The 72,089-nt window shown below is 44.2% G+C and overlaps 1 protein-coding gene across 3 annotated transcripts; it reads right to left on the reverse strand.

Annotated features, from left to right (window-relative positions):
• Positions 1 to 7,839: 7,839 nt before the first annotated feature.
• LOC119185007 (piggyBac transposable element-derived protein 4) lies at positions 7,840 to 49,993 on the reverse strand. 3 transcript variants are annotated; one of them, XM_075875307.1, is made up of 10 exons: positions 49,684 to 49,993; positions 44,857 to 44,966; positions 43,667 to 43,719; positions 38,749 to 38,884; positions 28,604 to 28,710; positions 26,057 to 26,108; positions 25,178 to 25,446; positions 20,650 to 20,991; positions 17,804 to 18,172; positions 7,840 to 17,247 (listed from the first exon to the last, which is right to left on the reverse strand). In XM_075875307.1, the coding sequence occupies exons 2-10, from the start codon at positions 44,957 to 44,959 to the stop codon at positions 17,182 to 17,184; spliced, it is 1,497 nt and encodes a 498-aa protein (XP_075731422.1). In that variant the 5' UTR covers positions 44,960 to 44,966; positions 49,684 to 49,993; the 3' UTR covers positions 7,840 to 17,181. The 3 variants fall into 3 exon arrangements, with proteins under 3 accessions (XP_075731422.1, XP_075731421.1, XP_075731420.1); XM_075875306.1 differs by having other exon boundaries at positions 7,840 to 17,250; XM_075875305.1 differs by lacking the exons at positions 7,840 to 17,247; positions 17,804 to 18,172; positions 20,650 to 20,991; ... (1 more) ...; positions 26,057 to 26,108; positions 28,604 to 28,710 and adding an exon at positions 33,692 to 35,597 and having other exon boundaries at positions 49,684 to 49,986.
• Positions 49,994 to 72,089: the final 22,096 nt, after the last annotated feature.

A 72,089-nucleotide genomic window follows, 5' to 3' on the forward strand; every position in this document is an offset into this window, starting at 1 on the left:
ACGAAGCATCTCAAAGAGGCGAAATTGTTGCCTTGTTATCTCGTGCATAAGCCTTCCAGGTGAAGGACGCACAAGACACTGCCATAACGTTGACAGGGTGTGAAGCCCGCATAGGAGTCTCCAGGCACGCCACCACCAACATGTAGCAAAGGGTTTCTGTAGCACTTCCCACGTGCTAAGTCATCATCATCGTCTTTTGTTTTCTCTTAAATGCCCCTGTTGGGGTATTACATAAGGGGGGGGGGGGTAACATAGAATGTTAGACATGAGACTCGTCAGGTCACAAATTCGAAACGCACATCTCAGTGAAATAGATTACCTGTTTGGGTGCAAAATAAAAACATTACAATTTAACGAGACATGAAGAACAGTGTAAGGTCCTATTATTACGGCGTGAGGTGATCAGTAAGCAACTGCTTAAACACAATGGGTCATGTTGGAGTACGTAACCATATTTTTTATTTATTCAATACTGCAGACTCAAGGTTTGAGCAGGGTGGTAATACATACACAAATATAAATGAAATAATTGCAAAACGAAACAATAAAGGGCGAAGAAGGTTGTCTGGTAGGGTAATTCATTCATCACATGTATCAGTAAGACAGTTCCATTCACACATGGTTCTTGGAAAGTATGAAAACTTAATTAGGTAGCAGCTTAGTAAATCTTATCATTTGTCTTCATTGGCATATTGTATGCCCTATACTGAATCAATACATCTCGCTGCCAGCGATCTGTTTCTATGATTCTCTTTTCTCTTTTTGTTCAACACAAGTCTACGAAGCTGTTCAACACAGGTCTACGAATTTCCCAATTCGATGCGGTCACCCGGTTCTCAACCACTCAACTGCTCTTGCTGCATCTTGGCACCAACTCTTAATGCAAACAAAACAAGAGTTATCAACCCTACACCAAAATATCCTGATTATTATCACTTTCCATTAGCTACACTAGTTTGCTCCATAATCATCATTGCAACCATTTCTTACATTCATCATTGCTCGATCAATTTGTCAATATTTTTATCAGGCTCCATTTCTCGTCATGGCAGCACAACATTTTGAGAGAAAATGAACCTAATATACTTATTTAAATCTTCCACGAATGATTCAAACATGCATTGCTTACTGCTTATGACGTACACACAGAAATTTTCTTTTTCTTTTTGCTTTCAGCATTTTTTCACACATTACAGGCAAAGAGATGATTACTAAGCATATACCCACCACGGTAATCTAGACACTCGGCTGCTGCCCTGCAGGCCACAGGATCGAATCGCAGCCTGTGCATTTTCGATGGACGTGAAAGTGCTTGAGGGCCGTGTGCTTAGGTTTAGGTGCACGTTAAAGAACCCCAGGTGGTCAAAATTTCCAGAGCACTCAACTATTGTACCTCTCGTAGTCATATGGTGGTCTTGGGACGTTAAATTCCATTAATTAATAATACTAAGCATATAATGAAGTTCAGCCGTGTTCGAAGTTGGTGACATTTCGTATTACTATGTGCAGCGATCGTCCTGTCTAACTGGTTTTTTCCTTTTGTCTTCGTGTGCTCTCGGATTGAAAAGCATGTAACGGTTTGAGAATGCACATTTAAAAATTATCGGCCAATCAAAAATGATGTAGACCATTTTCTTGTCTGTCGATTTGCAAAACTAAATGCTCCGAAGAATTTTTCAAGAACGTTTGTACTAGTGTGTCGGTAATCATAGTCGACAGATTACGCACGAATATTCGCACTGACGAGATGGATAACAGCAAGCCGAGAAATATGAATGGCATGGTATCCTCAAAACCAATCTTCCAGTTATTCCATGCGCCAGAGAGTTTGAAAAACTGCACACCTTTAGCTTCGTCTCCTCTTTTATCTGGAAGCCTCCTTGTTCTGTGGGAGCAGGATCTCTCTCGATAATCAATCGCTTGGGTAGCTCATGCACACACACATATATAAGGACTAAAATAATTGGAAGAGAAGAGATAAGAACCTGTATTTTGTAGCACCCGTACTCTATCTGCTTCTGATGAGTCATTATTTGTGCAGAAAGCAAAGGTGAACGTGAAGTACGTTCACATTCTCAGCTTCTCTCCAAGTTACTTGCAAGTGCTTCCCTTTGCACGAGATACAATGTCAGTCTGTTAAGTAATGAGGATACATCTGGTTAACATTAATTTATTGATTTGACTGGCACATATTATTAGAATGCTTCAATAATATTTCTTGGGCAACCATGCACCGATCGCAATGTGATTTCTTTGCTGTAAGGCTCTCTGAAAGACTGTGACAGTCCATTGGATGGCGAGATCGAATACCACCGAAATAGTGACCTTTATTTCTGGCTTCTCTTGAGCTTTGTGAGGCTGATACCAACGCTGATGCAGCCCTCATATAAGCCCAGCAGATTACCCAAAGGCAACACCCGTGATAATCTTTGTATGTTGATACTAAGATGTAGTTAATAACTAGATTATGCAACAAACGTGACCAGGGGCACTTACGTCCCACACACGCACACCTTCCACCTGGATCAAAATAAGGTTAATCCAACAAGAAAAATTAGTATAATTTTCATTTGTGTAGTTGTGTCTTCCATTCTGAACGCATGGGCATCATTCGTAGCTTGTCTAAAAGCTCCAGCGCAGCATCCATAATCTCATTTGCTGAAAAATGCTTCTGTTTCATTGTGTTGCACCTCTAGCACACACACAACCCCCACCTTTCTTTTGTTTTAACTGGGGCTGCATTCACATCACGATTATAGTTCCTTAAGAAAGGGAAAGAAGACAATAACCTGTTTGTAGCTTGAAGCCACAAGAAAATCGTATGGATTTCTCACAAAGAAAGGTCTTTTAGTTTCGACATGAAGCTGACTGCTCACATGTATGCATGATGCTGATGTGTTTTTCTGGCATATCATTGACTCATGAATTAATTCTGTTGACTCTTAAAAGCTTCATGAATTAATCAACACAACTTCCTTAAAGTATTGTGAAATAGTGCCAAACTCGCAATAATGAGTTCAAGGTGGCTTCTTTGCATTCTCCCCGCATAGTGTGGCGCTATGTTTTTTGTACAGCTCTACAGTTTGTACATTTTAGCACCTGACCACTAATTCAAACTCTGCCTAATTTGAAGAATTTCATAGTGCCCCACGAGTTTGTATCAACGAGTATAAAGTCTTCTTGAGACAATAACGAACTTCACTAGGTTATTGTTTCTCATATCCTTCTTGTGTGTATCACAATCTATTGGGGGCAGATTTTGCAAGTGATGCACTGTTTCAGGGAGTCTGTCCTTGTAGAGCTTATTCCAGCTAAACGACAATGTCAGCATGTCTTCCAAGGCTTCAATAAACGAAGACAAGGCTAGTTTCACTTGCAGCAAAAGAATGCTGTTATTTCTTATCCACAGCGTCTTAAGAAGATTGGAACTAAGGTTGGCATAATGGTGACCATGTCTGCACCAGAAGAACTGTCAGAACCGTGTCGTGAAACTTGCCCTGTTTTGAAATGAAGGAATGTGTTGCAAAATAAACCATGGCAATTACTGTGTTCTCTGTACAATGACTGTGTATGGAATGCCCTTATATCAATGAACGGGTAAAAGGGCACGGTAATAAGAGTTGAAGAGCCCCTCGTTAGGCCCGCTGAGCAGTGAGGATATGTTTTTGCAAGACTTGTACCCAGTCACGCAGCCAGGAACATAACAGTAGCTTTGACATTGGATCAATCTACTAGCCCAGCCAGCAAATGGCCCCTCGTCCAAGCGCAAACTCCTCGGATATGGTTAAAAAGCACTGCGAACGCAGAAAACTGTGACAACAGAGCGTTTCAAGAGAAGAAAAAGAACTTCAGGTGTCAATCTCTGCTGTTTCAAATGTAGCCTACCAGGTACAAAGCTTCTCAAAGAGGCAAAATTGTTGTCTTGATATCCCAAAGCTTTCTACCTGAAGGACGCACCAGACACTGTCGTAACGTTGACAGCATATACATAGCATGCATGGGAGTTTCAAGGCATGCAACCACCATGTAGCATTTCACACACGCTAATACACGTTTCAGTATGCAACAGTAAACCTTAGTAAATCTTGTCTTATCGTTTGTCATATCCCTTCAATGCTTCTCACTGCCAGCAATCTCTTGATAACCCCCACTGTTTTTTTTTTTCGTCTTTTTGCCAGCTGTTTCAAGATTCACACAGGCCTACGAATTTCCCAATTTGATTCAGTCATCCTGTTCTCAACCGTATTCACCTGCACTTATTGCTCCTTCATTGGCACCAACTTTTAATGCGAACAAAACAGGAGTTATCACTTTTCTCTCCTCATCTAGACTATCGTGTTAGCTACAGATGTTTGCTCCATAATCATTAAAGCTTGCACCTTTCTTGTCCATTATTCCTTGTTCTATTTGTCTATTTATTTTCTATTGGTAATTTTTGCAAGGGTATACCGTTACGTCACATTTTGAGAAGCCGGAAGCAGGGAAGAATAGAGTACTCCTTCTCGCAAGGTTGGTCACGCTTCTGTGGCTCGGGCATCGGCTTGCCTCTCTCTCGCGCATCGAGCCGGCGAGAGAGAGGCAAGCCGATGTCAGATGTGCCGAGCGGCACTGACGCCGCCATCCGATTGACGAGCTGGAAAAGCGAAACTTAAGTGCTGGTAGGTGTTCTGTGGCGTGCTGCGATACTGTGTTCCGTGATACTCCCTTGTAGAGTGCCTGTGTGCCACTCGCAGCGTTATTACGGCTTATGCTGTGCATATACAATAAACTTGCAGCTTTAAACTTCGTGTTTATAATATCCGCCGAGTGCAAAGCAACGGCGCGAATCAGCCGAATATAATCGCCATGCATAGAAAGGCTGTTTTCTTCTGTGTAGATACGGTAGTTAGGGGGCGCAGAACATGATGTAATCGTGAAATGTTGTTTGTCCTCGCTATTTAGCCAGATGAAGCGCCTCCGGATCCTAAGCTTTGCCCTTACGCGTGTGTGTCACGTGATACGCGCGCAATCGTCAAATATTGTTCGCAGCAGCCCGTACATGTCAGCCGACTGCGAAAACGTCGCAAAACACTTGGGCACTGATGAGGTTACCGCGTTCGAAACGTGAACGGGATGCGATAATTCAAATAGCCTTACTGTGTCAGGCACGTCTGTATGTCTTGACTCTGCGCTTAGCTCCGGGTGAGCACAGTGGGCCACGTACTGCTGTCCGGTAGTTGTGAACATCGCACACGGGAACTTCTCGCCGCCGCCTCTCGCATTAAGAGCCGTGGGCGCTGAAGTTCTCACAAACAAAACAGTAGTGTCGCAGAAAAGCAGCGAAGTTGCGGCGTCTTCTACTTTCGGAGAAGTGGTCGCGCAAGCTTCGAAAACAACCGCTTTCGACCGCAAGCGATATGAACTTAATTCGCAACAGTGAAGACCAATGTTCAATGCAGGCTTCTGACACATTGCATCATCTTCGAGTGAAACACCTGCATAAAAATGCACATTCGGAACTATAGTGGGCTCTCAACAACGCGGTCATATGAGTGGCGATGCAGACGACACAAGACGACGGCGTGACCTAGCGATCCCATAACCCCCTGCAAAAACATGTGACTTCCTCTTCGTTTTAGCCTTTTTGTTTCGCCATCGGCGCTGGCGCCAGATTTAACCACCATCTTCTCCAGTTCGCCACCTTCTGAAACTAAACGTTGGCTAGCTGTCGCTTAATTGTTCTACTATTCTTGGCACGTCCAAAGCTGAGTCCGAGGGCTCGGACGCGCAGCACGTTATTATCGCAATGTTGGGCACAGTTACGTTCGGATTGCAAGTTTAGATTGCAAACTACGACAGAAAAAAAAAGTTGGACTTTCGCGCTGCCGTAAGTACGAGTTTTTGCGGCACTTTGGGGCTCGATCCTTTACTGACGTATTAAAAGGCTTCCTGCAAGGAAATAGTTCTTGCGACGACTTAAACGCTATATAAAGCGTTTCGTTTCAAATGGGATGAACGCGCAACTTCATGCAAATGTACTTCGGTGCTTACGAATGTAAACGCAACACTGCAATACCTTTCCAGCAGCATGGTGAGAGACCGCCACCGATCGGTAGTCAAGACTCCTGACAGCACGTGAGCCAAGCATTATATAGCGCAGCACGCGGCTCGAAATAATCCTCCAAATCTGCTACGAAATCGCTCCCTCCTCCTCGATACATTCTCCACGGCCGTTGGCCGATTTGAGCATCACGAGCTGCATATATTGAGCACCATAGGTGCGCCACGCACTCTCGATTACACGCAAGCAGCGCGTTCAAAGAACAAACATGAAAAAAAAAAAGAAATGGAGGAAAAGGAAAGGCAACTAGGGAGGTTGACCATTCCAGGAAACCTGGTTTGCTACCCAGCTTTTCTGGATTTGGAACGGGAAGGGGGAGATTGAAAGAGGTAGAGAAAAGAGTGAAAAGAGGGAGAGAAAGATAACACAACACAGGACACCTATAAAAACATATGCTGTCAGTTAAAATGAAAAGAAAGTTACTCAGTCAAGGTACGCGCATTGACGAACAGGAGCGGCGCCAGGATTCCACGACTTCAGTTAGTTCTTCCATGTCAGTTTAGGCACAGAAAGGCTGCTCTGATTATGTTTGCGCTAGCACTGCCCCCTGCCCCTGCTGACAAAGGAACGCAAGTTCTTGCCCCATGGGTAGGTCTCAGTGTGCTAGCTATATTATGAAAGGAAAGAGACAGTGATTAACTAAAGCATTTGACTAAACCACAGTAACTCCGCTCGTGCATGATGGGTTCTAAAATTAAGTAACGCTTGTATCTTGATTTTCACGGTCTCCTGGTCCACGTCGTGTCGGTGTTTTCAGCAGCTGCAAGCTAGGAAATCATGCTTGCAACGACTGCAACACAACTCATCTTGTTGCAAATGGTGGAGCAAGTCATTGTAAATGCTACATACGTAAACTAGAAGTACTTGCGGATTGAACTGTGACAATTTAGGATTACAGGCGTACCCCTTTATAAGAGACACCAGTGTGTCTACAGTAAAATACGGGTTGATAATAACGGCTGCTGCATTTTCGATGGAGGTGAAAATGATGTAGGCCCGAGTGCTCCGATTTGGGTGCACGTTAAAGAAACCCAGGTAGTCGAAACTTTCGGAGCCCTCTACCACGGGGTCTCTCATAATCATATGGTGGTTTTGGGACGTTAAACCCCATATATCATCATGGGTTGATAATAAAATGTGTATAAGGCACCCTGCTTATTACAGACAACTCATATGAAAGAAAAGAGTTGCTGCCCGGAGCATGTCTCTTGTAAAGAGAGGTTTAATAGCACGAGTAAAGCACATACTTTCATTCCCACAGTCTTCAGTTCATGTTAACGTTTTGGTATAAATGAGACTCGCACACTCATGTCAGAGCAAAGAAATATCTTCATGCATAAACAAGGTTTATGTGGCGACATTATGTGATTGTATCAAGCAACTGCGCAAACCATTTTTTTATGAGTTTTAATGTTATGAAAAATTTGTAGACAGGGCGGGTGAGTGCTGGAGCGGACGTTTCGACAAGCGTACTTGTCAAAATGAGATAAGTCAAGACAACTCTTGTCAAAACCAAGACTAGTGCGCTTGTGAAAACATCCGCTTTAGCACACATACCCTAGCTGTTTACAAATTTTTCATCACAAGCTTCCATCTTTCCCTTCCTGCGCTATTTAAGTTTTGATGTGTGTCAATCTGTGGGAACTTCACAGCTGTATTTGGGTAATGTCATGAATGGCTTCTAACTGCAACATCTCTGTGAAGTATATTGTTGTTGGTGGCAAAATAAGCACTCTGAGTCGGTAGGATAAGAGACCTTTATTTTGGGATGTAGGACATTGTGCGCACGATAAACACAAACCTAACATGGGTATACATATAGATATATAAAACTTCTGCTATATATTTGGTTGTAGCTATTAGTCGTCGTGTGGCATGTAACTGTGAAAACAGGCTCATTTTTCTGATTCACACATGTAGTATGCAAATAAACCTTTCAAGGACACCAATCTGACAAAATGTCTCAACGTGTGACATTGCGGGTCCCGCTTTCTTGGAGGAGTGCTGTGAAGCATTCTCATGGCTGCAGTTTCTGGGTAGCGCATAACTAACAATGACTAGATTTCTTGTCTTTTATACACTCTTGCCTAACTAACATCAGCCGTAACATGATAAATACTCTGATATGGCAATCGCAACACAATTCAAGTGATGACGTATAAGCAAAAGCATGGGTGTCACAATACATTGTTTTGCATGGCCAGGGTCGCCACTTTGGCGGGGTAAGGAACTGGCATCGGGGGTGGGAGGTGCTGTTAGATGAAAAACACGTAGCAAAAGAGGATATCCACTGAAATTTTTTTGAACGTTGCAAAAGTTTTGAAGGGATCATAAACCAATATTGGGCTTGGTGAGAAAACAAATCTAGCGGAGAGCAGACACAACAGTGAACAGCTCAGCAGAGTCTAGCTGTCATGCATGACAACGAGAGTTTAGAAGCAGATTGTGAAGTTGACATTTTCTTAGGTGCCCTTTTTTCACACAGAGACCAATCTCTACTCTCCTTGGAGCTGCTGATGCTGCTGTTTGGCATCCAACAACAGATAGCATGCTACTAACTGCTTGTAGGACACCAGCACGAGAGCACATTATTGTCTAGGTAGGTTGACGTGAACAGCATCCCCGTCCCCGATAAGGCATTCCATGTAACATCGCCTGATGACTTGACATGCTATATTTGCCAGTTTCTCCACGATGACATTATATCTTGAATTGTTAAAGACACTGATATAATGATTATCTTCATCTGCTAATTCGACTTAATACACACTTAAATGTTTTTCTTCAGTGAATACATGCATTGTAAAAGAAGAATATTGAACAATATTGAATTAAATAGAAAAAAACTATTTTCTGACAGAAAAACTTGACAAAAAAAATGCTGGGAGACTGAAGCACAAGACCAACAGCTTGTTGACTGTTCCAGCTAACCAGCGAGCTGTGGGAGATGAACAGTGCGCGTCAATCTCGCAAGTATGGACCAAACTGCGTCAAGTTATGTAATAAGTATGAGCAGTGCTTGGCTGTTCTGAATGTGAGCAGTAGGAAAGTTGCTAGAAGTGTTCAGCAGTAAAGTGAGGCACGCGATGACGAGCACCACAGATGAGAACCAGTCAACACAACATGGCGTGGTTCTCTTCTCTTGTGTTCGCGTTTACTCACCTTACTCGACTCTACAATGAAACACGACCGACCTGCATAACTTCCAGTCATTCCAGCAAGACATGGTGCTTGATTTCATGATAGAAGGCTCAAAACGAAAACCTAGAATAGAAATGAAATGAACACCTCAATCTTGCAGCTTCACATGCCCCAACAGTTTCACGACAGCGAACAGTTTAAAAGAATTTGGATCGAATGCAGTTGCGACAGTTTAGCAATTTGTACTCTGTGAATGGCCTCATGATGGACATTATAATGGTTGAATTTAGGAAGAACCTCATTACTGGCGAATGGGGCATGCCCCTACTGGATTGATAAAGGGCAGATGCATAATTAAGGAATAAAAAAAATTGTGCGCCAGCTTCACTCTGCAAATGCTGTCGAAACAGCAATACCAATGCCCCCCCTTCGCCAAGCTCACCCTCACCCATACTTGTGCGCCTCTCATTGGTTCACCCTTTCCACTGAGCCCTCGCCAATCCTGGCACGGCGCAGCCTTTCGAGTGCTACGGAGTGCCACTCTCGGCGTGCCGCAAGACCTCGTGACCAGTGCCATGCCAACGAACGGTGAAGTTTCGGCTGTGAACAGGTTTGCCATTAAAATAAAACACAGTTGTGTCTGTTCAAACCAACACAGCCAGGTGGCAACCCTAATCATGCCACGTAACGAAACATCTAAACATAAACAACACTAGACGGCGGCAGTGACTAGCAGTGACTTACTAATGGCAACCAACAATACTAACTCTAAACTATAAACTTGTCTAACACAACATTAGGGTTTCTCAAACATAGGAATCAAGTGCAGGGCAATAGGGGTGCGTCAACGAACAAAATACCCAACAAAACACTCAGGATAACATGGTGACAGCAACAATATTTGATCGGCAGTGGGACTAAACAGTTTCAAGCTATCCAACACAACAGTTATAACTACGACATTTTCACAATATGAATACAGGCTATGAAACTTTAGTGTTTAGACCAAGCTATGTGATTAAACAGTTGTGCGGACAAAAAAAGGCACACTCCAATCGTCTAAGAACATCCAAACATGTGGATTATAGAATGGAACAAGGATAGCAATCTAACAGTAATACATAACAAAAACATGTAACTTATCAAAGACAGTTTTGCTGAGTGATGGTTCATTTCCTTAACACTGAGTGGGTCCTCTGTAAATAAATCTGTAACAGGAACTTAGCAAAATACATGCAGTGTCCCACGTAAGAAAACTTACATGGAAACATAGTCACTTCATTGACAGTACATTTATACTTATAACCTCAAGACAAATAAATTCCTTTTAGAGCAACACGAAACTAGAAATGAAATTCGTACTGATTCCTCTGAGAATTCTTCACTGTAAAAATTTGTCCTGTCCTGACTGTCCTGAAATTTGATACCGGATGTGAAGCCTTTTCATGGCGATCGCTCTATCATCTCAGCTTGAGAGATTGCAGAATGAGGGTGAATTAATCAACCCATCGAAGCAGATAGACCAATGGATATGGCATGCCAATTCTAGCATTGTGCTACAAGCCGGTGAATGAGTCTTCAATTCCATAACCGGTCTCCACATAGAGAACTTCTGCAGAACTGGTTTTTTGTATCTTCTGTCCCTCCTATTTGAGCTTTCCGTCGATTCACCCTCGTGCTGGGATTTGGTAGCTTCCTGATTCGCGGAGATGGAAAAGTTACTGCCCCGATTAGAAATTTGTCTTTCGTTTCGAGTGTTGGAACTGGACAAACATTTTGCCAAGCGAGAAACTTTCTTAAAGGTTTGTAAGTGTTCCATTTCCACTTCTTCCCTTCCAACGGTTGGATGGCAATCTTTCTCTTTCACAGACAGTATGACATTTTTCAGTGTAGCAGAAAACATTGATTTCAGAACCTTTTTGCTGGCTGAAAACCAAGTCCTCACATGTGCAATGTCTCATCTACAAACAACTACACCACTACTGGAAAGTCCATGCTTCTAATGCAACAGGCGACAATATATTAATGATATGAAGTGATAGGGCATGCGTGTATAGTGTACTACAAAGAGGTGAAGAAAAAAAAAACGAGTGCTTCTTTGGGATGACATATCTGTGCCTTGCTGTGTCTACACAAAAAATGAAAAGTTACCATTTGCGCATTATGTTAATTTGTGTACACCTAGGTATTTTATCTAGCCTATAATCGCCAAGCTTCAACAATGAGAGGTTTTCAAACATGGAGTGTCACCAAAGTCGAATGCTTTGATAACAAGATGCCCCGACAAAGGCTTGTACAACGTGGAAGAAATTTGACACCAGTGGTATTCATTGTCTGGAATCTCAACTCTTAAAGCCTCCAGCTTCTAATGATTTTCTGTCTCGTTTCAAACCTTTACAATAATGAAATAAGGCTGGTTAATTAGTGCATCACGATTGATTCTTGGCATGTCGTTGCATTGCCGCCCATAGTAATAAAACAGCCAACTCCTAAGGCTGGTCAGCATACTGACGAGGCATTGTCATTTTCCCACTGATTACGAAAAATAGCCGCAGAAGAAAGTATGGCATCCAAATCTCTCGTTTTCTGAAATCTTGGCCATCAACTTAAGTCTATCTTCATGGGCGAAGCTTCTCAAAACATTCAATTCCTTATTCAACTCCTTTTCTTCATCTCTATGCTTCTTTTGTGGGCGCTGCAAACATGCTGCGGCTCACAACACATAGCTGTTATTAATTTTTCCAAGTAGTAAGTAGTGTAACATGCTTTTCATCACGGTTCACAAGCCAACTCCTAAGGCTGGTCAGCATACTGACGAGGCATTGTCATTTTCCCACTGATTACGAAAAATAGCCGCAGAAGAAAGTATGGCATCCAAATCTCTCGTTTTCTGAAATCTTGGCCATCAACTTAAGTCTATCTTCATGGGCGAAGCTTCTCAAAACATTCAATTCCTTATTCAACTCCTTTTCTTCATCTCTATGCTTCTTTTGTGGGCGCTGCAAACATGCTGCGGCTCACAACACATAGCTGTTATTAATTTTTCCAAGTAGTAAGTAGTGTAACATGCTTTTCATCACGGTTCACAAGCCAACTCCTAAGGCTGGTCAGCATACTGACGAGGCATTGTCATTTTCCCACTGATTACGAAAAATAGCCGCAGAAGAAAGTATGGCATCCAAATCTCTCGTTTTCTGAAATCTTGGCCATCAACTTAAGTCTATCTTCATGGGCGAAGCTTCTCAAAACATTCAATTCCTTATTCAACTCCTTTTCTTCATCTCTATGCTTCTTTTGTGGGCGCTGCAAACATGCTGCGGCTCACAACACATAGCTGTTATTAATTTTTCCAAGTAGTAAGTAGTGTAACATGCTTTTCATCACGGTTCACAATTTGAAAGCCTGTTGCGATCTTTCAATTTCCACGCGTTTCTACTCTACGTCTCACATTTCTTGAGCATTTTTTACGCAGTTCAGTGTACCAGGTGGTCTGAATGATTCGTTCAGCTTTAAATAATGCTTAGTTACTCCCAGCAACTAAACAGCATGAAGGGTGATCTAGCTAGAACGAAAACAGCACGAAAGTTACTGTAGACAAAAACATCATTTTTCACTATTATATCCATGCTTCCTTGCATGTGATATTAAATTCCGATTGTAAATTTGCCACTTTTCTATATGCCATTGCATTTTGGGAACGAAATGCAATGATCTTGATCTCTGCATTCCGATCCAAAATTATAAGAGTTAGCAGCGGTAAAGTAATGGGCGCAAGCACACTCGCTAAACTGTGACAACGTTCCGATGACAATGAAACTCCAAATTGTTTTCCAGCACATTGCACAATGCTTTCCGCGTCGTATACAAGCTGACTGTATGCCACTAAGTGAATCTCTTTCATTGCACATATCGATGCTAACTAGTTTGTGTCAACACCGACATTCCAGAATAAAATAGGAACTGCAATAAACAATGTGAAATGCCTCTTGCACTAAAGTTACTTGAAATTGCAGCTTATTGTTGTGGCGTAACAAAGCTCACTTGGCCAACACTTGAACATTATCAAATGTTCCAGACACACCTCTACATTCAGAAAAAGAAATGTAATCTGTAGATTGTGAGTATCTTGTAAAAACGTTTCATTTTGGCATGCTAGAGGCACCAAAATGTAATTGATGGGAACGTAAATATACATACCTGGAGCGAACGTTCCCAGTATGTATATTTCAATTTCTTGGCTTTACACCTTGCCAATAAAGAACACTCAACACATTCTATTCCATACAATATAGGTCACACATTTCATAACTTTATATATTTTCCTAGCTCTGTTTTTCAAAATGCGTTATCATATTTCTGCTATGTGCGGTACTTCGAGAAGTTATGGTTAGGTGTTCTGCTGCTTGAAGGCAGAGAGATTTAGCAACTCAAGGTTGACGCAAAGCTCAAATGTTGTAAACCTTATCAAATAGTAAATCAATTCTCATTTCTCTTGCAGTACCCTCAAACCTCAAAATAACGAACACAGGTATAACGAAATGTCGGTTATAACAAAGTAAATAAAATAGTTTTGCAATACTTACTGTGTTAGGAATAATTTTCACAACGAATTTTCAGATATATCGAACTTATTTTCTTGTAAGATGCTGCTTTGTTATAATGAGGATTCAGAGTAACGAACAACCTGTCTGCAAGCAAATGCTTTGTAAAAACATGAAACAGTGTTTCATACCATAATAAACTTGTGGCAAGGTCACATTTGCGGCCTTCCTTTGAGAGTAGCAATAACATTCATGACTACAAACGTTACAAATTAGACAGCTTGTGTAACCACTGTCAAAAAAAGGGCAAAAACGTGTTACAAGCACATGTACCATGTACGCAGATTTCAAAAATTTCAATGGCTGCGTTTTCATCACTTGTTTTTGGAGCTTGTAAAAAAACCAAGCGTTTTCTCAGTGCTCAACCAAAAAAATTGTTTTGATTATAAACCAAAAGGTTTAGGATAAAAGTAGCGAATTGTATTAAAAAAAAGCCCGACACTTATAACCTGTAGTCTAACTTTACCAACAATGCCAGGTGTAGAAATGCCGGGTCTTAACTTTTGTACTGCTGCGAGTGAACACCCTCTGGTGGTCAACTTTCCAACAACAAACAACAATGGTCTTCTTTGCACTTTTCTTCAACAATCATTAACCAGTCGTTTCACTGAAAAATATTCTCTCAACACAGCATAAACTGCTGACTGTAGTACGGGCATTTTAGGCCGGGTTACAATCAACATTGGAAATTTACAGAAAAAGCTGATGTTTCTAGAACCTGCGCAAGAAGCCACTACATATAACTGTTTCATGTTACATTTTTTTGTGTGTACACAATCAAACGTTTCACAAGAAAGTTGCAGCTTATGTGGGAATTGGTACATCGTTATAAGGCTATATTCAATATTTACCAATGTAGGAAGCAGCTAGCTTAGGTTTACTTTGTTATATCAGGCAATGTGTCGTATATCCACATTGGTCACATAGAGGGTTCACAAACTGGTACAGACAGGTAAGCACAGTTCGAAGCTGTTGAAATATCAGCTTCTTCCTGGAGCCTTTCAAGCTGTGAAATGTTAATGCTGACTGTGCAATAACAAAACTTTGAAGATCTAAGACCTACTTTGACATATTATGTGCACCACTACTGGATGCAGTTCAACCACAACAGCTTTGAAGATTAGGAGCATTACAGGTTGTTAATTAGGATAAGGGTAGGTTCAGTTTGTTTTGTCATGAAAAAGAACCCCACCGTGGTGGTCTAGTGACTAAGGTACTCAGTTGCTGACCCGCAGGTCGGGGGTTCGAATCCTGGCTGCATTTTCGATACAGGCGAAAATGCTGTAGGCCCCTGTGCTCAGATTTGGGTGCACATCAAAGAACCCCAGATGGTCCAAATTTTGGAAGCCCTCCACTACAACATCTCTCATAATCATATCGCAGTTTTGGGACGTTAAACCCTACATATCATGTTATGAGAAAGAGCGATTCTTAATAGCATTGTTAATCGATTATAGTACAGTATCCTATAATCCTGACATTGTGACGGTTCACAGTAGTGCATTTATATGAACATTATTTGTGCACATGATCGTATGCAGCAGAAATGTGCATTTACTGCTAGTTGTACTGTAACTACATTGCCTGCTGTAAGAAATTTTAACATTGTGGTATGTGCATGCAGTCTTGCAAAAGGGGCGTGATCATGCAAGCATTTCACTTTGTGAACATTCGCGTGCCATTTCTGAATTTGTCATGTACCGCGCTTACATCGTGCCTCGCTCAAAGCTGGTGACGAAAGCGTAGTGCCTGAGGAATCACAAGACCACTCTATAAAACTTGTACTTCTACGACATCAACCTCTCCCTTTGGGGATAACCTTTCTTTGTACAGCTCAAGGCGAGTTTTCCTTTTTTTTTTGTACTCTACAGTTCACAAAGGTCAACTCTTTCCTTTCTTGCATGTGCGATATTAGACAAGAGTTCTACAGCAAATCCTGGAGTTACAGCAAGTGTTTAAAGTATGAGTAGTAGCTGTACTGTAAATAATGAAAACTCTACAACTAGTTAGAGAAAGTGAATGCTAATTGTTTTTTTACACTGTTCAAATGACAACGCTATGCAGTACTGACTTAATAGCCCCGAAATAGAAGCAGCTGTGAGGGGGGAGTTAAACGCTCAATATGATGGTGCACTCATTAACCTATACGTTCATATTTACATTTAGGAGGAACACTAAGGGCCAGTACAAAGTTCAGTTAGCATAGCGGATGATATATATACTATAGCATTAAGAACGGCCTGATATGACAAATGAAAATTGTATGCAAAATAGTAATGACATCAACTTTCTACGACTGCTTTTAAATGAAACATCCTGTATTTTTCGTGCTTACTACTTTCTGTAAGCTACTTGTTTACTTGTGCATAAGCAGTCCGTGGCTACCTAAACTTCTATCAACTCTCTTTACCTTCTTTCAAGCAGAGAAAAGTGCCAGTAAAATTATATATAGAAACCTGCCACCCACGGGTATGTCTTGCGCAGAACAGTTGAACAGTGACAAGATTCATTCAGATTTTCTTCACCAGTAAGCATTACTTCAATAAAAAACATTTCGATGAGACTAGTCATGATGCCGTAAAACTCATACGGGCCTTACACCAGGCCAGCTTTGACTCTCTGCAGGCTGGGTGTATGTGAATGTGCCCGTGCAATCTAGCTGGACAAATATGAATATTTTGCTAGGATAAAATACTCGAACTTCAGAAATAGTATGTCATAAGACCAAGACTAGGTGAAATGCAATCAAGTCACTAACTTGAATTCAGATAGGACAAAAGGATTGAATGAACTTCCTGACAAAAATAACTTTCCTTAAAGACTAGTTAACATACTCAAGCTCGGTGATAAGGCAAGATGAACTTTGGTTCTCAACAGGTAACATGGCTATGGGAATATCAAGTAAACTCCTAACACTCTATTCTAACATGGCATGTTTGCACTCTAGGACTATTACAGCACAATGACGAACTCAAGCTCACCGAAACTGACTGATGCCGAGCTGTGCTGTTTTGGCATGTGACAAACAAAACATAACAAATGCAATGGCACTTGGCAGGTGCTCACTTGCGCTATAGTAGTGGGACAAACCAACAAAAAATATCAGAAGACTGGTTTTCAACATTGAATCTAACAAAACGTGCGTGGTATATAATGCCCGACTCCCCGACAAGTCTTCTTTAACAGTCCCATGACTGAAGCAGGTCAATCCCAATGTGAATATCAGTCATACAGTGAATGTGTAACAGCAATGTAGCAAGTCTGTAGCTCCGTGATGTAGAGCACTACCGTGCATTGTTGGTGGCCTGCCGGATCTTTGGTTAATATCCACATTCTCTATCAGGTCCCCGGTGCACTTGATGACGATACTGCGTCACCTGATAGACTGCTGTCTCGTCGTTTCACCTGCTTGAATAAAAGGTACGATCAATACGGTAATGAGCTGTTTCCTTAGTTTCGTTCTAAACTGTTCATCAAAGATGTGACTGTTCTACAAACATAGCATTGTTCATCGTCATTTATTATAGCGTACAAGAGTAGAAGCTTATGGCTTCAATATTGTAACTTATTCTTCTATTCTTTACATTTCGATTAATCAGTCAATCAGCTGTGAGACAAACAGCTATAACAGAGCCCCAAGATGTTCTACATGGCAAGAATCAATGATTAATGGTGCTATACATTAACGTTTATCACGCAGTGCGTGCAGAAAGCACCACGAAGAATGAAAAAAGATAAGCCCATCGCCATATCTTGGAGGTCCGAAGGTTACATGTTCGGTCCTTGCCTGCCATCCTTTCGTCCACTTTAACTTCTTTTCATTATTATCACACTTGCTCAAATAACATTCTTGTATTTTTGTACTTTCATTGGTTCTGTTAACTATAAGTTGCACTGTAGTTTAGGAGTGTAAAAACTCCGAAGGAAAGCTTTCAAGCTGCACATTAGTGCCCCGACTTACGGTGACTGCCGGTCTCGCGGGGGCTCCCGGTTTCCGGCCGTGCCGAGGCACAAAGTCGCTCACGTAGTCGGTCGGGTCCCCGTACTCAAGGCCGTGCTGCGAGCGGACGTGCTGCCGCCACTGAGTGACGACGAGGAACCCGCGCTGGCACAGCGTGCAGATGTGCGGGTACTCGTGCGTGTGGATGCAGATCTCGTGGCGCTTCATGTTGCGCAGGTGGCTGAAGCGCAGCGGGCAGTGGGGGCACTGGTAGGGGCGCTCCCCCGTGTGCGTGCGCAGGTGCACCGTCAGCGCCGAGTTGTGCACGAAGGTCTTGCTGCACTGGGGGCACGCGTACGGCTTCTCCTGCACGTGCGTCCGCAAGTGGACCTGCGAGTGGCAATGAAAGCACATGCTATACCGGAGTAAGCTTGAGGGGACACTAAAGAGAAACAGTGACTTGGTATATAGATTGAAAAACTGCACTATGGGAACTCTACTGCCATAAGTCTCACTGTCATGAGTTCATTAGCTTCATTTTTAAATATGTTTCGAGATCTCTGCGCGTGACCCAAAATGTGTTTGTCACAATTTTGCGACATTGGCTCGATGACATTTGCCAAAACTTCATATGCTAAGTCTATGGCACCGACAGATGGCGATGTACTTCATTTTTGTCAAGTAGAAGCTGTGTAAAACCCGGCAGAAGCCTTTAAAATTTACTAAGTCGCGGTGTTTGGTGTGGGAATCTCACGGCGTCGCCACCACCCACATTTTCTACTCTCGCGTTTTTTTGTTCACTAAAGTCACGTTACGGTAAGGGTTGCGTTTATGGGATAGTGAAATTTTACTTTACAAATACGCTAAAAATAGTTTTGCTCTTTAGGGTCCCTTTGTCATGTGGTATAGGTTACTTCTGCAACTAGAGCGAGACTGACATAGGTGCAAAATTTTCAGTTACATTTAATGGGAGTAAGTAGAATGATTGAATCCATAGTGGACCGACTTGGCTTGGAAGAAAATAATTCGTAAATATGCAGGGTGCTTTAGCTAACTAGTGCCGAATATGTTTTTAACCCTTACAAGTTCAAATTGTTTTTATTAAATGTTAGCAACAGGCTTTTTCAATTTCCGATGCACATTATCATCCTAGTTCAAAGAAATAAAACAAAATGTGCAGACACTCTTCAACTAAATGTAATTATTGACCAAGTCAATTATTTAATTAGTTATTTAAGTGTGTTCTGATTATCCTTAATAAATTATTACTTGGAAGAGTATTTCGATGCACTAGCATAACACCCAATAGCCGAAATTCGAATTTTCCCATATAGAACTGAAATGAAGGCCCCACCTCTTTACAGTGAAAAAAGCTGCTTCAGCAAACTGCAGGAACAGTGTGACTGCTTCTGTAATTATTTGTTCACACATGGCCTCGCTTTTCTGTGCGTGCCTGGCTGAATACTGAATATGAGATCAAGCAGATGAACAACCCGGACTTTTCACCAAGTGGTCACTGAAATGACCTATGAAATTGATGATTTCTATTAGAATCACGGGACCTAAGAGTGTTAAATTTGCGTGCTCTTAACAAAAACAGAGAAAAGATATACGGGGACATTTATATTAGCATAGATACAAAAACTCGACATTGCTGAGCAAATGTTAGAACTTCTACTCCTCTGAATAATGAATACTTCTCATTAGAGATGCTATTTTGAAGGTTAATAAAGCATTTTTTTTGTTAATTACCAGCTTTACAGATGGGAAAAAAATATCAAGTGCTGTGTACCGCTCAGAACATCACTGGGCCAATTTGACACACGTAGTGCATGCGTCTGTTTTTCTCTTCTTCATATTCCGGCTGCAACGACCACATTTTCGGCAGAGGCAAAAATGCTTGATTAGTGCTCGTTAAAAAACCCCACGTGGTCTAAATCTTTGAAACCCTCCACTATGGCGTCTCTCATAATTATATACTAGTGGTTTCGGGACATTAAACCCCAACAATTATTATTACTGTTTTTTTTCCATACTAGGTGAAAGCTATCTGAAACACTACATGCATGTAAAACTACGCACGCATACAAAATGCAAAACAAGACACATTAAAAAAGAAAACACAGCATATCCACGGATTGAGTGCTAATGAGTGGGGTGAAGCGTCCGTCCGTCCATCCATCCGTGTGCCCATCTGTCCGTGCATGTGTCCATGCATCCTATCACGCTGGAGAATGCAGACGGCGCGCAAGTAACGCTGAAGAGACCCGAGCGAAAGAAAGCCGAGCGCAAGCGTCTTCAACGCGCTTGCCGCTCTGCTTCGTCCATGCCCCACCAACGATCCGCCACGTATGGCGACTATCCAGGAGACTGAGAGAGGCACTCGTTCTCCGCGTACCCAGGCACAGCCCGCATAGCCCGCACAGCAGCCAATCGGAAAGTAGCAGTACAGCACCATTTAGAATATCCTCACTCAACTGCAGTTTGTATGTACTTCTATGAGACAGTGCCGTCTATTATACTGTTCGAGAGATACTGCCTTCTATTCTCTCGTCACTTCTCCTCTCAGTTACACGTGACATGTGACAGGGTTAGACTAAGAGGAGCTTCGCCCCTAAAAAGAAAAGATTATAGAAAACCATTACAGAGGTTGCAAGCGTCCCCGCTTCCAATGCAATGCAAGTGAAAATTGAATTCGGCCATTGTGCGGCTTTGTGGACGGGACTGAATGCCATCAGACACTCATTGGATCCGATGAGACCATGTTGCACGTTGCCTTTTCTGCTTGGGCCACATGGCCTGGCACGTGATGTAAATAAATAAATAAAAACAATGGCTGGGTATGACAAGCTGTCCACCGCACTCACCTGCAGGTAGCTGGAGCAGGTGAAGCGGAGGCCGCACACGTCGCACATGTAGGGGCGCTCCCCCGTGTGTACACGCATGTGCGTCCGCAGGTTTCCCGCGTACTTGTAGCTCTTGTTGCACTCAGGGCACACGTTACTGCCGCTGCTGCTGCCGTCCGAGCTGCCGCCGCCCACCGCCCCGTCGAGCGCATGCACTGTCTGCACGCGTTTCTGCAGGTGCTGGCGCTGGACGAAGGTCTCGTCGCACGTGTCACACCCGTGTGATGTCCTGGGCGAAGTTACAGAGTCGGCCGGTGTGGCCTTGCCGTCACCATGGGCAACGAAGATGTCGTTTTCTCGCTTCTGAAACGGGTGAGTGAGGCATTTTGATTGTAGCCTTCATCAGTGGGGTAGTGCTCACGTGGCTGAAGATAATACAGACTCGCCAATTGATAAGCACAAAACTAAACTGCTGTTTTGTAAGACTGCTGCAGGTGCGCTGTTCAAGATAAATGAATGCATGGCGGTCTCTGTCATACATTCGTCAAAAGACATGATGCAGTTGAATATATCTCGCGGAGTGGACCCCATGTCCGATTTGTCATCTTAGTTAGTAGACTATGTCGAGTGATTCAAGGAGCGGGTGGGATGATAATTTTCTTTTCAGTGACTGAAACCGATTGCCAGTCAATACTGTGTCCGGTTTGTTATGATACTTTGCTAGGGCATGGGCAACTGTGAGTCCTGTGGCTACATAATGCCAGTTCTGCTGTACCCTCCTTATGAAATTTCATCATCATCATCATCAGCGTGACTATGCCCACTGCAGGGTAAAGGCCTCTCCCGTGATCCACCAGTCAACCGGGTGTTGTGTATTCTGTTACCACATTACACCTGCAAATCTTTTAATCTCATCAAACCACCTAGCCTTCTGTCCCCGCCTCGTGCGTTTGCCTATACATAGTGCCTATACCTAGTCTGGCTTACATATAGTGTTCAAGTAACATCACCACTGCCGCTCTCACCCTCTCTCACCTTCCCTCGTGGGTACATAAGCTTCCCAAACTGCCATTAATGCGCCGCAGTGCAGGGCGTTCACAGGTACGTGGCCGCCTGTGGTGAGCGATGTCCAATACCGAGCTATGTGTTCTTTTGCTGTCAGACCATGCAAGAGCTTGGCGGTTTGCTTGATATGAATTTATATAAGATCAAAATGTGCGACGACGACCTGTTACCTGTTCCATTGCAAAGCACACAATGTGTTACAAGTGTATAAATTGAGCGGTGTAAGAAAGGAGCTCCCCGAGAAACAGCTGGGTCGTCGTGCGGAGCGAGGTAATCTTGCACCAGATCGGCCTGCACCACCGATGTAGCTCACGGAGAAAGGAAATCGGATTTTCCTCCAGTTTTGAACAGTGATGAAGTTGAGGCATGGCGGCGATGGCGTAGTGGTTAGAGCATCCGCCTCGCATGCAAAAGGTCCGTGGTTCAAATCCCGGTGCCACGCAGTTCCCAACCGGATTTTAAAAAAAATCCGCGTGTTGATGGAACTGCATTAAGAGGCCTGGGGTGCGGCCTCACCGGTGACCACCGGCGGGAACGCACTCCCTCACCAGAGAAGGATTGGCAACCCTGGTGCACTATCTGGCCACTACCTCCCACATGCATACGTCAAATAACTCATGGCCCTCAGTCCCCAGCAGCTACGAAGCAACTGACCACGGCGGCGGTCAGATCTGCAACGCAGCAGAGGGTGCTAAGAATCTCTGGATCCGGACAGGCCGCCATTGGAACCTGAACTTGGCAACGTTTAACGCTAGAACTTTATCTAGTGAGGGAAGTCTAGCTGTACTATTCGAGGAGATAGAGAGTGTTAAATGGGATATAATAGGGCTCGGTGAGGTTAGGAGGACAGATGAGGCTTATACTGTGCTACAGAACGGGCACGTCCTTTGCTATCGGGGCTTGGCAGACAGACGAGAACTGGGAGTGGGGTTCCTAATAAACAGAAACATAGCTGGCAACATAGAGGAATACTAAAGCATTAATGAAAGGGTGGTAGGTATAGTAATTAAACTGAATAAAAGATATAAGATGAAGGTAGTACAGGCTTATGCGCCTACATCCAGCCATGATGACGCTTCAGTTGAAAGCTTCTATGAAGACGTGGAATCGGCAATGAGTAGATAAAAACACAGTATACTATAGTGATGGGCGACTTTAATGCAAAGGTAGGGAAGAAGCAGGCTGGAGACCAGGCAGTAGGAGATTATGGCATCGGCACTAGAAACGCCAGAGGAGAGCTACTAGTAGAATTCGCAGAACGCAATAATTTGCGGATTTTGAATACCTTCTACCGAAAACGAGAAAACCGCAAGTGGACATGGAGGAGCCCTAATGGCGAAAATAAGAACGAAATAGACTTTATAATGACTGCACACCCAGGAATCGTGCAGGATGTGGAAGTGGTTGGCAAGGTACGATGCAGTGACCATAGAATGGTACGGTCTCGAATTCGCCTAGACTTGAAGAAGGAACGACAGAAACTGATACGCAAGAAGCCAATCAATGAGCTAGCACTGAGAGGGAAAGTACAGGAATTCAGAGTGTCGCTGCAGAACAGGTACTCGGCTCTTAGTGAGGAAACCAACCTTAGCGTAGATACAATGAATGATAATCTGACGAGTATCATTACGGAGTGTGCAGTGGAAGTTGGAGGCAGGGTAGTTAGACAGGACACTGGCAAGCTTTCCCAGGAAACGAAGAACCTAATTAAGAAGCGTCAAATCATGAAAGTGTCAAGTACAACAGACAAAATATAACTGGCAGAGCTTTCGAAGTTGATTAATAGACGTAAAGTATGCGATGTAAGAAGGTATAACATGGAGAGAATTGAACACGCTCTGAAAAACGGAGGAAGCGTCAAAGCAGTGAAGAGGAAACTTGGGATAGGCAAAAGTCGGATGTATGCACTAAGGGACAAAGAAGGCAAAATAACTACCAATATGGATAGGACAGTTAAAATTGCGGAGGAGTTTTACAGAGATCTGTACAGTAGTTGAGACAACCACGACCTTAATACTATAAGAACTAGCAGTAACCTAGATGACACCCCACCAGTAATGATAGAAAAAGTCAGAAAAGCTTTGCAGAGCATGCAAAGAGGCAAAGCTGCTGGTGAGGATCAGGTAACATCAGATCTGCTGAAAGATGGAGGACAGATTGTGTTAGAAAAACTAGCCACCCTGTTTACGAGGTGTCTCTTGACGGGAAGAGTACCAGAGTCTTGGAAGAACGCTAACATCATCTTAATACATAAGAAAGGAGATGACAAGGACTTGAAGAATTACAGGCCGATCAGCTTGCTCTCTGTAGTATACAAGCTATTTACAAAGGTAATTGCTAACAGAGTCAAGAAAACATTAGAATTCAATCAACCAAAGGAACAAGCAGGATTTCGAACAGGCTACTCAGCAATTGACCACATTCATACTATCAATCAGGTAATAGAGAAATGCTCAGAGTATAACCAACCACTATAAATAGCCTTCATAGATTACGAGAAGGCGTTTGATTCAGTAGAAATATCAGCCGTCATGCAGACACTGCGGAATCAGGGCGTAGATGAAGTATATATAAACATTCTGGAAGAAATTTACAGGGGATCAGGTGCTACCATAGTGCTTCATAAAGAAAGCAACAGAATACCAATCAAGAAGGGTGTAAGGCAGGGGGACACGATCTCCCCAATGCTATTTACCGCGTGCTTACAGGAGGTTTTCAGAAGCCTAGAATGGGAACAGTTAGGCATAAGAGTTAATGGAGAATACCTTAGTAACCTGCGCTTTTTGTCCTTGGCTTTTTTGTCTGCGAGTTCTAATTAATGTAATTAATTATGTGGTTTCGGCACATAAAACTTGTGACGTTATTATTGGGAGATTTGATTGTACGTCGGAATGCCTCTTTGAACAAGAGAGGTCCGGTCATAATGATATAAGTGCGAACCCATATGCCATGATAATATGCATATGTTACATACTATGAAATCAAATGTGTCCTTAAAACCTTAACTTTTTTGATTACATGATGATTTCAATACTGTAAATTGCACAACAATGCAAAGCATTCTTTAGAAGACCACATGATATGTGAGGTTTTTGAAGCCCCAAACCCACGATATGATTATGATAAGGAGCCTGAAATTTTCATCATCTGGTGTTCGTTAATGTGCCTTGACATTGTTGGAAAACCACGGCTTTCTACTTTATTAACATTTAAGGAGTATTTCTCAACTCCACACACCACACACAACTGTGAACTTTGGCAGAGGCGTTTGCAACAGCTTGGTCTTTTATCTGTGGGATGTGTTTTCCTCACCAAGCCCGAGGGGAAGCCTAGGACTCCTTTAACTGAAGGAACTCCGCAACTTCAAAAGTATAGGTCAGACTGCTTAGTTAGCCGAATTCATTAGTCTGTAAACTCGCTTAGCACTTGTTTTCTGCCCGGGATTTCTGGAGACTCTAATCGCAGGTGCAGTCACAGTACTCGCCTTGTCGTGGAGACGCAGGTGCACCCGAAAGTACTTCTTGCGGGAGAAGCGCTTGTTGCACATTGGACAGCAAAATGGCCGTTCGCCCGTGTGCACGGGCAGGTGCTCGCGCATGGTGGTGGCATTGTGGGTCGTGTACGGGCACAGTGGACATTGTAGAGGCGTGCGACGGCCGTGCTTGATGCCCGCTGCCGACAGCACAGGTTGGCCCTTTGTAGTATTGTCGTCTCTGCTGCCGCCGCCGCCACTGCCATTGTTGTTTTTGTCCACTGCAGTGTTAACGGAGTAATCAGATGCACATAGCTAGAAACTAAATAGAAAAAAAAGTTTAATGAAAGTTTGTATACTTATGGCCTTCAGGGCCTTAGCACTAATTGTTTGAGCAGCTTTGTACGTAATTGTTGACAGATGTGTGCGCTAGCTGGGTCGAGTACTCGCTAAAGAATAGCGAAACTCACTCAAACCTCGATATAACGAACCCACATACAACAAATTATCGGCTATAAAGAAGGTAGTGGAAAATAGTTTCATCATTAACAGTGTTAAAAAATGTGGTTATAAAGAACTTATGGATATAACAAAGTATTTTCATGGCAGAACTGAGTTTGTTACAACAAGGTTTGAGTGTACATTGATGTTTGACTGACGTAAACCTCCTGAGTGAGAAGTGTGTCTTCATCTTGACTTTGCAGTGTACTGTTTCACACTGTTCGGGGATGATTACATGTCGTTAGGGGATTAAGTACGCCCAATTGTGTGTAAACTGTGTTCAGGGTGTGCTGACGGAAGCAGTGGTGAGGGCAACCATTCTTGTACCAAGGTCTTTCGAAACACCATCATCTATTCTCTACATCTACGAGTGAACGGGAAGGTTCTCACCCAACGAGCTGCCACCAGAGGTTGCGTGACCATTGGCCCAAGGTCCTGCGGTCTGAGAAATATCTGTGTCAGCATGTTGGCCCCACTATTCTAAAGCGTTCCTTGGGATTCTGCTGTTTACAAATGCAAGCACCCTACTGACGCCTTATGTAAATTGTGGGCTGATACATCTGTCAGTCATTTGCTTTCAGCGTAAGTTTGTAGGCAATCAGGAAATGTCTTGCAATGAATGGCTCACACAAATGACCAAGGAGCTTTGAGGCATTGTCTTCTTCGGCGTAAAAGATTTCAAACTTGTCTCAGATAGTTATTTTGCACGTGCCTGCGACAGAACAGAATGCAACGTCACGAGAGGATGAGAGAGAGCAAACAGCTAATAAATAAGCTCAGGTAAGTAATGTCTTTAATGCATATAAAAACCCAGAATTATCATAGCTGAGTATCAGCATTGGCAGGGATTGTTTCTCAAAGCATGAAATTGAAGAACGGGATGCTTTAAAAAATTTAACAATTTGTTTGTGTTCATGTCATGATTTGACAAGTCATTCAGTCGTGGGGTCTGGTGGCAATTTAGCAAACTATTGGTGCAGGAGTGGAGTAAGCCAGACACAAAGCAGGCCAGTTCAATTCTCCGGCCACAGCGCTTATGCTTCAATCCGATCCAAGTCTTCCGGAGGACATTTGATTGTCAGCGTGCTTTTTCACGGTGCCATTCTGACATGATCTTAAGTCTAGCCTTGATCGATCCGGTGCGACTCCAAAGCGTCCTCTGATGACGTTTTGCTTTGTTCTGTCATAAAATGTGTACGAAATAGCCCTCACCAGTAGGAAAACGTAGTCTATTGTAGGGGCCGGACAGCGAACACCATTTGAAAAGCGACCATTCGCACACCTCAAGTATGAGTCGTTTCTGAAGGGGATTTGATGCCGAGATTCAAGAAGCATGCTGACATCAATTGCCAGCATCCCATAAATGTGGACACCGATTCTGAAATATAGAGTTTTTTGCTCCACGGTTATGTTTCAACAAATGATGACCTCATGGATTCCCCACAAAAGGGATGCTTGATAACAGCAATGTCTTTGTAGCTCATGAATATACTTATTAGAAAAAAAAAAGTTATGGGATATGGGAAGAAGACAGTCACGTGCAGGATGGGCTGCTAGAAAAGGGTCGGCAGGCCGCATGATTGAGACTCCTGGCCCAAAAACAGTAGTGTGCTATAGTCGTATGACTGGATGAGACATAGCTGAAGAGTTCAGTTTGTCAAGGCAAATTGATATTGCATGCACCAGTGTGAGATTTACGAAGAGACGCGAGTCGAAAAGCACAACTTTTTTTTTTCAACATTACGTATTTTTCGTTTTTATTTATTTTGACAAGCATAGTCCCTCTACTTTCATGACAAAGAAACTGAACGTTGCAATTATACTAGAAGTAGGTCAAGATCGTTTATATAGAGCACAAGTTGGCTACTGAAAACTAAATGAAGCTCGTTGTCTAGAGTTCTCGGGAAATCGACACCTGGCTGTTTGCCTTTCGCATTCCGCATGAACAGCTCCATAAAGCCACATGCTTAAAATAACTGTGATTGCCAAGCTGTCACGATGAAATAAATCATGTTAAGAAACATATCTTTTCCGGATAGGTGCGCTTTCACTTATACCTTTAAAATGAATTTTCTGAATATGCAATTTTGGGCAACTTCTCTAGTTTAGGCATCATGTTTTTGGTGTTTATGATAGCCTGATCGGGATCAAACCTTGCCCACATATTCATCAATATGTAAAGGGTGCAAGTATTTCCTTAAAAACTTGATATCTCCTGTATAATTATTGCACATCTAAAGTGAATCATTAGTGGGGGCTCATGATTCTAAGCATTCTGACATAATAAATTTTCTTGTCAATTATGATGTCTTATATACACTTTCTTGATAGTCATTTGCATTCTGTGGTTAACGCATAGACATATCAGTCATCAATGGCTGGAAACCATCAATGTTCAGTGGCATAAAATATTGTCCAAAACCAACTATACATTACACATTGTCATGGCATAAAACTAAGACTGTGCAACTTACTGTAAAACTAATTTAATTACATATGTAAATCAACATAAAAGCTTATATAACCTGCCATGATGGTCTTGCAGCTAAGGCACTCAGCTGTTGACCTGCAGGTCACGGGATTGAATCGTGGCCGCCGCGGCCGCATTCTCGATGGATGCAAAGGTTCTTGGCCCTTGTGCTTAGATTTAGGAGCACGTTAAAAAATCCCAGGTAGTCGAAATTTCTGAAGCCCACCACTACAGCGTCTCTTATAAACATGTGGTGGTTTTTAGAATGTTAAACCCCAACAATTATTACTATTAGAAGCCTGTATTTGCAGCAAGAATTTTATTGCCCTTGGCAGATTAGCGATTTTCTTTTTCCAATCACATCTCCCCTAATGACGAAGTATTAGTTTTGGCATACAAAGTCCCATAGGTTCCATTTGTTTCCCGTCCAGCATTTATTTGGAGGAGACTAGATGAAGCTGACTCACCTCGCCAACTTCAAGGCACACCTGTAGCGGCACAGGACCACCACGTACATCTTCGGACTCCGACTCCGTCTGTTCGTGGCTGCTGCCGACATCGTTGGAAGCTGAAGCTGCAAAACGTGACACGAATGATGCCAAAATGATCAATCCTTTAGTGTTTGCTTATGCACGACTACGTAAAAAAATTAAGAGAACTCACTACATTCAATATACTAGTGAGTTCTCTTATTTTATTATAGTGAGTTCTCTTATTACACGGTTATTGATCAATGGCAAAGAACCTTTAGTTCTTCGCCGTTCATTAAAATTTTCGGTGTGCCAACATGTTGCCTGTTTATTACGCGATGTCACAAATCTGTGAAATCACGTGGCGTCAATACGTATCATGTATGCACACTAATAACTGAACGATACCTAAACTTTTTTTGTAATAGCAGAAAAGCTTTATTTTGAACATATTTCAAGAACGCTGCCCAATGATCACACAGACAGAGGCTAATTATAGCAGCTGGCGACGTTGATTCATACGAACATCAATATTTTCAGTCATAGTAGTATAACGACTTTTAGCTGCTAGCGTGCTTACACAAGTCTATGGACTCATATTTGCGGAGAGAGCAATTAACATCGCTCTTCATGTGTGCTTGTTTGCCATCCATGTTGTATTTTGCATTTTACAAGTTCATTTAAAGGGCCACTCACCAGGTTTGACGATTTTGAGCTGACAAGCGCAATGTGTAGATGGGGCATTCATGATCACGTCTGCCAAAATTTGCAACGGTACGCGCTGCGGAAATGGGTCGAATTTCAAGATGAGCACTGCTCCCCCTCCCTTCAGCCGGTGCGCGCCCAGAGAATGAGGGCATGACGTGCGCATATGAATGGCCCTATGCACACGGCGATGCAGTGACCTTCGCTCTCTACGACTATGCTCTGACATTGCCAACAGTGGCACGTGACACGGCAAAAATTATTTAACACAACATGCGTAGTTTATGTACTTGATGCTTGAAGAGATTAATGAATCTCTTAATAAATAATGAGACACAATAAGAGAATGTGGGCATTCTTTTTTTTTTTCATTTTTTTCCCCATAAATTTCAACGAGATGCGAGGCTAATGTGCCGGCATTTCGCATGCGTTCGTGTCCCTGCGGCCGTGGTCAGCGCATCGAGCAGACGACACTAACTACACTAACGACACTAGCGCTAAGCCGTTTGGAAAAACATACGCATAAAAACTGTGAGTGAGAGAGAGACATTTAGATCGTTCAGGGTACATTTCAGTGTTGGAGAAATGAATGGAGCGTGTGCGACCGCACATGGACCAACACACGTCAGGGGTGCCATATTTTGAAAAGAAGCTTGCAGAAGATGTACTGTCTGAGAAATAGAAAAAGAAAAAGAGGAAATTCTTATAAAGCGAGCAACAACTTTATTTTACCGCAAAATCCCGAGCAAGCGTCCCCCTTCCTTCTTCTGGAGTTTTCAAATATTTATGCGCCCCCTTCTCCCCCTTTGACCATTTTCACGTTTTCATTCACTGCTTTAATTCGACTGATGAGTGCAAATGAAAACAGTGAGTGAATGCATATTTATCAGAGCACTAGATTAGAAGCATGAATGTGCATTCGTTATTTTTAGCCACTATTCCACCGCCGTGTTCAGTTTTGATCCGAATATTGTTGCATTACGCTTCACTGAAGGAGACGCGTTTGCTCGGAATTTCATGGTGTTTGAGTAGAGGAAATGAAAATTGCTCTATATTGTGCGTATCCCTTGTATCCCTACTTAAGTCGACAGTGAATTACGTTTACTGTGATGTCGAAGCCTTATCATCTGTATTGAAATATTGCATTCTTCCCCCTGCTGTAATGCCCTCTGGCACTGTGAGTACTATTATACATAAATAAATAAATAAAAGATTTACTATAAAATTACAATATTTACACGATTTCAAGTTGACTTGAATGTGATCACCCCTCCCCCCTTTCCCTCTCTAAAATCGCACAGTGTAAAAAGAAAGATCCAGCCAGCTCTACTCCGCAAACATTTTTGAAACAGTGAAGCTCATGCCCATCCTTCATTAGTCTACACTCAAACCTCGATATAACGATCCCTGATGCAACAAAATATGTTTTTCAAGCCTTCAATCCGCTAGCACTCAGCTTTGGACTCCCTCGCACGAACAACGCGGTTGGCTCGGCGATGACAAGCCCATTCTCACGTGAACTCTCGCCGACGCTCGCTTCGGGCACTTCTTCTTCGGGAGCATGATAAATGTTTGCCACCGTGAAGGTGCATACCCTTGAACGCTGACACAGATACACAACTTTACACTCCGCTGCGACTCGCGATCATCCTATCTTGGCCTGTTTCTCCGAGATCCACCGCTTGACATCCTCTGCCCTTGCCCTTGCAGCACACGCAGTCCTCCCCTTCCTATTGCGTCTCACTCTTGCCACAATATGAGGCGAGAGTGAGACTGAAAAAATGAATACAATACTGAAAAAAATGAACGGCTGTGCAAACGTGGATTTATGGCAATGCTTCAAAGCTTTGCGAAAAAATTGGCTACGCCGTGATACGCAGGAATTATCTTTAGAAAATTTTCTGTGAATCCTAATCAAGGCCACAGGTTGTACACAAGCAAATACGGTGTATGTTACAGACAGAGCCGTAATGTAAACACAGAAATCTCTGTTTTGTTTGTAACTTTAAACTTAAAGGCGCCCTGTGACGCTTTTTCGTCTGCATTCTGCAGCGTTGGAGTTCGTGTTGGGCCAAATACCGAGATGAGTGCGAAACGAATGATCGAAATCGGCACCTGATAATGGAAGTTACTAACCTTCAAACTGCAAAACCCCAGCAGACAACGAGAAAAAAACTTTCCCCTGTCATTCCATTCACATCAAGGGCCGTTTCCAATCACTGCATGCCTCTCACAGAGCGGTTAAGGTGACTTGCCTTGTGGTGGTTATTGTGCAATGCTTCTAACACCGTTTTGGAATCGTTTTCACTTTTCCATATTTAAAAAAAAAAGGCATCCTTTTGTATCTGAGCAACCAAGTATAGTGTGGGCATATGGGACCATATGCATACTACGTGTGACTTGTCACGTCGAGCCAATCAAAATGAACGGCGTATGTTGTCATTCTCATGTAGCAAAGCGCCACTTCCAATCGCAAAAATAGCCACTGTGTATCACTCTGGTCTGAAAGCAGCGTGGTTTCTCTGTAAAAATAGAGTTAAAACAGCTTCGCTTCTGGCGTCACCACTTGTGCAACGACACCTGCGCATTCCTCAGTTGAAGAAGCGGTGAAAACAACATGCTTAATTTGCATTGCAGAGCCTCTTTGATGGATCGAGTAAACCCCTTCTACCACGTCAGTAATATTCCACCTTATTTTTGCAGGACACAGAGCAGTAGAGCGCAGATGGCCTACTTTACCGGGGGTCACAGCATTATCATATCCCAGAATTTGCGAGGACCCATGTTGGCTGAGCTACATCAGTCACACCAGGGAGCATCTACGACGAGAAGACAGACTCGGACGCTCTTCTGATGGCCATGTTTAAATGGTGAGTTCGAAAATCTTGTACGTTCATGCATTCCACACACACAAGTGTAACCAACACTGCCACATCGCCATGTGCTTTTCAGTTGGCCGAAAAGATACAAAGTGTTCCCAAGTTCACATTGGTTATGTCAGGCCGATCGAGGGGTGTGTGCTCCTGGTAGCCATAGACTTGCAAACGCTGGATCTAGCCACTCCCGGTCATGTTGGCAACCAGCGAATCCGCAATCATGCGGCTTCGCAAATGCTTTACTTGTTTTGGCTTGCCGCAAACGATTTTGCGAGATAACGGCCTTATTATTGCAATAGCAATTATATGGACACTCTCGGCTGGATTTCACCGCCGCAGTGGCCGTCAGCGTCGATGTCACGCATTGTATATGTATACGTATCTATATATATGAAAATGCAAGAAAGAAAAAAATCCTAGAAAAAAGACTCCAGTGCACGAAATCGAATGTGGGACCTCCACGTCGTGAATGCGAGGCGTTAACGACTGAGTCACCGAGAGGTACCTCCTTCAACGTTCAAACGGCAAGCTATTCATATCTACCACTTACCGCTGTTGGCGGGCATCTCGGGGGGAGAGGGGGGGGAACTATCGTGTTTTCAGCATTATCAGCAAGATGGCGCAATGAGCACGCGGCGGCTCTCATCTCTCACGCATACTTTGGTCCGCATAGAAAAAAAAGGGGTGTACGGTCGATTTTGCGCCCTTATCTTGCTATGGAGAGAATCGTACGTCTTGGCTAGCTTTTGAGTTTCGTTGGAACGATTCTGTTGTAGTTACCCGATGCAAAAAAATCACTCCAATCGTTGCACAGCCTCCATTTGCGAAAAGGGCGCGCTTTTCACACAGCGAAGTAACAATTGAGATGCCTATTCGCGTTAATCTGTACCTGTGAGTAGGCTTTGTGCGTTCTTTGTCCATGAGAAACGCGGGGCACATTTCGATCTGCTTGCCTTTCTGCGCGTGACCTTCCAATTTGTTGCTATCGCGTTCATTGCTTCGCCTTTGAGGCAAAGCATTTGCGAGTTGGCAGTTTGCCCGACAGTTCACGACAGACAACAACATAATGCATTTACGCAGAGCTGTGTGCCAGCCACAGTCCAGTGCCCTTGCAGAGCAGGCAGTCCGCATTATTAAAGAAGGCTTTCCCAAGCACTCGATGGTGAATGATTTTGGGCCAAAACTAGAGTACAGTAAGGCCACCAAGGTATTCCCTGCTGTGCAGCAAGTCTCCTTTTGAAGTAATGCCTAATTAACAAGTTCATTCATGCTAGGATACTTGTGTGCCAACTCCATCTCAGAGTCATTCGCAGCCTTTCAGATTCCAATTCAGAGACCCGATGTGGGTGTGCAACTTGCCCTAGAGCTTTTGAACTTTTTCCCGATGCTGCCACCCAGGGTAGATTTTTTCGTTGCAGACTTAAATTCATTGGACGAATCTCTCGATAAAGAAAGCCTTAAAAATTCTAGTTTTTAAGCTGACCATAAAGTGACAAAAAAGTCGTTTGTGTTGTTACATACAAGTGGTTTATTCATGAGCAACAGCTAGCAAAATCGGTAAAGAAAACACTTGTACGACATAAATACAAATGACAAGTCCAAATAAAGATAGTTTGCAAACAATAATGAGCACACCACAGTACTTTTGAGGCGAAATATGTTCTCGCTCTCACTCTAGTAATTCTTCAGAGTGTGATACTCCTTGAAGCATGGCTCTAAACAGAGAGACTTGTTGCACTTGACACACATGTAGCGCGTTTCTCTGCGACGTTTCGGTCCCCGAGTGGTGTTGGCACAGACATGGCAACTTCTGTGGGTGCCGATTCCCTGACCACTGGAGGGTCGCAACTGCTCTGCAAAGTGTCGCCCTGTCAGCCTCAGAGGATTGTCCCCAGTCGGCCTTCGCCTCTTGCTCTTCTCCGTGTGATGCTCCTCGATTAGTTGGCTCACCACCTGCCTCTTGAAGTCTACAAACGTTGTTCTTGATGCGGTATTTTCGCGGAAGAGAATAAAAGCGTTGTGCAGCGACAAGTCCACCATGTGGAAAAAAACTGCCTTGTTCCACCTCATCGTTTTTCTGATGCTTTCTGAGAAGTTTGGCTGCGTGTCGATTTTGTCGACTAGTGCCATTTTTTGATTGTATTCCAGAACGCATCTCGGCGTCTCAACCGTTCTCTTATCCACCTTTATAGCTTCAGCAAGCTCCGTGCCGTGCATTGTGGACAGTATGTGGACGTCTTGTCTGTCACGCCATTTCAGGGCCAACATGGCGTTTGAGTGGTAGCTATCCACTTTGCCTCGGTGCAGCTTTGCAAATTGTGGAAGTCCCTTTCTGTTTGCACGCACCACCCCACAAGCATTTGTCTGCCTACCGAGGAGAAACTTGAACAGCGCCGGACTTGTGCACCAGTCACCCACGAAAAGGGAATGCCCCTTGTCCAGGAAGGCTCTTAGCAGCTCTACGGTAATCGAGCCTGTGAATCCCAGCTTCTTCATAACGGTCACAGCTGTAGTTGCTCCAGCATAGACAATGAATCTCAAGATGTAGCCTGTTTGAATGTCGCGAAGCACAAACATCTTCACTCCAGATCGATGCCTCTTAGAAGGAATACATTGTCGAGAAGAATGTCGTCCTCTCCAAGCCATCAAAGATTCGTTGATGCTGAGGTTTTTAAAAGGTACAAAAAAGGCGGCAAATCTTTCTTCTATTTTTTCCATGGTCGGTCTGATGCTTCTTAGGCGGTCCTTTGCATTAGTGAGGGAACTGAAATGCAGCACCCGCAGGAGTAGGCAAAAGCGTTTGACTGAAAAGATTGAGTGGAAGAAAGGAGTTTCTAACATGGTATCCGTGGACCAGTAGTCTCTGATGGTATTTTTCTGGACCAGGCCCATCAAGAATACGACTGCTAGAAAGCAGTAAAGTTCTGAAACATTTGTATCCTGCCACAAGCGTGGGCGTGACCTTTGGAGCGGGCCAGGCTTGCCAACTTTATTGGCGTACTCGTTCGTTGCCGCTACAATCTCCGAGACGAGCTCTTCGTCAAAAAAAAGCTTGAAGTACTCCACTTCTCTCGTGTGTGGTGGCAGTGTTAAGGAATCCACTAGCCCTGAATTAATGGCATCAAAGGGAAACACGGACGGAGAGTAGTCACCCTTGATCCAGTCAGAATCTTCTCGCCGTGCACGCTTTTGAGGTGTTGCTCCTTCATCGTCTGAACCTGAACTCGATAGTAAATCCTCCTCTGAAGGGCTGACATCCGAATCATGTGACTGAACAGTTGGGTAAGAGTCCGCATGGGAGGAATCGCTGCTCGACTCACTTGCAGCAGAGCAAATGGTGCGCACTTTCGTAGTGTAAGCAAACCGCATGGATGAGTGCATTGCAGAAAACTGCGTGGTTGTGGGGCCGTCTGAAAAGCAAAACGAGGGGAAAACCTATAGCAATCCTTCGTATTTTTGCCAATGAGAGGCGATAAGTTTTTTGAGAGTTCCTAAAACAGAAAACCACAAAGGCGGCATCATTTATGTAATTGAGCACCCGCACGGAAACAGATGTAATTGGACCTTGGCGAGCAATAAACGAGAGAATAACAAGTGGTCATCTTTTGAGAGGTGAAAAACCAGACAGCCATCAGTTGTGCGGGCGCAATAAGCAGTACCACCCGAAGGACAAAAACAGAACTAGCTGCCCAGAGTGGGCTTGAGCAGACGCACAAGCGATACCTAGCGCACTACTGTAGCAAAAAAGTTATTTAAAAAGTAATGGCGAGACACTGGCCTATGAAAAAAGTTTCACACACTTACTGAGTATGGCAGCACACGCCAAGCGAGAGAAAACGATAGAAAAAGACACTTTCATTAAAGATATGTTGAATTTCCCGCGTTCAGCCTGAGAGAAGAAAAGACGAACTTTGCGCCAGCACACCAGGGAGCGTGTGAGCTATTCCAAGGAAGAGAAAAGAAAGACAGCTTTATGTTCTGGGCTCACATGGACGCTAATAAATGTCTGTTCGAGTTTTCCAGTACGAGTCGGCTCTTGAGTTAGCCACATATTTTACACGTACAGGCAGCGACTTGTACGCAAACACCTGACAATTTTGGAGGTGCTCAAGGAGGATGTTCAAGTACGTCATTGACCCCGAAAGCAACAGGCCCGCCAACTGCAGTACCAAACGATGCCATTCTCGTATTCCTGACAATGCCCCCGACATCTCTTCCAGCTGAAGAGGCTGAAGTCCACCAACCTTTCGCAGTTTTGCTTGATGACGAAGTTCCGTTCAAAGACGGAAGTTGAAAGGAAAAAGAGAAGTGATATTGAAAGCAGTGCTGACATGCATTCACGCATTCCATTGAGTTGTGGGAAGGAAATAAAGTGAAACCAGGCAGTGTATCAAAGACGGTGCCAGACAACACGGTTTCAATGTAAGAAATGGTTTCGGCAAGCTTGATGGCAACGCACTGCAAGGTGTGCGGATGCTACTGAAGCAGAGTTTATAGGCAGAGAAAAAGAAGATAGAGAGAAGTAATAGAGGCATATTACATAAGGCAGAGGGCGACACCTGCATCAGCATGGCTTCATTACCTCTTCAAGATTATGAGATTGGTTTTTTTCAGCTCCTTGCGGTTGTTTGATTGTTAAGAAAAACCGTCATGTGCGTGCATATTATCACGTGGTTTGCTTGTGCCATAAAATCTTCTTTCCACTGTGGAATAGGATTAGCTGGAAGTTCGGCACCCATCTAGTTCTTTTTTGTTATGTGTCCTAGTTCAATTTGAGCCAGAAGTATCCTCAGTGTTGCGTTTGTTCCTGACCTGGCTCTGCCACCTGGTGCAACAACGGTAACCGTTTCTGTAGCTCAATTAATAAAGCATCATCCACATGCCCTAAAAGTTGCAAGTTAAGTCCCTGCTGGCGGCAGGTTGTCTTTTTGCCCACCTTAGCGTCTTCACATTTATATTGTAATTGGTACTATACACTTAAAACAGTACAATTGATGTCCGCTATACTTCCCTAGGTGTCATTATCTGTTTGTTTTCGTTGAGGTTACTGTGAGATCAAATGTCACTCTGCCTCTTCTGCTTGTGGACGAATCCTGTGGTGGATGCAGTGAAGCCACGTTGCAACAATGTCATAGCTGACATGAAAGCAGTTTTACTATATATTAAAATTTCTTATAGATGTTAATTTGCAACACTGTGTGGTTTGGATGGCTGTTTTCTAAATTACTTTTTATAATGGATCCTTGATTACATACATATTCGTTATGTCGAGGTTGGACTCTATGCTAGATTTGCACTGTGCCGACATTCCTAATGCAGTGACGTTTTTGAAAGCACAAGAAATCCTCATATCAGGAAGTGCTAGGTATAGAAGAGCATCCCAGAAACGTTTTATTTAGAATAGGGAAGTTTCTGGCATAGCTCACAAAAATAGCTGTTTAGCTAAAGACAAAAATAACGATGCTGCTTTTAACACCACTCTTGGAAATGGGGACGTGATAACATTGCAACCTGAAATGCATACCTTTTCGGAATATACTTTCAGATGACGGCACGTACGAAGCTCTTGGTGGTTGCAGTGCCATAGACCTACGATTACAACACTAACAGCCCCTATGGCGCACACATCACCCCTTAGATGTGATCTGTAGGCTGCTGACAAAAGGAGTTATACAATTACCACCCTGTAATAATTGTCAACATTGCTTTAGTGTAATTATATTGTCACGGGCTGAGCATACACCTGAGAATGACGACGACGAAGTGCTGAGTGTAATTCGCGTGGACTGCAGCAGCGTTGTACGCATTTGCTCGCTAATATGTTTTCGCATATACTTTATTCCAAGTAGAATCTTTGGTGCAGGTGTGGAGTATCGATCCCCGTACCTCTGCTCGATTGTAACGAACGAAGCGGTAAAGCGAAATTTTGTTGCCATGGCAGGCCCTTGCAATCTGGTGCATGGAGAAGGCTATTCTGGGTGATGCTCCGGAACACATTACAGAATACCACACATAAAAATTATTGATATCTGCGTGCTGTTTCATTTTCTGCAAATTAATTACTTTCTGGCTTTCTATGCCTGCCTGGATAACAAATTCAGTTATATTGAAGGCTTTACAAAAGTTCTGAGTTGAGGCGAGATTGAGCATATAGAGTTACAAGATGTAGCGAACTAACTTTTAGAACCGTGAGATCTAAAACTGAGCTCTAAGTTGTTATAACCATGTCCAACTGCATGTTTACTGTAGTAATGCAAAACACGGCAGTTAAGAAGCAATACTCAAAAGCGCTCGTATATCATGAAGACTGTAGCACAAGTAAATGTGGCGTTTGAGCACAGACCACGATACCATTAGCTCGTTTGCGGCTTGTTTAATTTTTCTTCAGTACTGGCTCAAAGCAGTTCAAAGCGCAGCGGTATTTGATGCAACCTAAAAGACACAAGGCCTTGGCACGCGGCATGAGGTGTTCCCGGGAACAGTCGCATGTTGACAAAGTGAAAAGAGGCTTCTGGCAGAAAAGGTATCTGCGCATGTACGTCTCGTAAAGAAGTACAGTACCTCGTAGTGGTGGTGGTGATGTGCTCTCTTTCGGTGTTGGGAGGGCAGCCTCTGCTGCATGGTCACCAGCATCTCGATCTTTGAAGGCTGGTGATCTGCTTGGTGAAGCTTCTGGTGATGACGTGGGTTCCTCCTTCTGCATGCGTATTAAAAAAGAGTTGTGTAATCACTGTACCATTACTTACACCAATTAATTATACGGCACTGGGTAATGGTGACGTTACCAAATTAATGGCATTGGGGCAGGTATATTCATATTAACGAGGCCCTGCCACACTTTTTTAAAAGGCATGGTCAGAAAATGCTGCCAATCGGTACTCGATGCACCAAAGAACTTGCAAACCAAACATTATAGCACTGCACATGGCCTGAAATCAGAGTCTGCATGAAACCGTTCCCTCTTCTCTTCGAAAACGATGCCACAAGCCCAACTGACCATGCCATAGGCTCCAAGTGCACGACCACTGGCTGACATGAGCATCGCAAGCTGCATCATGCATAGTTGATGTGGTCACTGCTAACTGACAAAGGAATGCATCTTATTGCCCCACTCCCTGCATAAAGGGAAGGGAGTGTCATCCCTTTTACTGCGTAGCTTTCAGCACACTGGTACAAAAGGACATAAAAAGCACCTGAAGTGTGTGACACATACTTGTAACTCCACTTGTGCATTACGGATTCTAAATTTTTTTTTTTTTTTTTTTTTGCGGCAGTTGATTCACGAGGCAATAGGCTCTTTCAGTGAAGCCGTATGACGATTACCCGAGAAAGCGTTGGGGGGACCTTTTAAGAACAACTGTACGAGGACTCGTTGCAAAAGCAGTCGTCAAGTCAGTAACCGATGATGCATGTGAAGTATCCGCAAAGTGAAACGAGCAAATGCACTGGGCGGCGATTCCTGTCCCTCTTGAGAGGTGTCTCGTACAAGCAGGGTACCACGCATGCATTTCCCTATGAACCCCTGTTTCAGTACAGCCACACTGGTGTCCCTTATACCCAACTGTCTCATACGTCAGTGTATTTTCGACTGCATTTTTGTTTCTAGTGTCCACAGTTAAGGTCATATCAATGTAATTCGACTTGAGCACTTACGATGTAGCCACTATCACCTTTATCAGCCATATTTGCAGCTACCCGAGGCAGTTACTGCAAGAAATCACTCACTCGCTTATTATTCAATCACTCGCTTATTAATTCACTTGTTAATTCACTCAATCATTAATTCACTCACTTATTTAAAAAATTCATTCTTCAACTAGTGAATAGTGTACAGAGGTAGGCCGCATTTAGGGGGAACAGCTTATCAATTATCGTTCAAAACCTCACAGCAGATTGTTCAACACAAGATTAAGAAGTCTCTGTTCATTCATCAATGCTTCTCTTTCTCAACCATAGCCAGAGAGTACGGGGGGCTGGAGGGCTCGGGCCCCCTCCGGGCTGCAGTGCTGGTCCGTAGGATATCTTTAAAGAACTTGGCTTAGACTCTCATTCATTGGTAACAGACTGTTAACCATGCTGCCTGGCAGCTATTCAACAAGAGACTATTTATGCCTGCTCTTTTTTCCTTTTAGGCTTTTGAAATTCGGATAATAGGGCACTGACAAGTAAGAAGTGCGCCGCTTTGGTCGCATTGAGAATGAAGTCACAGGATGACATTTACACACACACACACACTCACACACACACGCACGCACACATGCACACACACGGAGAGAGAGAGAGAGAATGTGAAAGAGCAAGACAGGTGCCCCGCACCCTCCGGGATATGATAACTCTACGCCTATGCTCTGAACTACCTTTCTTTCCTTCTCTCGCTTTCTATTTCTCGCATTCTTTTTTTTTTCTATTTTTAAGCAACACTTTACCTTCGTCACGTCAAGCGAGAACAGCATAGGATAGATCTCCCATTAAGTTCTTCGCACTCATCATTATCGAGAAGATCAAAGAATAAGACGAAGAAGAGTTTTCCTCGGCTCAATATTCTACACGCGGCTAAGTTGTTTGCGGTTTTCACTTCGCTACACGAAGCTACAACAGCATACAATGACAGCGTTTGACAGCATATGGCAGCCCGGGCCCCTTAGGTACTCCAAACTTCTTCCTCTTATTCTTCTATCTCCTACCTGCCCGACTTCATTCCTGCAAAGTATAACCTATCACCTGCCGCGCAATTAACATATGTGGTTGTACAATTTGTATATATATCCACGCCTTATGTAACACCCCCTGCTTTAAAGAAATAAAATAAAACTTAATGAGAGCTATGGCTATAAAATTTGCAAGGCATCTTAAAGGTAGACGCAGGTTGAATTGGAGCTCAAAATTAGTTTCAAATAATATAAAGTGTTAATTATTTGCTCAAAATCAGTTTCAAATTGTGTTCAGTGTTCCTTATTCTTGTTTTTTTTTTATTTTTCTAATATGCTCGCAATATGTAGTTTTTGTTGAGATTTGCTACATGCAGAGCATTGCAATTTTGCACAAATGGAGATAGTAACACTTCAAAGACATGGAACTGATAGTACCACTTTACAGACATGGTACTAAACAAGAACTGAATTTATTACCTCAATTTTACATTTGTCGATGGATGAAAATCGCTACTCATGAATGACTTTTTGTGCTAAAAAAATACAAATCCATTTAGGTGGCTACCGATTCCAGTTCCAGTCATATAAATCGCACAAATCAACACATTTGAGAATCTTTGAGTGATTGTGCCCGATAGTTCCCATGAGAAAAGTACACAAAATCGAAAAGTACACAAAATGTTTTGTCTTTAGAATAATGCTTAAATTATGTAATGTACACATGCCTTTCCTGTTAGTATGCTGAAAAAAAAAGAGCCAAAAATTATTTTCGAAACCCGAATGCCCAAGTGAAAGATATTTTCGGAAAGGTAAAGAAATTTTCCATGAGCTGATTACAGAATTCTGAAACTTAGTTTTTTGACCAGAGGGGAAGTCTCACCCCACCTTGTGAGATAAGGCTGGTACAGTATTTCGGGATCTCTTCCGAAGGCCTGGTGACATCACTGCTCTGGATGGAGCGAGTGAGGGTTGCACTGCCGACTGAATCTAGCCGAAGCTTGTTCGGAATGCTGGTCTATCGATATGGCGGTATTATGGCCGCACCACCAGTGGTGGTATCACGTGTGAAGCTTTTGCCGATTTATAGCGTTGTCAGCGATTGTATTTCCTTGAAGTGTAATGTCCACATGTGTGAACACGACTTGCTCTTGCCAGTTGTTTGGGCCAATATCCATGATGAAAAAGCAAGGTGCTCTGCACTTAAGGGGGCAGACTGGAACCAAAAAGTGACAAAAAAGATTTGGTTTCTACAAGTATTTTACCATTTCTCTGCAAATTTTCACACACTAGGAAGTGGTAATTTTTTTGTAGCGTCATTCTAACCGTCCAGATTCTTGGTGCTGTTAATATGCAGAACCTTCAAAAAAAAAAAAAAGGGGGGGGGAACCGACTTCGAGGCTTCTTTATAATTTGCGGGCACCTGTGTTATTGAGCACCGATACGAATTTATGAGCCCCTTTATGAGGATTGAAAACATGCGCACCATGATTGTTGCCTTTTGAAGAAGCTGTGTGTTTTCAGCTTTTTCATTTTTCTCAAAAAAGTAAATTTACGACTGTTCAACTTTGAGGCCTCAATATCTCTACAGCCAGGGCAGGTAGAACAATAATTCTTTTTGCAATGGCAACCTGTATGTGTGTAGAATGCAAGTATGGGAGCAGAATTCAGAGAACAAACCTTTTTAATTATTTACTCATCAAAATTGTAACACAATTTCAACTGCTTCTGAAAATGGATAGTTCATTTTGCTGTAAAAAAACCAAAAAAGGCCTAAAAACAAAAAACTTTTGCATACTTTCAATCTATAGTCATTAGCCTATGTTGGCATGTCTTCAATATCACTTTTAATTAAGCACTTCTTTTTCTATGGTGGCCTTAAACAATAAGGGGTGAACTTAAGTTATCTCAGGAATAAGATGAACTACAGGAAAACTAATTAAACATTTCAAATCAGCAGAGGAAACTGCATAATCCTGTGAAGTTTGATTAAGATCACTGAAGAAATAACCAAAAAATGTCTAAGACCAGTGTGCCCCCTTAAGGTAAATTGAACCATTGCACAGTCTTGACTTGATGTTATTGTGCTAAGCTGACTGGAGCCAATCGCTTAGTGATGGCACTGCAGTACTTGACAGGTTGCTCGACGAAAACTTGTTTACTTTGCTCGAAATGAATACAACCAAAAATAAATTGTGCATGCAATCTAAGCCCGTGATTTGACTCTTTTTCTTAATGCAAAAAATGAAACATGACTAACTGCAAATAAAGAAAACTTAATTACATGCTGAATTTGATTACAGTTGAACCCCTTTGTAAGAGACATGCACCGTATAGCAATTCTTGCCTTTAAAATGATGTGTCTACTATAACAAAGGTACGACATATACATTTTCTCATAGACACTTATTTCAGTGTAGGCATGCTGGCGTCTTTTATACCCATTCATCTCTTGCATCAGCGTCTCCTATAAAAGGACTGGACTGTATTTTTCACTGTAACTTGCACAAAACAACATTTTACCTCATTCCTTTCCTGTAATGTAACACCGTCTACTGCCTTGAAATTATATTTTGCAGATTTCACACATGTGCACAGAGTCCGTCATAACATGTACCTGAAGGCAATAGACGCAGATTTATATGGTCATCCAGGTAACACTACACAGTAACCCCACTGAGCTCTTTTCTGCTGTGTACATATGCAGTCACTAATTAACCACGAAAGATGAGAAAATATGTCTGAGCAGATAAGGCAAAGTAAAGAACTTTAGATGACGAATTTCAGGCTAGGCTAATGACTACGAGATAAAAGAAGGTGTAACCGTTTACCTTTATAGTAAGATGTGCGAAATGTGGGCTCCTGTACACGTCTGACGTCACATCTGTGAAATGGCAAAGAACAAGACAGTCAAATGCAGCTTCACAGCTAAGGAGAGAAGGTTGCATATTCGTGGGAGTCGAGGGATCAGATGAAAAAAAAGTGCCGCAACATCCGCGAAGTTAATGATGATGAGTGGGCGAAGCTCCGGAGGTAAACCTGGTAAACCATGAATCCTCCGTACATTTCGCCCACTCGATTTTATCACAACGTTCCCCCTAGCGTACGTCGCTGCACTAAATCGAACGATTGTCTTCCACATGCGCCATATGTGACATCATTCCTATTTTATAACATCTCGCATCTTTCATCATCAACTACAAGTACTGCCGTCTAGTTTACAACATCTTGCATCTTTTCATCAACAGCTACACGTACCGCCATCTAGTGAACACTGCAAGAACTAAACGAGAGGTTGTTACATACAGGGGACGCACAGCCCACGCCTTAAGGAGCTTCGCCCCTAAAAGCAGAAGGACTGTGATGCAGTTTCTAGAATGCTGCTTCAAATACACATAAGCGATGCTATATGGTACTTATAGGACACCAAGCAAAATCAATTTTTCGCATATTAGTAAAGTACGCTTTCCCAATCCCAAAAACACCACTCTTACCGCCACACAATACTTGGTCAGCGAGAAAACACGCAAAAAGAAAATGCGGGCAGAGACGCCACCGTGAGATTTCCGCACCAACTGCGACAAGGTAAATTTTAGTGGGTCCTGCACAGCTTCTACAGGATAAAAATAAAATACATTGTCACCTGTAGGTGCTGTAGACCTAGCATATAAAGTTACAGAAAATTTCATTGAGCCAATGTCGTGAAAATACGAAAAATGCATTTTGCAAATTTGTTACGTAACGCACGGAGATTATGGCACGAAATTTAAGAATGAAACTTCAACCTCAGTTTTCTATGCTAATTATGACAAACTTATGACAATGCAACTTGTGGCATTAGATTTCTCTTTAATTTGTAATAAAGCTTGGAAATGCATATTTTGAAAGGTGGTGAGAAGCTTTTCTGTTTACTCAGAATAGCAGTGCTATGCCCTGTGTTAGTTTGCGTCAGTGTACCCGGCCGTACTTCATTCCCCTTCAATGTGCACGTTTCACTATTGGTAGAAGCGTCCATACGTACATTCCTCCTCTTCTATGTCTGAGCTCGGTGGTGATACTGGTTCCTGCTTAATTTCAATGCCCATGTCTTGTTGCAATGGTTTATAGCTGTTCGACAAGTCCATAATTCACCTGAAAGAGAGTAGGAGGATGTGACAAATGGTTTAACAAAAAAAAATATCACAGCATATCCACGAGGTGAACGATGATGAGTGGGGTGAAGTGAACGCCCAGACAGACAGATGCACAAATGGATGGATGCACGGACGGACGGAAGCACGGATGAACTGACCGACGCTTCGCCCCAATCATCATCATTCACTTCGCGGATGGGCTGTGACACCGTTTTTATTGACATGCAGTGCAATGTAACTGGCTAATACGACGACTAAGACAACACAGGACCTACGCCCCACGGCGTAAGGAGCTTCACCCCTAAAAGAGTTCTGCTACCCTTATCGTTTTCTTGTTCAAAGGAGAATTCCTATTAGGATGTTACACACAGTATTGTTTAAAACTTGATGACAGAATAAATATGGGGACATGCATGCATGCTTCAACATACCGAACAATGTAGCTGACGTAATAGCATGCAGTGCAGAATTAAGACAACACGCTTTTGTGAATACGTCTTCAAGAACGTTAAGCCAGCTTTTGTATGGCCCCCCTCGAGGGCCAATGTCCACATATGTGAATGTAATTTGTTTTTGCCACTTCTTGATCTTTGGAGTAGTGGGCAAAACAGGCCGAAATGCGCTGTGCATAGGATGAATTGAACCTTCTGTGTAGTCATAGGGTTGCCGCCTTCTTAAAAAACAAACAAAAAAACTTAGCACTTTAACAAGGAAGGAGGTGTGGGGGAGTGAGCTAACAGCAGATTAAACTAATGTTGAAAAAGAGGTGCTATATCTGCCAAGTCTTTTGCATGCAGTGACATTTATAGTAACAGTGCTTTCTTTGAGCCAAACGAATCTGATCTACAAACAAGAACAGAAAACAGAGCCAACCAACTAGCCTAATTGCTGGCATAAAAATATTGATGATTGGAATGGCACTTGGTTTATAGCTATGAATTTGCGGCACTGAAAAGGAACTGCGGTGGTTCACCCAAAAAGCTCTATTCTTTGCATCTGAATCCAACATGGCAGTGGCATTACAGACAAACAAATGTTAAGGTGTATACGGCACATTTGTCACAATAATATCGGATATTCATACACATGCACACATGCAATAATATGCTACATTCCAATCATTGCTACACTTGAAGGGATCTTAAAATGTGGTTGAATAATAGAGTAAAAGGTTTGGTGACTGACAAAAATTTACTATCGTAGTTGTCAAACTGATGCCTATAAAATGACCTGGAAAACACAATTGCAATATTATGACAAAAAAAAGGGGGTGGGGGGGAGGGCTATCAGTGCAGACCAGCAACAGGCCTGATATCTAAAAAACCAGCCGGGCTGGTCTAAAACTGGACAGGTGCCACCTCTAGATAGTCAACATGACTTGACCTCAAAGTGTTTCATATGACAGTAAGTGGTCACTTTATTGGATGTAATATTTATTTTATATTTATTTATAAAATACTGCAGGCCCATTCAGGGCTCAAGCAGGAGTGAATACATACGTAGGTAATAATAATAATGAATGTCATGCATTGAAACAATAAAATAATTAAAATGTACACTGTAACCACTGTAATAGCAAGAAAAAAAGATGAAAAAAAAACAACAGTAAAACGACTGATATGTAGAAACAACTACAACAGGGTGCTCTACGCCTATAACCAATAAAGTAAGTGCAGAAAAATCATACCACAGTTCTCAGTATACCACAGGAAAAAAAAAAGGATTGGCTATACATAACAAAGTATACAAACAAACGACGAAATCAAAAACGAGGATCCTACTACGTTCTATTTAGCCATTTGCTCTATTCGAGCGCGTTCCATTCATATATCGTGCGTGGGAAAAAAAATGAAAATTTGAAAGCATTAGTTTTCCTGTTGAATGGGGTTATATAGTAGTTAGGTATTCAGCATGATGGTGTCTAGTTTTTCGAGTTGAAAGGGGTCATATGTAATATTCTGGTTTTTATGCTAGTTTTCTGTGTTTCAGCTGAAAAATGAACTTTAATCCATGTACCTTCCGTCCAAGTTGAAATGCCTGAATAACGTGTTGACTCGTCGAGGTGATTGGGGAGTCAGTCTTCCGATACTTTGAATAGATCAACCATATAGCTTTCCGCTGAATCCTTTCAAGTGCATCGATGTTTTTTTTTTTTTTCGTGTGCGGATACCACACAATAGTGGCATATTCAAGCTTCGGTCTAATAAGTGATAAATATGCTGAGCGTTTTGCCTCAGCTGGAGCATATTCTAACTTATGTCTGAGAAGACAGAATTTTCGGAAGTAGGATGCACAAATGTTCCATATATGTGAATTTCATTCTAACGTATTTGTTATAGTTATCCCTAGATATTTGTAGTTTGTAATTTCAACTAGTGGAATGGATTCAAGCGAGTGTGGATAAGTAAAAGCAGTGGCTTTGTTTTGTTATTTCCATGAAAACTGTTTTCTGGGCATTAAAAACCATGTCCCATCACTCACATCATTTATGAATTTTTCGCAAGTTAAAATTCAGGAGTACATGATCCTCGGAACATTTGACTTCATTAAATAGCACACAATCATTAGCAAAAAGCCAAATAGAAATTGGTTCACTAATTTCATTAACAATATCATTTATGTATATAGAAAACAAAAAGGGACCAAGGACACTTCCTTGGGTACACCCAATGTCTCTGGTAACTGCCGCGAGCAATGGCCAACGATACTCACAAATTGTACTCCGTCACTTAAACATCCCAAGAAACTATGAAATATGGCAAGGCTAGAGCCTGAAATTTTAAAATTAGTTTTGAATGACATACAAGATCGAAAAGCCTTCTTAATGTCGAGGAAAATAACGTAAACCTGTCCCGACTTAAAATCGAGGAAATAACATCCACCTGCCCAGGGTGAAACCCGTGTTGATTAGTTATCAACGAATTATTCATGCTAACATACGATATGTTGTGAAGAGCCAGCTCAAAGATCTTCAATGTGGCATACAGTAGAGAAATCGGACGATAATTAGAAGCACCAGTTTTTCAGCCCGACTTAATTACTGAAAATAATAATAATATTATTATATTAATATTAAAGATGATACTACTGATGGAGTCACAGTCAAGCATTCAAAATCGCCGAGCCACCCCGCCGCGGTGGTCTAGTAGCTAAGGTACTCGTCTGCTGACCCGCATGTCGCGGGTTCAAATCCCGGCTGCGGCAGCTGCATTTCCGATGGAGGCGGAAATGTTGTAGGCCCGTGGGCTCAGATTTGGGCGCACGTTAAAGAACCCCAGGTGGTCGAAATTTCCGGAGCCCTCCACTACGGCGTCTCTCATAATCATATGGTGGTTTTGGGACGTTAAACCCTACAAATCAAAATCGCCGAGCCAATGACTTTACTCTGACGCGTGTTGACGTCAGCACGTGACGTCGCTCGTATTTTGCAATGCACGGAACCTGATTCGTAGTCATGCGAAATATTATATGGCCTCCGAGATGACCATAAGCCGGATTCGGAAAACGATGCGACCGAATGCGCGCCGCATTCTAAAAAAAATTGATATATGTAGATTGCGAAGATATCGGTTCGAACTCGAGGCAGGAGGCGTTGCCCGAGGCTGCCTCTGACGCTAATGGCGGGTCACGTGACACCGCGCGTAAACAGTTATTGTTTTGTTGTTGTTTGTTTTTTATTTTCTTCTTGCCGCCATGGACGAATATGTTTCTGTGGAACAGGACTTCGAAAGCAGTCGCGATTTGTTCCAGCTGTTCTCGGTCACTGGATCATGTATGCCGTTCCAATCGATTGTCACTCAAGGTTCTGTTCATCATAAAGAAATAAAAACTCCTCGATAGCTGCATTACTTTCTCGCCCCTCCATACTCATTAAGCGAACAGTGGGCTTTTATCAAAGTGAAAACAAAAAAAAAAAAGACTTCGCAAAACTTGTGCACTGCGTTCAGAGACGAAAGTGCAAAATCTGGTTTTTTTCTGCGAAACGACCTCAAGCGCGACCGCACAGCCGATATTGAGAAACGCGAGCTATTAGTCGAAACGACATATTTAAATTTAATTACGATTCAGTACCGCCAAGTCGTAACACGGACATTCAACCTTTGAGAAAAACCTATCGCTAGCAGACGACGCGCTGACGCAAGACGTTGCAGACGACACAAGAGCATCAAACTCTCCGCCCCCTAGAGGCTTCGACATGCGCCTGATGCGGCAGTTATACTGGGAACGAAAATATCTGTTCGATCGCATCGACTTGGGCACGAATCGGCACTGACAAAACCGCATCGAATATGCCTTCATTAAGCTCAAAAGACTCATTGAAGCTCCCTTCTCTTGAAATCCCGCTGAACGAGAGAGCGCGAGAACACAGGGAGAAAGTAAAAAGAGAGAAACGAAAGAGCGAATCAGCTGGACGTTTCCGATCTCGCTCGCTATGCCTAAACCAAATAAACAGTGTGGGCGCCACCGCCGGCCCATATTTAGGTGCTCTTGTGTTCCGTTATTTCGGACCTGACTGTCTCAAGAAGAACGGGGGTGCGATAAGCCACTCGAGAGATAAAGGCCGGAGGAGCAAAGCGGCATGCCGGGTCGTTACGTACAATGCGACACAGGCGTTGCACGGCTTCTTGAGCGGCGCTAACGTTTCGGCTAAAACACGGCGCCCTGTCGCGTACCAGACTAGATTTAGAAACGAATAGAGGGAAAGTTTTACTCACGAGATCCGCCGCGACGTTGCGGAGATGGCGGCGAAATAGGAAAAACAACCCTTGGACGAAGCGGGCGAACGCCACAGCCGCGGCCACTACATTCAACAGACGACATTTCGGCTTGCAGACGACATTTCTTCGGTTAGCCTGTTAGGCCTTGTGATGCGATCGTAGCTCCAGAAATACATCTGTTGGAACTTGCTTTCGAGTGGAGTAGCGCCCATGTTTGCGCAGTTTTGAAAGGTCACGGCTGTGGCGTATCGCAGGCCCCAGCGAGCCCTGGCCGGAACGTCGCCAAGAGCGTTTTTTTTTTCTCTTCTCTTCTCTCCTTTGTACGATTGCGCGCGCTGTCCGTAGGGTCATCTGGTGGACGTCAGAGAAAACCTCTGCTGCCCGTGAAACGGCGCGCGCTTTTTGAGTATGCGTTCGTGCGTGATCCGGAGTGCGTCTCTTTCTCTCTCTCTCTCTCTCTCTACGCACACACACACACACACACACACACACACACACACACACACACACACACACACACACACACACACACACACACACACACACACACACACACACACATATATATATATATATATATATATATATATATATATATATATATATATATATATATATATATATATATATATATATATATATATATATGGGAAAGAAGTGTATACCTAAGGGCTCGTTTTTCCGTGTTTTAACGCAATATTAAAGAAATCTAACAGACAGTAATGCTAAGGAATGTACAGGGGAAGTTATTAGAACCAATGGAATGTAAATAAGCAGAAATAAAAGTGGATGAAAAATAACCAGCCGACGGCTGGTTATTTTTTTGGTTTTATATATATATATATATATATATATATATATATATATATATATATATATATATATATATATATATATATATATATATATATATATATATATATATATATATATATATATATATATATATATATATATATATATATATATATATATATATATGGGAAAGAAGTGTATACCTAAGGGCTCGTTTTTCCGTGTTTTAACGCAATATTAAAGAAATCTAACAGACAGTAATGCTAAGGAATGTACAGGGGAAGTTATTAGAACCAATGGAATGTAAATAAGCAGAAATAAAAGTGGATGAAAAATAACCAGCCGACGGCTGGTTATTTTTTTGGTTTTATATATATATATATATATATATATATATATATATTAATATATATATATATATATATATATATATATATATATATATATATAGCGTTGTCAACAAGGATAAATATATTTTCCAACAGTTTTGGAAGGGGTCCTCCCTTCGTCAGGGGACGAGTTACACGTTAGGGGATGAGTATAACTCATCTTCGACGTCTTCGATATCCTTCCAGCATTTCGGCCAATAAAACTAAAGGGAACCTCTAGTCTTGGTCTTTTTTATGCCGAGATGCCCTGCCCACGCGTTTTCATGTGCCAGTTCCAATAGTTGGCGACGATACTTTTGTGGCACCAAGAGCTGCTCATACTTGCGACCTTGCGCATTTGTGTAGCTCCGATACAGGAGCCCTGCTTTCTCAAAAAAAGGAAACATTAATTTTTTCCCCAAGCTTACGCTTTACATAAGCGCTTTAATCGAGAGGCCCTCACGATGCTCTCGAATGTGCGTTTCTCGATCAACCCTCGACAGCTCACTCCAACTTTCCGCCACAGGCGAGAGCGTTGCACCCCTCTCGGTCTGACTCAATGGCGCCATGTCGTCTCCTCCGCCGACACAGACCGCGCCAGTCGCTTCGGCGACGGGCCGCTCGAGTGACTGCTCAAATGACTCACGCGGAGAATTTCCTGTCTGAGGTTCCTTCGACTCGCCGCCAAGGTCACACAGATCAGCAGCTTTTGCACTTCGTGCTTCACCACATTGAACAAGATCAAGCTCCTGCGAAAGCTTCCGCGCTTGCGCTCGCGTGAGGGCCATGTACGCTAAGTTGGGGAAGAACGATTTACCCTGCTCTTTGAGAAGCTGCTCCGAGTTATTAGAAAATAGATAAGGAAAACGATCGGGAAGCGCGACAGACCCAGCCGCTTCGGTGCGAAGCTTACCGAACGGGCCTTCAATGACAACCGTAGCGATTGGTAAGCAAGCATTCTGCTCCTCGGCGACTTGTCTGATCCACGCGCATTCTCCTGTAAAGTCATCCGGAGACACCAACGAAGGATGGACAACGTCAATGGTTGCTGCTGAGTCTCGAAGTGCTCGACACGTTTTCCCATTCACACTAATCATTCTTGGAGATACGGCTCTAACAGCCGCATGTTCTTTTCCGATTCCCGGATTGTTGCGAAAGCAAACTTTTGCTTACAGTTTATCGCGATGTGCCCTTCCCTTTTTCCAGTTGTAGCAGATTAGCGGCTTCCGTGATTCAAACGCCCGTGTGGTATCAGTGCGTTGTTTAGGAACCTCACTCGATTTCTCCGGATCCGTTTGCCCTTCCCCTACAGTGTACTTCGTAAGAGGCGGGTCCTTCTTGAAATTACGGTGCGGAGCGGGTTTCCGTTTCTTTGAAAAGCCCTCTTTCCTTTAATCCTTTTCAACGCGCACTGCCTTGCTATACAACTTTCGGCGAGTATAATACTCCTCAGCTAACTCTGCTGCCTTGTTTAGCTGTACTTCAAGTTTGTCCTGCAGCCAAAGCTTGACATCCTCTTCGATGCAGCGGTAGGATTGCTTCAATGCAATGCATTCTACCACTTTATCGCGATCGTCGTAAACACCTTCGCCCTTGAGCCATTCAATTAAATCGGCTTTAGGACGAAACGCGAAGTCAACGTGTGACTTATTCCCCTTTTCAGCATACCGGAATCTTTGCCTGAAAGCCTCAGGTGACAACTTATAACGTCTCAAGAGCACTTCCTTAACCTCGTCATAGCTCTCAAACGCTTCCCTCGACAAGCAAGTTATCGCGTCGGACACTTCGCCGGGAAGAATAGCTAACAGGTTCTGCGCCCAAAGAGACCGCTCCAAAGCATTTCGCTCACAGACGTGTTCAAACTTGACAAGATACTTCACCATGTCCTCGATTACTACGAACGGTGGCAGTTGGTCCCGAATTCTATAACCGCTGACCTGAACTGTCAGAGAAGCTACGCTAGGCGCCTGCGAGCACTGTAGGATTGCCAATTCTATTTGTTTCAACTCGAGGTACTCCTGTCTCTCGGCCTCCTCACGCTCGCGACGTTCGCGCCTTTCCGCTTCTTCACGTTCGCGAACTTCTACTTCTCGCATTTCAGCCTCCTCGCGCCGTGCTTTGATATCCACCCAGGCCTCATCGACTTCCTCAGCCGACACTCCTTCATGCTCTCAAGGATAGCTTGCTTTCGTTTCGCACGACCCTACTTGCAATCTACTTGCCGTAGCCACTATAAGTCTACTAGCAAGACGCGAAGGCAATTTTTAACACTGCCGTGTTTACACCCTCCGCATTAACTTTGGTTTCAAAGCGCTTCGACTTGGCTTGAAATGATCACAGCTCATTCTAATGCTTCACACAGCCCTACTCTAAACTACTATAACCTGTGCTAGAGTAGTCTGGTGAACTGAGGGGAAAACATCAGGCACTCACCGCGTCGATGTCGCTGACGCCGGCCGATCCCGCAGCTGCCAACCATTGTTGCGAAGACGCGCCGTAGAAGAGGTTACGATGGGCGCCACGAAACTCGCCGCTGCCAAGGACACCGGGCGCGTCGACTGCGAAGGGGCTCGAACCCACGAGAGGCTTCACTTATACACAGGTCTTCTGCTGGCGACGCACCGCAGGGCTTTTTTTTTTTTTTATGGGCACCGGGTGGATCCTTTGAGTAACCAAATGTCCAACCAGAAGCGCCGCTGGCCGTGATGTCGGAATCCTCCAATGGGGCCCGCCGCTGCGCGTGGTTGCACCAATGACGAGGGATGTTGCCATGCATTGCGTAAGACTCGCCAGACTCGAAGGCGCCGATTGCTGCACGTGGTTGCAGCCAAGGACAAGTGACGTTCCCACGCATTGCGTAAGACTCGCCAGACTGGAAGGCGCCAATTGCTTCAACGGGCTCGCGGGCTGAAGGAGCTCGTGGTGCATTGCGTGACAGACCGGCGCCGCCGCTTCATGACGTCGTTGAGTTGATCGCTTCGGGCGGGCTCGATTGGTGGCCTTAACTCAGATTGTCTTTGCAGAGGCATTGACGTTCGGTGTGGACTCGCAGGCGTGTAACAATAGGCATGCACTCGGGAAGGCAGAAAGAGGGGGGGGGGGTGCTCGCACCTAATCATGTATGGAGGAGGGCGGTTACACTCTGTGCCATACATAATACACTGTTGGGTCGAGCCGAAGACCCATGATGGTGCGTTCCATCATCATCAGCCTGACTACGCCCCCTGCAAGGCAAAGGCCTCTGCCATGATCCGCCAATCAACTTCCCTCACAAACTCAAGTTACGACAATCTGTGTTGGCGCGTGATCATGGCGAAGGGCTCCCACATTAGAAAGGCCGCTCCGATTGGACGCGAACTCTTCTTTCCCGAAAAAAACAAAAAACAAAGTTCAGAGTGCGATTGAAAATGCCACTGCGTAGAGTGATAACTGTTAATCGCCAACAACGTCAATGTCGCGCAACGAGTATACTGTAGAGGTAGTTTGCAGCGAGCAACATCAGTTCTGTGCGCCTTTGCTGCTTTGCTTTCTTCTGGCGGTCTGGAAGCAATTAAATGCAGTCTAGCTGCGAATTACCAGAAGACAACTTCGCGATCGCTAAAGAAAGCTGTGATGCATGCATGTCCACATTGGTCGACATACCCAAACTGCAGTTCTGTTTCTCGTGCCAGAACAGTGGCTTCGGCCGACAGTTCACAGAGATGGGCGCTAGTTTCGTGTATTAGGTAAGTGCTTATTAAATGCGAAGCATTTGTTAGCGAACTTCGGCGGCTTTGAGCGTATCTATCTATCTAGCCGCTTACGTTTGGGTGCTCTCGTGGTCACCTCCTTAACTTGGCGTGAACCAAAATTAGCATGGGAGGGTAATACGCTTTGACGAATATGACGCGCTGTTCAAGACATGAACAATGTCACAATCCCATCGCGCACGTCGTCAAACAATTCTCTTCAGACAGTGGCACATACCCACGTGCGGGTATGTGCCGCTGGTATGCGGGTACGTGCCACAGGTGATTGACACTTAGTGTCTACCCAGGAAAGACGAGAACACACATGGGCAATTTTAACACGCGAGTGTTAGGAAATACACGACATCGGTAGAGTCGCCGCGACGAATTCAAAGAACAAATGTCAGGGTCCCAGCTGGAGTCGAACCCAAGTATTCTGCGTGCCATTGAACCATTTTACCAGAGAGCTACGCCAGATCTCGGAACTAGTTTTAAAAGAGGCGCTAATCTTCGTGAAACGTCAATAGTGGTCGCAGTGCTGCCTACCCAATTTTATAGACATTACATATCTACTCTTTCGTCAACGTCAATTGTGGTTAGTTGCCATGCGCTGAAGTTGATTTGTGTAGCAGTGTCCAGGGCCATCGTCCTCGCGAGCATCAGCGCTTTATATCAGCTCCTGGTGTTGCCAATACACATGTTCCAGTTGGCATCGTTGTGCAACTGCAAACAACAGGTTATATAAAGATCTGCAACTCTTCAACATATATATGTGCGCGCAACATTAATATATATGTTTAGCGTCATTTCTTGACGTGTCGCTCAATAAAAAATTGCAACATGGTCACTTTCCCTCCGCACGCTTCGCATAACGTCGATTCCAAATTACGTGGGATCTGTCGAATGTTTTCACAAACGTATTCCCAGAGAATTTTTTTTTTTTTGCTTTCAGAGAGAGCGACATGAAGGATGGGGAGGAATACACAAAAACTCTGCATGCATAAGTATTAATTTCAGGTGATTCTGAAAGCGTAATAATAAGAGCAGATGAAATTCGCAGTCAGCCTCGTACTCTAACAAAGTCTTTTCAGGATAAGTCATGCTATATCAGTGGTTTAATGGCTTGGTTTTGTTGGCTAGCCCTACCCTTCATGCTTCAGAGGCGCACAGGTGAATGCAAAACATCACCCTACACTGTGAATGACCCCCCCCCCCTTGTTTGTTCATATAGCTTTACTGTTTATTTAAGTTTAATCATCTCGATGTCATGAATGTCCTGTCTTTGTTGTGCAATTTTCGCATTGTTCGTCAATGCATACGCAATAAGTTCTCTTCGCTGTATATAACAGCTTGCATTGTACATACGCATTGACTCATTGTCCATTTTCCTGTGTGCACATAAGCTGTGTAAGATATATACGGAAATAAAATTCTCCTAAACCAGAGGCCCACGGACGGCGTAGTGCTATCCCATAGTAGAGTACCAAGTACTCTAAATCGTTCACCAATTTTTAAATGTAGCAGACTTCGGCGACTTTGAGCGTATCTATCTATCTATCTATCTATCTATCTATCTATCTATCTATCTATCTATCTATCTATCTATCTATCTATCTATCTATCTATCTATCTATCTATCTATCTATCTATCTATCTATCTATCTATCTATCTATCTATCTATCTATCTATCTATCTATCTATCTATCTATCTATCTATCTATCTATCTATCTATCTATCTATCTATCTATCTATCTATCTATCTATCTATCTATCTATCTATCTATCTATCTATCTATCTATCTATCTATCTATCTATCTATCTATCTATCTATCTATCTATCTATCTATCTATCTATCTATCTATCTATCTATCTATCTATCTATCTGTCTGTCTGTCTGTCTGTCTGTCTGTCTGTCTGTCTGTCTGTCTGTCTGTCTGTCTGTCTGTCTGTCTGTCTGTCTGTCTGTCTGTCTGTCTGTCTGTCTGTCTACGACTTTTAGCTCTCCTGGCCATTTCGGTAATGGTGTCGATACCAAACTTGGTATGGCATAACATGACTGCATGAAGAACATATTGGACTAGTCGCGACATGAAAATTATGACATGTATGTCATGAATGTCATGATTTACGCTTCATGGCCCTGCAGCTTTTGCGGTGGTTTCTTTCACATGGCATGTTGCAAAACCGGTGGTATGACATCATTGCATGGGCAACGCAAGCGACAGACCCTAACATGAAAATCATGACGTGCGTGTCGTGTAACAACATGACTACATGCCACGCTCATGATGTACTCGCGGCCGTTTCGCTGGCGTCACATATACCAAATTTGGTATTACGGTACGTGAATGCATCATGAAGGTATGTGACTGGTGCAAACATGATAATCATTAAATGTGTGTCCTGTACCAACATGACTACATGCCACGCTCATGATGCAATGGCGGCCATTTCGCTAGCTTCACCTATACCAACTTTGGTATTATGGATCCATCTTGCTGGGAAGCACAGCCACTATTACAAAGAACACACAACACAAGCGCTTGTGTTGTGTGTTCTTTGTAATAGTGGCTGCGCTTCCTAGCAAGATGGATCCTTACCAACTGGCCCGATACAATTGTTTATTGGTATTATGGGACGTGAATGGATTACGAAGGTATGATACTAGTGTAAACATGATAAACATGAGATGCGTGTCATGTAACAACATGACTACATGCTACGCTCACGATGCGCTCGTGGCCGTTTCGCTAACTTCGCATGTACCGAACTCGGTATTACGCGACGCGAACGGACCACATAGCTAAATGACACATCCAATCATGATAATCACGATATGCGTGTCATGTAGCAACATTGAGTACATGCCAAAATCATGATGCACTCGCGGCCGTTTCGCTAGCTTCACATATGCCAAATTTGGTATTAGTGACGTCAATGAATCACGAAGCTATGTGACTGGTGCAAACATGATAATCATGAGATGCGTGTTATGTGAGTGCATCACTACATGGCACAGTCAACGCGCCGATACATTTCCACATGACGCGGTGCGCGTGCTCGCCGGCGTTCATTTCGTCGCGTCACGCCGGCATTGCGACGCTAGGCGCAGGCGTGCGCCGCGCTGCGTTGTTTTCACGCATGCGCGTTTGAGCGCGTCCGGCATCCCTCCGTCACGAAAAGAGGGAGGCGCAGTGTTGTCTGGGTAACGCATCGGCGCAAATTTCGCGCCGCTTGCCGTCGGGCCGCACCGACGGACGCACGCTGGTCGCGCCTGGCGTCAGACTATCGAGTGCTCGCGTTTTGCTAACGTAGCGTCGCTGTGCCCAGCGTGCGCGTGCGTCAACGCTACATTGGAGTATATAGGATCCTTCATGAGTCGCTCGTGGCCGTTTCGCTAGCTCCACGTATACCAAATTTGGTGTTACGTGACGTCAATGGATGACGAAATATATGACTGGTGCAAACATGATAATCCTGACACGCGTGTCATGTATAGGAACATGACAACATGCCACGCTAATAGCGTGCTCGTGGCCGTTTTTCTAGCTCCACATATACTAAATTTGGTATCACGCGACGTGAATAGATGACGAACGTAAACGACACATACAAACATGATAATCATGACATGGAAGTCATGTACTGCATCATTTACTTCCATCTTGTAACGTTGTGCTGATTTTAAAGTGACATATAATCCTTTCTTATTCGTGCTTCGAATATCATCGATTCCCACTGTACGCGGGATCTGCCAATTTTTTGTTCTAAACATATTGACACACCTCGATGGGCGCATGAAGAGGAAGAGGTAGAAGCGGTCTGGCTCACGAGCAGCTCGGTCGCCGGTTTCTGGCTCTGAGCTGTACCGATCTCAACCATTTTCCTGTAAATAAACGCGTTCCTTCGTCACAGTTGTGGTGGAAGGTGCTGGGTAAGCCAGCTACTGTCAAGCGAGACCGGAGAGCAGCCGTCTACTAACGACGGAACCGCAAGAGCACGAGCTTCGCCGCAGCCGTCGACTAGCGGGCTTGCCACCACTACCTCAAGATATGAACTTGGACGGAGACATCCAGCAGCCGGTCGCGAGGGCGCCGTCTTTCCACTACCGAGAGCCACGCACATTTACAGGAAAACCTGGCGATGACGTTGAAGAATGGCTCAGCCACTATCAACGGGTGAGCCGAGCCAATGGCTGGAATGCGGCCAGCCAGTTGTCCCACGTGGGTCTATTTCTCGATGGCAGTGCTTTAGTGTGGTTCGAGAATCACGAAGACACCTTGACAACATGGGACCAGTTTATGGAGGAGATCAAGAAGTGCTTTGGCGACCCTGCGACGAAGAAGAAACGTGCAGAGCAAATGTTGTCGCAGAGAGCTCAAGCTTGTGGTGAGACATGCAGAACCTACATTGAGGAGGTACTGAAACTGTGCAAATGTGTGGACACCAACATGACGGAAGAGGACAAGGTGGGCCACATTCTCAAAGGAATTGCGGAAGACGTCTACCACTTCCTTATCGGCAAGGAGAGTCTTGAGTCTGTGGCCGATGTGATTGGGCACTGCCGAACGTTTGAGGCCCTGAAGACTCGCCGCATCACTACGAAGTTCGGACGCCTTGCCAATGTTACGACCGTCGCCACTGTCGATGTGTGCCAAGACTCCGTGCCTACCGACCTTTCGTCAACGATTCGCCTCATTGTACGTGAGGAACTTCGTCGTCACCTTTACGCGCCCTTGAACGCCCGAGAACCACCGTGCGATACACCGTCCACAAGTATCAATGCTACGAGTTTCGAGGAGCGCAGCTATTCCAACCGCGGCCCTCAGCTAAGGGCTCCACCACCGGCGTCTTCTTATGTAGAGCCGCCTCATGCTCCCCACAGTCGTTACGGCTACAACAGCCATCCACCTCCTTTTGCGTCTCAGTGGGAACAGAGCGCCGCGTACCCTCAACATCCAGCGACGTTCCCTATGCCCCGTGAACGGCCCGTCTGCTACCAGTGCGGTGTTCGTGGACATATCGCCCGATTTTGCCCAATGCGACGTAATCCACGTTCGACATTCCCTCAGAGATCCGCGACGTTTGCACAACGAAGCCAACGGCCTGACTACACCTACTGGCCCCCCAACCCAACTGACGAGCGGCACGCCTACCAGCCGATCAACCGGAGTGATTCGCCCGGATCTGTGCGCAGCTTAACGCCGCCCACCACCCGTCCACCTCGGTCACCATCTCCACGGCGCCGGTCACGAATGTCGTCTCCGCCACCGGGAAACTAGCCAGCGCGGCCGACGGAGGTGAGGTCGCTGGACGTACCGATTTTCATCAAAGAATGCCTCCACCAGTTTCTATGCTTCAGAATAAGGTTCAGGTACTTGTTGACGACGTTCCCACGATGGCATTGATAGACACTGGCGCAAGTGTTTCCGTGATGAGTTTAGTTTTTAAGCAACGACTGGGCCGTAAGGTTATGTTTCACTGGGACAAACCTGCCACATTTCGGGCAGTGAGCGGCGCATTCTTGCGTCCTGTCGGCGTCTGCACTGCGTCTGTTAGTGTTGCCGGTAAAACGTTCAAGGCGGAATTCACAGTACTGGCTCAATCAACGCATGACGTTATACTTGGCATAGACTTTTTGCGAGAGTGTCGTGCGACCGTGGATTGTGGAGCAGGTGAGGTTCTGTTGTCTACTCTCGCCCAGCAGCCTGATTGTGAGAAAGGTAACCTCACTGTAGCTAAAGATGTACTTCTGCCAGCGTGGTCCACGGCCAGCGTACAAGTGACCACTTCGGAAACCAACTCGAGTTTGAATTCACGTGACATAGTGATTGAGCCATTGCCTGTAGCTTGTCTCAAGAAAAACATCTTTGTACCACGGTGCATTGTATCTCTCGCAGACGAGACGGCTCAATTATGGGTGATAAACAGCTCACCCGAGTCGGTTGTATTACCGGCTGGTATGCGCCTTGCCCTGTTCGAAAAGCAGAGCAGCACCTGCATTGGAGCTTTAAGCGATCTTGAAAGGGCGGGTCCGGAAACTTCTGGTATGGAAGCTGAATTTTCAAAAATGGTTAGCAAGTCCATTTCCTCACAGAAGCGCAAAGACCTGGTTGCACTGCTGGCGAGACATGCTAAAGTATTTGATTTTGCACGGACGGTGCCTAGGGCTCAGATACCGACCACGCGCGCTCGTCACAAGATCGATACTGGCTCTGCTCATCCTCTCCGACAAAAGCCCTATCGCGTGTCCGTGTCCGAACGCAAAGTTATTGCTGAACAAGTTGGCGAGATGCTAGCCACTGGTGTAATTCAAGAATCGTCAAGTCCGTGGGCTGCACCTGTTATTTTGGTAAAGAAAAAAGACGGGTCCTGGAGGTTCTGTGTTGATTATCGGCGTCTCAATTCTATAACCAAGAAGGACGTGTACCCCCTCCCCCGCATTGATGACGTAATTGACTGCCTTCATTCAGCTTCCTACTTTTCTTCGGTAGACTTGCGATCCGGGTATTGGCAGATTCCCATGGATCCAGTTGATAAAGAGAAGACGGCTTTTGTAACGCCAGACGGTCTATTTGAATTTAATGTTATGCCGTTCGGCTTGTGTAATGCTCCGGCAACATTTGAACGCTATATGGATACCGTCTTGAGAGGCCTTAAATGGGAAATTTGTTTATGTTACCTGGACGATGTGGTTATTTTTGGACGAACTTTTGAAGAACATAATCATCGCCTTGACGTTGTTCTAACATGTTTGGAGAAAGCCGCCTTGACACTGAACTCAAAAAAATGTCGTTTCGGTGAACGGCAAACACTGGTTTTAGGACACCTTGTGGACAAAGCTGGTGTTAGGCCGGACCCGCAGAAAGTGGACGCCGTCAGCAAGTTTAAGCAGCCACAGTCTATCCGCGAGCTACGAAGCTTTCTGGGCCTATGCTCTTATTTTCGCCGCTTTGTACCTAATTTTGCTGAAAAGGCCCAGCCACTGACTGACTTGCTGCGCAAGGACGTCCCTTTCCACTGGACACCAAATTGTGAGTCAGCGTTTAAGCAACTAAAGTTCGCTCTCACTTCCGGGCCAATACTATGCCACTTCGATCCCTCTGCTTCCACGGAAATCCACACCGATGCCAGTGGAGTTGGTCTCGGCGCGGTGCTTATTCAACGACACAACAATGCTGAACACGCCGTCGCCTATGCAAGCCGGTCCCTGAGCAAGGCAGAGCGTAATTATACGGTTACCGAATTGGAGTGCCTCGCCGTCGTTTTCGCCGTACACAAGTTTCGCCCCTACATCTACGGTCGTCGTTTCTCAGTCATCACCGATCATCACTCTCTTTGCTGGTTGGTGAGCCTACGTGATCCATCTGGTCGACTTGCGCGATGGGCCATACGGTTACAAGAATTTGACTTCACGGTCCGCTACAAGAGCGGTAATCGCCACGCAGACGCTGACTGCCTGTCACGGCTTCCTCTACCAACGACCGAGTGTGAAGCTGATAATTTTGACGATTTTATCACAGCTATTGACTCTCATTTTCCTGACATCGCGGCTTTCCGGACAGCACAGCACGAGGATCATTGCTTAGATCACCTGTTTGCCTCCGCGAATGACCCGGCCAGTCCAAGCTCTTTTGTAGTCCATGACGCCGTCCTTTACAAGAAGAATTATTCTGGCCAAGGCGCCCGTCTGCTTCTGGTAGTTCCACGCGCTCTACGTCCCCAAATTTTTCGGTTCTGCCATGACAACGCAACCAGTGGGCACATGGGCTTCGCCAGAACGTTTCATCGCATCCAGCAAAGGTTTTACTGGCCCAAGATGCGACGCGACACAGAAAAATACGTAGCGGGTTGCGAACAATGTCAACGTCACAAGCGTCCCACGACTACATCACCCGGACCTCTCCATCCCGTACCACCTCCTAGCTCTCCCTTCGAGATTGTTGGTGTCGACCTTCTAGGTCCGTTTCCGCGGTCAGCCAGTGCCAATCGATGGGTCATCGTGTGCGTCGACCACCTGACGCGCTACGCAGAAACTGCGGCTATACCTACTGCAACAGCCTTTCACGTGTCGCAGTTTATGCTTCGGCATATCATTCTCCGTCATGGCCCTCCACGAGTCGTCATTAGCGACCGGGGACGTCAGTTCGTCGCTGACGTCGTTGAAGAGATCCTACGCCTGTCTGCCAGCCAATTCCGCCACGCAACCCCGTATCACCCCCAGACGAATGGCCTCGTAGAGCGGACCAACAGGACGCTAACGAACATGTTGTCAATTTATGTTGATGCCAAGCACAAAAACTGGGACGAAGTACTGCCCTATATCACATACGCCTACAACACCGCGAAACACGAGACAACAGGGTACGCGCCCTTTTTCCTGCTCTACGCCCGCTCCCCTCGCAGTTGCCTCGACACCATTCTGCCTTTTACGTTAGATGTGGAAACATCGGTTGCCGAGTCACTATGCCGCGCTGAAGAAGCCCGTCGCGTCGCACGCCTTCGAACCATTGCATCTCAACAGCGCTCCAAGACCCGGTACGACGCCCACCATCACTCCGTTGCCTACACAAAGGGTGACCTGGTGTGGTTGTGGACACCTGTCCGCAAACGTGGTTTATGCCAAAAGTTTCTGGCCCACTACTCCGGACCATTTGTAGTCATTGACCGTCTCAGTGACGTCACATACGTCATCTCCGGCGTCACAAGCAATGGTCGGCGCTCTAGCAAGACACAGCTGACACACGTCGCGCGCCTCAAGCCATATCACCACCAACCTTCCTATTGACTCGCCCAGTGGGCATCGTCTGCGAACGGGGGAAATGACACACCTCGATGGGCGCATGAAGAGGAAGAGGTAGAAGCGGTCTGGCTCACGAGCAGCTCGGTCGCCGGTTTCTGGCTCTGAGCTGTACCGATCTCAACCATTTTCCTGTAAATAAACGCGTTCCTTCGTCACAATATGTACACTCATGCAGACTGGGACGGCTTTCTGCTCTCCCGTAGTAGAGTACTAAGTACTCTGAATCGTTAAACACTTTTTCTATACTATGTAAAGAGTGTGTTTAGAATAAGTGGTTAACGATTTAGAGTACTCAGTACTCTACTATGGGAGAGCATAAAGCCGTCCCTATGCGCATGAAAAATGAAATATGCGTTTAGAAAAAGTAGGTAACGATTTAGAGTACTAGGTACTTTACTATGGAAATGCTAGACAGCTTCCGGTTTTGTGCACCAGCGTGCGCGTAAAAGAATCTGACCAATTGCTAAATGGCATACCCATGCCGGTTTTTACTCCTTTGTTAAGACATATATTAGCCGCCTCAGGAGGACAGTCACTATTCAAGTTTGGCGCCAATTTTTTCGCAAACTAGAAAATTTATTGATTTGTGCAATTTTCCATTACCGCTCCACATCATGTCTCGCAGAGGACGTCTTATGCCTTACAACAGAAAGCAGTAAAGTATGGCTTGAAAGTGCATTTGTTTCGCACTAAGAGGCACATTCATGTGCTTCAGATGTACCGTACATGTATTCCCATTGTGTAAGCATGGTTGCGTAGCCTAGTGGAGAAGACACTCGCTTTCGGAGCATAAGGGTACGAGTTCAAATCCCAGCGTCAAAAAGAAGAACTTTGGTTATTTTATTTATGCTGAAAACATTATCGGATCTGGCCAACCACTCATGGCACTGAAAGCAGCGCAGTAGCTGGAGTGTGGCAGCTTGGGCTAGTTGGTCATGGCGATAGTTATAGCGCGAGAACAGAACGACGACACAGAGACAAGAAGGGCGCTCGTGTCCTTCGTGTCCTTCTTGTCTCTGTGTCGTCGTTTTGTTTTCGTGCTATAACTATCGTCAGGCAGTAGTGGGGCCGCAGGGCCCTACGGGAGTGTCCGCTCTTTATGGAAGAATGTTGTCCCTATGCCTTGTGGCTCTCCTATTGTAGTGTGCGTCACAGAACACCTACGCTGTTAAAAAATAACGCCTTAACCTTACGGTGAAACAACAGCTTAACTCTTGATGCCAGTCTGTGCGTAAGACAAATGACACTAACGAAACCGTAGTTGCTTACAGACATTACCGATACTGTACGTCAAGGAACTACTTATAAAACCGTCGTGTTTCTGAACGTTACAAGTCCCGTAACGCAAGTGGATCGCTTTGAAGCCGTACCTATTTATCAAAATTAACGAGGACCACAGCTACCTGCCATTGAAACCGTAGCGCCTCCAACTCTGCTAATACCGTAGCACAAGCAAAAATATTTCAACCCACTGTTATTTACTGAGCCTACCAGTGATGTACGAAGGGTATAATATTACATAAACTTAATGTGCAATTAATGTTTCCTACAGTATACTTGACACACGTAGGATCTAACATTAAAATAATGGCACCTGCGTTGAAAGTATTAATTTCATATCCGTTGTAGTTTGATAACAGCAGCTTCAGTGAATATTCAAAGTTCCAGAAAGTGATAAAAAGAAAGTAGAAGGAAGAGTGCCACATGCAACCACGGCGACTTAAACAGGCTCATCTGTGTCCGTGTTTTCGTTCTGCCTCAAGCAGCGCTGCTTAAGTTCTGCGTTTGTTGGTCTAACCAAGGCGGAATTTGTACAATCCAGGGCCCACAAAACAAAAACAAAACAAAACAAAAAAAACATTGGTTGCAATGATCAAGTTTAACCATTAATAAAACTGTTTGACTCCCATACGGTGAGTTTTTTCATTTTTTTACGCACCCTCACTTGTTGTACGCTAAGTGAAATTGATATTTGATTAACGTTGCATGAATATACAGGACAGTGTTTTTACACATAAAAAAAAAAACGGAGTAGGTCAGTTGAAAGTGGTACCGTATTTGAATACGTTCCAATAACTCTAAAGGCCAGGAACCGAATGCAGAGTATGGAGAGACGCACAACATCGCTTTATGTTTCTTTTTTTTTATTTAGCTGTGAAGCATGTTGCCTTTTGGACTCGACCAAATCAGAGGAAGAGAGTGACGAAGGGGGGGAAGGGGGAGGCAGGTAGTGTTACTGCGATGAAACTTGACTACCCCTTTCGGGGACCTTGTGCTGATCTATAGTTTCTAAATTGAGGTGTGTAAACGATAATGGTTGAATATACATTTTGGAATTATAAAATCTATCAGAAATTACGAGTTTTTAACTTAGATTCAGCTTATTCCAACGAAAAAGAAAAAAAGGGGAAGGGGGTGTGGTCAGTCCGCAATAGAACCAAGTGAAATCATAGTTGGTCTCTGTGCCGATCGTCCAGTCGCATCAGGTAGGCGTAGGTCAATCACACAACGACAAAAACAAAACAAACACAAGCAATGTGCTAAACTGTGTAAAGCTCTGTCTTTCCCAAACGGTAATCTTACGCTTCAAATGATGACACTCAGGACATTTTCTCTCCCTATTACCTCCCTTCACACGTGGAGTAGAATTTCCCTTGCAGTCGCCCCTGCTTACGCAATGACCTCCGTGGGCAAATAATCTCGCGCTCAAAATAAATAAAAAATAAAAACCTACGCGACGGTCGCAATAAAAGCCTTGGCCTTCCGCCATTTCGTACCGGACCAAAAGAAAGAAGACGTCCATAAACGCACCCAGGCATAGTTGGGCTGAGGCTCTGTCGAAATAGGAAACGTCGAGAGAGGGACGGGGAGACAGGCATGGGAAGCAAACGGTCAAAAATGGAGGCCACCGCGCGTTGTTCGGGGGGTGGTTTTCCTCGAAGAACTTGCGCCACTACGTCTATAGAGCTAAGTGCCTCAGACAGTGCAGCAATGTATAGCGAGCAGTTTTGGCAGTGTTTCGCCGAAAGAGGGGACAGTGAGTCGTAGAGGCGCTTGCTTGCAACGTGTGCACTTCTGCTGTCGCCAGGACGTGTACGAGTGTGTATACGTATATGTGGAGGCAGTTTCGTCCATCAAATATGAAACAAAAATCTGGACCATGTGTATACACCGAATGTGTGGAGTGACGCGCCTGAGGAGCTTTACTGGACTGCCTCCTAAAGCTGAAGAGTAAGACAATAGGTACAGTAAGGCAGGTGAAGTTGATGGGCGAGGGCGTTGTTAAGATTTCATTTCGTGGGTCTGAAGAGAAGGAAAGATCATTAGACACACGAGTGTCGGTGTACGTGTGTTTACGCAGGCGTAATGACGAAGACATTCAGGAACTGGGGGAGGGGGCGGGTATTCTACCGAGAAGTGACGTAGGTAGAAATTTTCTGCGGGGGAGGGGGTACCAATTTGCAATGGTCATTTTCTACTATGTATGCCATCGCTAAAGAAAAAATTCGGGAGGGGAAGTGCTGGCCCGGTGTGCCTACCCTTGGCTATGTCACGGCTACCCAGCATTCTTCCTAGGAGAGGCGGGGGGGGGGGCGATTCCGGACAATATTACCGCCTAGAAGAATCATTCCACAAAGAGCGGGCAGGGGGAGTTCTGCCTTAACCCTTACTTACAGGCTATAGTATACGGGGGTAGTGCATGGCGGGGCTGTGTAAAAGAAATAGAAATGTAGGCAATGCGATGTCTGCATCAGATTTTTTTTTTTGGGGGGGGGGGATTTAGGGGGATATTTCATAACACCACAAAAGGGCAGAGGGGCTGTACTCTGTCGCATCAGGTAGCTTTAGCCCTTCGTGCTTCCTGGCTGCCATTGGTGGTAGTCATAGGCATTCGAACTAGGGGAGAAAGGGAGCAGAGGGGGCACCCCACGATCACCTAAGAGGTGGATGAAAGCTCAGAGCTATACATTTACATAATACAGAGAAGGGGTGGTGTTACAGGGGGGGGGGGGCGCAAAGTCAGCCCCATAAATTGACAAAATAGGTAAAGTGGAGGGGCTGCGACGAACCTTCGCCCCCCCCTCTCGCCCCCCTGAAGACCAAACCCTGTGCACACCTTTGGTGGTGGTGCTTCTGCCTGCGAAAACAAAATTGAAATACAGGGAATACGATCAATGTCTAAGTAGCATAATGTATTCATGATGCTATAGCGCGATGTCGTCTGATAAAACGAAACGAAGGCAGCGTATCAGGAAGATGCACAGTCCGCGTCGAGGGTGCTCGTGGAATCGTCCGCTGACACAAAATGTGGGCTGTGAGTACGGAGAGCTACGGGGGGGGGGGGGGAGGCGTAGTCAGAATTTTTTTAGGGAGAGGGAAGGAATCAATTATACTTTATGTTCGCGCGCGAGTTCGTAGGCATGCGTGTGTACATACGCAAGCAACATGAAAAAATCTGGAGGGGGTGTGAACCTCCTCCCCCCTCTCTTGACTGCGCCCTCAAGCGGTTGTAGTGGGCTACCGGACAAAGCTAAGCGTCCAAGATGCGGCGGAAATTTGGGAGTTGGTTGAGAGTTGCTAAAGCGTGAACAGCGCGCCAAAACGAAATGCAGACAATACGACTGGTGGGGGGACTAGTGTAACATTTTGTCCTAGAGGTCTAAGGAGGATGCCTGAACAAACCACGCTCCAACATATTCGCGATTGCTATGATCAGGTTAATTCGGCATAGTGGTATACTAGCACAATTGCTCAGAAAATCTGAATTTTTTGACATGTTACCCAGTATTATATTTTTATTTATTTCACTCTTTATTATTCAGCATTGTTTGAATTATCTACTAAGTTTAAAATTACGAAATCCTGGCCAATCCCCAGGATGGATATGTGCCACATTCTGTAAGGCTCAAACAAACAAACAAACAAACAAACAAACAAACAAACAAACAAACAAACAAACAAACAAACAAACAAACAAACAAACAAACAAACAAACAAACAAAAAAACACGCTCATGACCCTGCGAGACTTCTGCGTAACTGGCTTGCCTCTTGTGTATTTTACTGCAATCTTAGCGGTTAGTGTGTAAACCGCATCTTTCCTTTTCAAGTTTTTAAATTGAAAGTTATTGACAATGTTAGCAAAAATATCGTGAGAAAACAGTAGGTTATCGTATCAGTACTTAAAAAAAATCACAGCATATCCACGGAGTGAATGATAATGAGTAGGGTGAAGCGCTGGAGGGTTTCATCACTTAAACTGTGAACCATCAGCGAATATCGGCCACTACATCAACAAAGACGCCACAAACACTGTATATATTTATACAAGCACTTTTATTATTGTTAAGTGGTATAGCTATACGTCGCTTCTGTTCCCCCTTCATTATAACGACTTTATGGTCGGTGTAGTGATGGATCGGTGATGGGGGCGTAGCGGGATGTTTGCGAGGACGAAGTAGTTGGCAGTTTGCAAAGGTGGAACTATAGGCGGTCACGTAGAAACAAGGGATGGGCACAGTGGTAAAATCTATGGTTCTTTAACGCGCACCTGGATACAAGTACATGACCATCTTGCATTTCATATTGGCTACTTCTCAACAGTATTGGCTTAATGGTCGCTGATGTGGTGGATCGGTGATGGGGTGTAGTGGGATGTTTGCAAGGTGGTTACATACACCAACGGAGGAAGGACAGACCCACACCCTAAGGAGATTTGCCCCTAAAAAAAGTATGTTTTATTTTCAGCCCCTTAATGTTCCGAGTGTCAAAGCTGACTGAGCTTGGTGATTATTTCGAATTATTTAGAGGTGTCAATTCGCAATTAACTTCTTGAGAAAGCTTAACATGTACATAATCTTTTTCTCTGTCATGGTGCGTGCCCCAAGGGAAACTCTTGTTTCTCTTTCAAACATTTATCTGGTTGAGCTATTTACTCCCCGTTTTAAGAATATTCGTGAAAAGACTCCTAAAGAATATAAATCGGTGGTTTTGGTTCAAGAGTCATATTGGGTACGTATGACATCGGAGTATAAGTTTACCTAAGATAAGGACTAATCACTTAGGATAATTAATGAAACGTAAGTTCATTGAAAGATTGTGAGCATTTAAAATCGCGGCGGCACCTGACAGAACAGATCTCAATCATGTGCTTCGTATACTACGTGATCTCCAAGATCTCCTTCGTCGAAACATAAACTTAATTAATAGCGCTCATTAACAAGCTTTCACTAACATTAGCTTATCTCAAGGAATACACCAGTGCACAGTATACGCCGAAGTTCGAGTCAGCAAACTCAGTCAAGGTTTAAGATCGCCTCCAGATTTATCTTACTGTAGCGTTGTTTTCATTAAAGAGCAATAGGCAATCAATCTTTGCTGCATACTAAGCCCACCGAAGCAGTTGATAGGCTTAGCGAGGTTGCTTTCTGTCAGTCTGTTCAGTGGTATTCTTTATCGCTCGCTGCAGGCATTTTGTTGTTTCCCGGATATTTCCTCTTTCGTTTCTTCGTTGTCTGCACCCTAGTCGAGGTGAAATTTCTTTCCTTATCATGCCACAATGGTGCTGATATAGTTTCGATAGAATTGAAGCAAACAAACAAAGAGCCTCTTCAGGCTTTCCGGTGGCCCTATCGACTAATCACGCACAAATATCTTCGTAGTGGGAGCCGCTATCTTGTGGCAACTCCTCTATTCACTTATCTACAACGTCATCAATACCTTCTACAAGCACTGCAAGGATGAAATAGACCGTAAACGTCAGCGAAGAAGACGTCATTGCCATGGCAAACGCTGTGTGACTTCAGCAATATTCCGGACAACGCGCAGGATGCGATCCGCGCCCATAGACATGCTGCTGCGTTGCGTAAGTCAAGAGCGATGGCCTGGAGCGCTCACGCGGAAAATTCGAAAGAACTTCAGATATAGGGGCGAGGGGGGAGTGGCAGTTAGGGAAATTTGTGTCCCCACGTATATACGTCTGCTGCATGTCGCCGTGCGTGTAACTTCCAGCGTCGCCGTTAACGTTGTACATGTTCCTGGGCACTAGATCAGGCCCTAGTCGAATTTCGTACAGACCACATCCTTTCCAATGCTCCAAAGAATTACTAAAATAGAAAAAAGGGAATGGTGAAAGGGACACGTACAAGTCGGTCGATGCTTCCGAAGCTCATCCATCAATCTTTTGCAGGCTCGCAGAAAATAGCAGTAAGAATGCTCGCGTGCTGGAAATAATGGGGACGACTACACGCAGGAGAGATCTCCAGTCGAAATACATTGCTGTCGTTGAAGAGAAGGCAATGGGCGTGACAGGGAGAGAGAGAGAGAGAGAGAGAGAGAGAGAGAGAGAGAGAGAGAGAGAGATGCGCAGATGCAGAAGTATAGCAGACGACGCGTGTGGAGCAGACGATAATGCAACGTTAGCGCGACCGGCCACTCTCGGCGACTCGGCAACAGTGGTATATGGCGATGGCCGTTAACCCAGTTCTCTCAAGACGCCCTGGTGGTCTATTACGAAAACACAACAAAAAGAGCCTAATGCGTTTGCTTCGGACTCGTTAACTCGTTACGTAATGCGTGTCCGCCCGCCACATGTTTTAAAACCTCGAGCATATGTAAACTCGCGGGCGCGAGATGATTTCAATATTCGTTTTTAAAGCGGCCCTGTGTTTGTTTGTCTAGCAGGCGCATTGATGTCGGGCATACGACGTGTGGAACCCCAGTAAATCGGTGTAGTGTTGCATAAGCTATGGGTGTGAGAAATGGACCGATGGTGTCGAAGCGTGGTCTGTTCATGGATAAAAGAAACAGGCGATGGCTCAAATTCGCGACATTATACGGTTTAATATACCACGTAGAACCATTTTAACCTCGTCATGACGAACACTGATATAACTGAATATCGGTAAGAACCAACTAAATACGAACTTTGGTCGGTCGCTTTTGATTTCGGTGACACCAATTTCATAACGAAACCGAAAACACCAGAGCCGGCGGGATGCATGTGGGCTGTAATGAAGAAATGTTTAGTTCGCTCGAGGCTCGAAGCTATGAAGGTGGTATAAAAAGCAAAATAAACGTTAAAAGACAGTTCAAAACCACGTTTTCTTTTGCAATAGCTTCAAAGACGGTGGAAATCTTGGCCATCCTGCAATGAATAAACAAAACGCAGGAAAAGCTGCATTTGATTGTTTGTATACCAACGTATGAACGGAATCTAAATGTAAATTGCCACAAATGCACAGGTTCGGGCTACCTCGTTTGTAGTGGTCTTAAAGACTAGAATAATGTGTTTTTGTATTTAACCATTTTTCTCGGGAGGTTGCCGATTTTCTTAGAGCATATCTTTATCTCTGTTTTTACGACAATAATCAGATATAATGAAATGAACTATTGTCCCGATAATACTTCATTTTGCCGGGTTTCTTCTCCAAAAAGAATCAGTCCAATTGGTGGATTAGTGGATATATGGGGCTTGGCTGCTGATCTCGCCGCCGTGGTCTAGTGGCTAAGGTTCTCGGCTGCTGACCCGCAGGTCGCGGGTTCGGATCCCGGCTGCGGAGGCTGCATTTCCGATGGAGGCGGAAATGTTCTAGGCCCGTGTGCTCACATCTGGGTGCACGTCAAAGGTGGTCGAAATTTCCGTAGCGCTCCACTACGGCGTCTCTCATAATCATGTCATGGTTTTGGGATGTAAAACCCCTCGTA

The sequence above is a fragment of the Rhipicephalus microplus genome, chromosome 10 (genome assembly GCF_043290135.1).
Source record: "Rhipicephalus microplus isolate Deutch F79 chromosome 10, USDA_Rmic, whole genome shotgun sequence".
NCBI classification, from domain to species: Eukaryota; Metazoa; Arthropoda; class Arachnida; order Ixodida; family Ixodidae; genus Rhipicephalus; species Rhipicephalus microplus.

Coding starts and splice junctions, on each gene's coding strand:
- LOC119185007 (XM_075875305.1), bottom strand. CDS start 44,959: ATGGACTTGTCGAACAGCTATAAACCATTGCAACAAGACATGGGCATT. Junction 43,720..44,856: donor AGACATAGAAGAGGAGGAAT/GTACGTATGGAC, acceptor GCCATTTCACAG/ATGTGACGTCAGACGTGTAC. Junction 38,885..43,666: donor TCGCACATCTTACTATAAAG/GTAAACGGTTAC, acceptor ATACGCATGCAG/AAGGAGGAACCCACGTCATC.